Source organism: Metopolophium dirhodum, chromosome 6 (assembly GCF_019925205.1).
Source record: "Metopolophium dirhodum isolate CAU chromosome 6, ASM1992520v1, whole genome shotgun sequence".
Lineage (NCBI taxonomy): Eukaryota > Metazoa > Arthropoda > Insecta > Hemiptera > Aphididae > Metopolophium > Metopolophium dirhodum.
Window position 1 is genome coordinate 19,678,670 of NC_083565.1, and position 72,089 is coordinate 19,750,758.

Here is a 72,089-nt window from a genome sequence, read left to right on the forward strand (position 1 = left end):
TGTACGTATTTTTACAGTTTGGCATTTTAGCTAAATAAATAGGGCAATGAGTGAACAACGAAAATACTTATTCTACATAATTTAATTGATATTTACGTTTGTTGTTATATGTACTCACGTCTCACATATGTGTACCTATGTGATCTGAATCCCATTCTTGCCTGTTACAAGTTTTCTAACAGTTTTTTTAAAATATTTTCTCTGAAAACTATAAATCGTTATTTAAATTTTACCGTTGTATATTATTAGAGGTATGTGCTAAATGTTAATAACGATTTATTTTTAAGATAATAGTCTTGTCTAATCTCTTTTAAAATATTTGTATTTGATATAACTACCATAATATTGTGTTTACATGGTCAAAACATTAAAAGTTATGTTACATATCGTGTTTTATCAAGCATAATGTATATACTATATAATATATATACATTAACATGTAAGACAATTTAGCATTAATTCTTAGTTTACGTCATAATGATTCATGCCTAATGCAGCGTAATATACTTATACCTACCGACTATCACTTATATAAGTTATAATGTTACTTAAATCAATTTTCAAACTCAAAAATATTAATTTTTATCATGTTATTTGTAGTCTTACAATTACATAAAAGATAATACATTTAAAAATCCGAAAAACAAGGATATCAATTTTAAATGATAGTGGACCGCGAGTATATTGATTATATGCTGTCATGCTGGTCAATATAATATTATAATATAATATCAGTATTGCAGAATCGCGCGTGATCTAATAAACCTAAAGTAATCAGTTTATTATAATGTCCTGGTATACTGTATATGATCAAGAATTAAATGGTATTTAATCAGTGTATATTAGAAATATGCATAATATTATGATAAATATAGCGGTGACCTATTCTACCTATTTCATAGGTAGAATGCTAAAAATTGAGCCCACTTAATGGTTTAATATGTATCCAATAATCTATATCATAGTTCCTAATAATGTAAGTTGTGAAGGTACTTAATTTTACTCTCAACTAGAATTGATATTTTCAATACATTTTTGTTAAGCTTGCGACGAGTTAAGGATTTAATTTTTTAACGTTGCATTGCAAAACGACAAAAACATAAATGGCGACATTTTCCATCAGTGTTGGTAAACTATGTTTTTATCCTCAAACACCATCTGTCACCCGTATCAACTACGATACATCGTTGCGGTCTTGTAAAGCGTATTTCAGTTGTATACGATTATAATATTTTGTGTTTTTTACAGATGGTAAAATTTCAGTTACACCATACTTTTAGTTGTCGCCAAATATACGGTCAATATACTCTTTTTGAAACAGGAAAAGTAAACGAGATGAGTATACGTATACTTTAGAAGATCTAGTCGTCAAGGGAATATAACACAATAACTATTGTACATAGTTGATAATGGTTTAACCTTTAATCAATTTAGTACCTATTGATTAACCTTTAATCTATTTAGTATTGAGAAATATACCAGAGTACTAGACACATCGCACATGGAACGATATACATACTGTGAAATGGTTAAAAACAATTTTTTTTAATGGGTATTTAGACGTGGCTAAATCAAAGAAGACGGGTTAGTCACAGTTCTTAAAAAATTGTTCGTCGTAGTTAATGATATCACAATATTTTAATCATTAAAATGCGTTAAGAAAATATTATGAAATACGGATACTGGAAAAATGAAATCACGCCAGCAATGTACTTAAATAGCCTACCCAATACGCCGTGTAAAAAAGGTACAATTTATTATAAGTGGTACTTATCAACATATATTGTTATATTATTTTTTGTTTATTAAGCTATTATATGAATTATTATTTCTAATTTGTTTTTTATCTTCTTAAGGGGGGCAGGTAGCATACGAGCTTTGCATATTGTCATCGTCTTTTGACATGATTTATTCATAAATGAGTCCTTACTTAGTCCCTTAAGTGGATTTGGTGATTTATTAGCTCCACGTATTCTGATAAATCTGATTTCGTAAATTGACCAAACAACAGTATGGTGCAACTAGCCCAACATGTTTTGTGAAGGGAAATTGAAGGCACTCCATACATTTTCCTTAAAAGTAACTCTTTGCTTCCATCCCCATGCATTTCCTATTTTTATTATATAAAATATTTATTTTTACTCCAATATAATTTTTATTTTATTATTACTACCTAATTAAAGTGCTCACGTCTTGTTTATTTATTGATCAAGTTTTTAAAAAGGTACATAATATAATTTTAAATTTGAGTGAATATATGGTCTGTAATTAGGGTTATCCATGTCCCATGATAGTCAAATATAAAATATGACAACAAGTCAACAAACCATAAATACACTTTACATAACATTAAACATACCAAATGTTAGATTTTGATTTATTATCATTTCAAGATATCACAAATTAATTACAATAATACAATAATAAAAATATTAGACAAGAGTTCGTATTTTATAATGTAAAAAGTATGTATCCTATAGTTAACATGGTGGTAATTCACATCACAATACATTTCAAATAATAAAAAGAAAAAAATACAATGAAATTAAGATAAACTTAACAAAAACAAAACAAAGAAAACAAAGAAAAAAAATATTATGAATTTATGACTATTTTACTACAATGGTATTTAATATAGTGGTTCTCCCCACCTTGGGAGATTTCTAGCTATGCCACTGTATAATTTATATCAAGTATAAAAAAAATGTTATCAACATTTTTATAGATTTTTAGATTTTATATATTTCTAGATAAATTACATTTAACTATTATCTTTATTTATACATATACTTTAGGCATTTCTATTTATTGTTTTTATCTAAATAAATTCCTACCAATAATCTATAATCTTTATCTAGATAATATTGTATTCCCAACACTCCCATACATCCCCGAGTAGAGAATTAACTCCCACGTCTTGTCCTTTTATTATTAGTTTATTACTTCTTAATAATACGCCATATTTTATCACATATTTTTATGCGAGAGGTAGACATCGTTTTTAATTTTTGAAGATATCTTTACATGTACAATTATAATAATATCTATGCAATAAAAATACTGATGATACCTACCTATTTATCAGATATGGACATAATGTATACATATTCAGATTTTCAATTTTCATGACAATATTTTGTGCATGCAGTTCGATATCTTTTATATTATACGACTTAACTGTAAATTTAAGATTTTATAAAATTAACAATGATTGTTTGTTATATCTTATAAGGCTTTAATAGCAAAACATAACATAATAGTAATATACATCACTACGAATAAACAAACATTGTTTGTTTAAAAATTTTAAGTTTTTCAAATAGATTTTTTGAATAACAATAAAAACCCTATTCTTGTGTTATCCGTTGGGATTGGGATAGGAATGGCAAATCAAGGAGTATCCACACTGCCTATATAGATACAGCCACACAGTGGGTTCTATAGAATACGTATACGAAAGAACGTGGTTGTTGAGATAAACAACATTATATTATAATGTAATATTTTGTCATATATTATCTACTTAGTGTAGCCCATAATATAATATGGTATTTACGTTGCAAAACAAATTAATCGTTTTTCGCAATATAAATATATAATAGGCGAATGACAGGGATTTTGACACCGAAACCGGAGACGAGAATCTAAAATATCTGTAAGATCAAATGGAGGTTAGTTTGTATGTAATTAAATTATATTGATATTATAATATAATATACTTATTATTATTTTAATTCATTTAGAATTACAACAGAAATACAACAATTAACCAACAAACCTTATTTAAAATTAAACATCCAGTTATTAATTTATTTTTAACTTTGGTTATATTTAATATTAATAAACGAAAATATTTTTTTATTTATCATGTCATTTTTATTTCAAGTTCAAATCTCGACAAAATTGAAAATTACGAAAATTTACAAATTATTTTGTATTAGAAATTTCAAATTTATAAACTAGTAAGCTTACCTGTGCATTGTGCTGTATTAATTATGATTTAGTTTTAAATTATTAAAATTATTTAATAAAAGGTTGATTTTCATGATTTATAATATTTGCTTTTTAAATGTAATTGTTATTAAATTAGATAATAAATTAATGTCGGAAGCATTTCTTTTAAACAATTTGTGTTAATCGTGAATTAATTTCCAAAACTAGATAAATTTACATTATATTCTCAATGAATGTATTACACACGCACACGTCTTCCAAATGTTGTGTTAAAAATTGTGGGGAATATGTTGGTACAAAATTGGTAGGTATTATGTACAATTATTTATAAAAAATAAACGACGGATATCCTGCAATCTCACGTAAAATGTCAAAGAACGATAATATGTAATATTTTAATTTTTTTATTTATAAGAGCGATAAGCAACTATTTATGGAGGGGGGGGGGATAATTATAAGTAAAGATGGTAAAATTTCTTCACGAGTCAGTTGTACCAATACGGCTGTACTGGAACTCAACTAATACATAATATAAGGTAGGTACCTATTTAATAATAAAAAACAATGGGAACAGCCCCTACAGCGAATAGTGCTTTCAGTGCCCCTGACAATTATTTATTTAAATATGATGAATACATTTGAAAAAATATAATTAAATAATGAATGTTCAATGCTGATTGAATGAAAAATGATTTGCAACGTATTTTTATGCATTTCGCGCTCGGAAATACAATATTTAAGTCTACGTCACTCGGTTAGCAGACTGTCCGTGGCAATAAATTAATTTTATTCTAACTTCTAAGTCTAATAAGTACATTTGGAAGAATATTAAAAACAAACTTACGCATGCATCGACTCTCTCGATTAAATATAGCCAAGCTATTTCTGGAGTGCAGTATTTAAACTGACGCCGAAGGAATAGCTTTCTTCATCCGTCTTGATTGCGCTTCGAGCTATAGAAGTATTGAGACATTTAAAAAAAATAATGCTTGTTAACGACCTGCAGTTACTATAATAACGACAGTCAATGTAGCCTTTTTTTTGGAAGATTGGTGTTTGCCATGGAATATGGATGCTAGATATAATAATATGATGAGTCCATAGACGATATACCTTAAACTAGAGAGCCATATTATATTTTATATTTTTATTATCCAGGCCTCTACCTTAAACCGTGAATCAGGTCTACCATTTACGGATAAATCATATTTTCTTTTCTAAGAGCTTACGTAAATTTGTCGTGTGATTGTGTGAAATTAGTCGCGGTGCACTTTCGTCGCGATACGTGAATACTGAATACTGGTTTAAGAACATTATCTAAGTACCTACATATTATTATTTGAACATAAATATAGTATTTATAATCAATGATATTAATATGTACGCTATATAGGTGTATCTCGGTTTAAGTGTATTTCAGTTTTAGTGTACGAGTGTTGTACCTCAGTTACCTACTTAGTACTTACTGTGTGCACGCATTTCAGTCGACTGTGTAGTGGTAGTCTAGTGCTAATTGTATAGTTAATACAAAAATCATAATTATTAATATGCTTGGTTTTGAATCTAGCCCCCCACCTTCATAAAAATTTGGTAAATATGATATGCGTATTATAAAAACTGTTTTACATATTATTCGGCAGGTCACCGGTATACTTACTTATCTTAGATTTAACTTGGGTATTAAAAGTTGGTATACTTATTCATCTTTTTTTATGTATAAATTATGTTTTCAATTAGTGTTAAAATTACTTACCTACCTATATAGGTCTGGAATCAGGGGCGTACTCATGGTTGAAATATACAAGGTTATTGCATATAATATACCCCTTCCAGGGGTTAAAGTCCCTTACCACAGTCTCCCTACCACTGATGGCGGTTAAAAAGCGTCCCCTTTCACAAATTAGGATTTTATACATTAGACATGGAACGCTTAAAACTATATGGAGACATTAGTCCCCTCTGGAATTTTTTCCCACTTTAACTCCTGACCCCTTCTCAATCAATTAATATGTTATGATAAAAACAAAAATGGCATCGTAATGGGTGCCAATAATAATCAAGTATGTGTGCCCTAAATTTTGAATTTGTAGCTTTTGTCAGCGTATTTTTGATGATAAGAAAAATTGATATTTGTGATCCCTTTACTGTTATTGATAACAATCCTAGTTGATATGCAATAACTTGTATATTTCAACCATGGGCGTACTCAGGACTTTTTCAAAGGGTGAGGAGTTACAATTTTTATTAACATTTAAAAAGTATACACTTAGTGGTTTGCACCTTAAGAATTTTAAATTCTGTCAAAAAATTGAGGGGTCCAGACCTGACAACCCCCCTCCCATTGGGTAAGCCCCTGTCTGGAATAAATAAATTGACTGTATTTTTGTATATTTGATTGAATTAGTGCAATTTAATATGTTGTAATCTTACCAAAACTTCAGTATTATTTCAATACTTTATTGTTATACTATTTATTATGTAAGTAACTTATTCTATTTTAAATTGTGAATACTCTAATACAATTCAATAATGCACAGTAAATACCAACTTTCTTAAATTATGCACACTACTTAAAAATATATTTTAAACAGTGAAAACATTGATTTATTTTTGGTAATTTTTTATTCAAATAAGACATTGGTTCAACATTAAGTTTTAATTTTGTTGCATCTAAACATTTTACTCTTTAATATTAAATAAATCATTTTTATAAATCATGGATTGACTTGGAAGAATTTATTTTAAAAAACAAAAATTATTTAAAAACTAAGATGTTCATAAACAATTTTTTATTGTTTATTGATATTTGATATTATGCTGTATTTAACAATCAATACAAATGATAATACATATTAATAATACAAATCATTATATTATAATTTATATTGTTTGTTTATGTACATCAATTAACATAGTTTTATTTTGTACCTATTTGATATTTGAATGCATTTTTCATAATATTCATACTTTTAATTATTTATTTTTAAAGAATACCTATACATCAAAATGATACAACAAATATAATAATATGTGATAAGTAAATAAAAAGTATAACAGGAAAAAACTGTTGAAAAGGCACTTTCTATTATTTTTATATTTTTAAATAAAAAAATTATTTAATTCAAACAACTATAAATCAGTTATAAGATGAATTTAAGATAAATTATAATCAGTTTACAATACTTAAAATAACCTAGTCTTCTTAATTTATTAAACTACTTTTATAATACTTTCAATTTTTATACTGTTACATTTATTGAAATACCTATATAATTATACAAAAGACAAAACTATTTAATATATTAGTTAGTACTATTTATTTCACTTAAATTTGTTGGTTGTCTAAAGATTATGCTAATAAATATAATTGAAGTTTTATTTTGTCACATTAAAACTATTCATTATGAATTATATTATATTATATTTTATTTTGAAAATATCCAATCTAAGCATATATAATTTTATATTAAATCATGAACATATATTATTTCAATAGAAGAAAATATATTTATTTATCTTTTGGGTAGGTATAAAGTAATTTTAGTAGGTATAGGTTAATCTGAGATATTTAATAATAATAATAAAAATAAAACAAGGAGATTTAAATTAGTAATGAAAAATATATCAATATGCAAAGACTGTTGAAAACAAAATAATTATAATAATATAAAAATGTCTGCGTTATACGATGTGTTTTCAATATTTGAAACAAAAAAAAAATATATTAAAAAGATTAATTATATACAATTATATTATATTATAATTGAATCATATTATCCACCTATTTTGCTTTGATTTCTTTCTTCTTTGCAACTTCTTCTTTTTTCTCTTCCGGTTCCCTTAATTGTTTCTTTTCATCATCACTGTTAGCAATCTTATTGTTGATTAAGTTGTGCAATGCGATAATGGTCCTGATAGTAGTTGCTAAATATACAGCGAGCATGTGATCGTTTACTTTAACGTGCATTGCCGCAACCAAAGTATCCTTTTCTACATCTGGCAACAGATTAAATATTTCTTGCAGTTGATAAATAATTTGGTGATTAACGGGTAATTTTCCATCAACAACTTGTTGTAAATAATCTCTTATATCGACCATTTGTTTATAAAGACCTCTAGCACCAAATATTATGTTGGCAACACGTTGACTTAAGGAACCACTAGTCGAGTCTTTAATATCTCTAAGTAAATGTTCAACACCAACCTCTTCAGCTTCTTCCGCTCCAATTTCACTAGCAATGTGTTCCAACGTCTTTGATGGTGGTGATCCGTCGTCATGAATTTGCTCCACAACCCGGTAGGCTTCAGTAGGTATACCAACATCCTTGGGTTTTACATCGACAATCACCATGACAGATGTATTGTTTACACAGTACTGGCGTACTAATTCATTCACAGCAATGTCATTTTGGTGGAGTTTGGGACCAGTATGATACCAACCGACAACTTTTTCACGGGCATTTACTTTCTTGAACATACCATACATATTTTCAAGATAGTCATGATCGAGGAACCACACAGACTTGTCTTTATCATCTTCATCAAACGGAAGTGCAAAACTATTAGAAATGTCAAGCACTTTGTTTTGCTGCCATGAACCAAGTAATACACCTACTACCCGTTTTTGATTGCCGATCTTTCCGAGCCGGGTAAAATGATCCACAACACTCAGCAATACCAATGGGTGAACTACCACTTTGGCTATTGGTGATTCATTTGTCGACATTGTTCTGGAAAAAAAATGAAAATTAGTATAAATACCTGCAGAAATAATGATCCTTAAATTAAATATTATTATATTATTAATATCATTTGATATAACAATACCGATATATCAAAAACACTAATAAAAAGAACAATAAATATTAAACAATGTAGGTACAATGACTGAACTAAATTTTTTAATCAACATATTAAGATATAACAAAACATTTATTAACAAATACTTAGTGAATATAACGATGAATAGAAATGTTTAAAACTGAACTTACTTATAGAGTATTCAATGTATACGTTTATTCAGAATTTATTTTCTAAAAATTATAATAAATTTATATTTTTTAAGGTACACTACGACATAATATACAAATTACAAATTATTACAAGTACTTTTTGATAAAATGACAAGCAGAATACTGAATAGAACAACAATAACCTCAAAAACGATGTTGTATACGCTATCTACAACCATAGAACAATACAACGTTTTGGAAAGAAAACATTTGAATTCTGAACCCGGTACACTCCATCAAGGGGACAATCACTATCACAACTACTGATACTAATTCCCACAGATAATATATTCTGTGTATTTCCATCACGATTTAAGATATATCTTAAACCGTGATTTCCATTAATATTATTATATTTAATACTATCAATATTCATACTGCACTACAAATAATTTATAAATTTATAAACACAACAATGAAAACAATTGTCAAGTACCCAGTTAAGTTAATACTTCAGTAGGTAAATATTGACTAAATAATAATAAATTATTATAACATGAAGTCGGTTATTTTAGCCGTTGTCACCGGCGGTTATTACACATTATTTTTAAGGCGAAAAGAATAGGCAATTACTATTAGAAATGTATACACGAAATGTATTGTATATTGTATATTTTATAGTAGGTGAGCTATTACTTATTACTTGTATGTATAATATATCATTTTTTAATAATATCTATATGACTATAATATATTATATGTATTTTATCCATAATAAGCACCGCACGTACCAACCCACCAAACAATATCCGAAATGGACTACGGAATAAATCTAAAAGTAAAAATACACTTTATAGACATAATGAGACACATTTAATTTTATTATTATTATTATTATTTTATATTATTACTAACTGACACTGCATGGCGTTTCCGTGGCGAAATAATTTTCCGTGAATTTACCCTGTCTTGGACTCCCTTAAATATAAACTACACAGTTTTTACACACAAATTAATTTGGGTGGTTTGGGCTAAATATAATATACAAGTATAGAATTATATCTATAATCATAATAACTTTACTATTCTATTTTCTGTAACCAATGGCAAGTATTAACGACTCTATATAAACAAAAAAATACTCTTGAGCCAACACATCACTATGTGAACATCTCATTAAATTGCGAATTATGGAAAATCCTTTCATAGTGCACCCTTATACACAGTGGTACCACTGGTACGAACTACGAAGGTACCAATGTACCAGAAACATTTTAAGTCTTTAACTATCATCGTTTTGGCTGTATGTTTATTACCTATGAATCATTCAGTCAGAATCTTTTTTAGATTCTGAGCGAAGCGATGAATGTATTGATTCTACAATGATGTGTGTTTTTTTTTTAATTTTTTTTTTAATTTTTTATTTTTATTTTTATTTTTGTGTCTGTCATCACCTTTTAGGACAGTAAAAGTGCTTGGATTTCCTTCAATAGTAACTTTTCTGATAGGAAAGTGAATTAGTTGGTACTTTGGGGGGTCAAAAGTAAAAATTTCTCAGTAGTTTTCACAAGCGACGTGAAAAACAAAAGAAAAATTAAGGAAGAACGGGAATTTTTACGCAAAATCTGTTTTCGAGAAAATCGATTTTGGTTTTTGGTGTAACTCTAAAACAAATGACCGTAGGGACATGAAATTTTGACTGAATGTTTATATTAGCATTTTCTATACACCATAAATTTACAAAATATTTTGACTCTTTTTGAGCTGTTTACGGCCATTGTCAGTTTTCAATTTTTTTAGTTTTTTTTTCTATAAATATCAATTAAATTTTATCTGTTGATTAAAAAAGCTTGAAAATTTAATAGAAGGCTCCTAGGTTATTGTTTCAAAGGCAGATGAAAAAAATTAAAAATCCTTAGTCACAGTTTTTAATTATAAGCATTTAAAGTTCAAATTTTGACAACATTTATCAAATTTATAATTTATTAATTATTTTGTGGTTAAAAATGTATAAAATGTTTAACTTTTATGGCTAAAGATTGAAAATTTAAAACAAGGCTCCGAGTAAATAGGTTATATATAAATTACTTTATTCACAATAATATCATCAAATATACTTGGTAAAATCATAGGCTGACTGACCGTTTTCGCTCAGAATCGTTTTTCTTATACAATGATATTATATCATTGAATTCAAATTTAACACCATCCATTACAGTGACCCACTTGTAACCTACTGTACAGCAGAGAGACATCCACTTATACACCTTTTTTTATTTGCAGGTTATTTGTATTTTTGTAATGATTGAAATGTATTTTTCAATATGACCATATCGTAAATGAAAATATTAACTTTAAAATGATTTAATTGTAATAACTTGGACCAAAAATGTATCATATGATACTCATATATTATATAATATACAACAACATATATATCTATGATAACTATACATCTATAGACTATATTAATTATTAATTTTGATAGTTTGATAAAAAAAAATGCCTAAAGACTAAAGAGTGTTTAAAAATAGTTAAAGTTGTATAAACTGTCACATTTTTGCCCTATGAAGTTTATAATATTCTATATAAATAACGATAATATCTTGTTGATGTATTATTATTATTATGTTTACATTCAGGACCGAGGTACGAAACTCAAACCAATTACAAGTCGGGTAAACTCGTGTTCATGCATAAATTGTACAATATATTTTAATATTATATAAATATTTCAGATACAGTGCAGTGTTTTCTACAGCAGTCTTCAGAACTTTGTGTTTAGACTGTAGGACGCAGGTTGTAGATACTAGGTATACATATCTACCATGGCTAAGAAATCTCATCCATACCATACACAAGACCGTTGTTTTCTCTTAAGCGGTACGTTGAAATTATTTAATGTTTTCCTAGGACTTACATTTATTAACTTAACAATATTCTGTATATAATACCTGCAGTATGTAGTGCACTAGTGCATAGATTTATTCAGCACTTTTATTTTGTTTTGCCCCTATCCTCACCACCCCTTAGGTACTTATAATAATTGTCAATTAATTTTTACATGTTCATATTATACATACTTGATATAATGTAGTGCAATGAGAAAAACAAATTACTCAAAGAAAAATAAGCACATTTTATTTTCAAGGAATATGATCACATTGCCTTTACAACAAACTATATAAAAAAAGATAGCATTTTATTAATTTTATAGTCCATATAAAAAAAATACACTGCGCAAGGCACTATCATGCACAAATATACGCAAAAATAGGTTTTCGACAAAATCGATTTTGGTTTTTGGTGTAGATCTAAAATAAATGACTGTAGATACTTGAAATTTATACCAATGTTTATTTTATCAATTCCTATTCTTGATAAATATTCAAAATATTTTGACTCGTTTTGAGCTGTTTAAAGACATTTTCCATTTTCAATCTTTTAGGTTTTTTTTCTATAAATGTCAATAAACGTTATTTGTTGGGTAAAAATGCTTGAAAATGTAATACAAGGCGCCTGATATATTGTTACAATATCAGTTGAAAAATATTAAAGATACATAGGTATAGGCAAAATGTTTTTTTTAAGCATCTTAAGTTTGAATTTAGACAAAATTGTCCAAATTTTAGATTTAAAAATGATTTTGTTGTTAAAAATGTATAAATTATTCAACTTTTATAACTAAGGATTGAAAATTTAAAAAAAGGTTCTACGTAAGTAAGTTATTCTGTAACCAAAATATCTAAAAATATAAAAACAGTTATTTTATGTTCAAATTTGGACGAAATTACATATTAAATAACCGAGAATAACGATTTAAGTTATTTTGTTGTAGGTAATTTAAAAATATTTTAAATATTATTCGTAGCTACCTATTTGAAACTTCTAAAGATACATTTTTCTAAAGACCAGATATACAAATTGGCTATTTTGAATTTTCCAAAAAAAATAATTCACATGCATTTTTCTGTATTAAAAAATAAAAATAAAAAATGTTGATTTATATATATAGCGCAAGAATCAATAAATTATAATATAAAAAAAAATATTGACTACAGCAAAAGTTATTTCATTTGCTATATCTACCTGCTGCTAAACCCTGTACTAGGGGAAATTAAAAATAATTTTAAAAAAGTCGAGTACATTAAAGTTATGTAAATTCAAGTATGTTTTTTTTTTTATTAGATAAAAATAGGATATTTACAATCTGTAATATTTATATACAAAGCAATAAGTAAATTTTATAGCTAAGGTACAAAATATGAAATGGCGTGAGGAGGGAGGCCCACCAGTGTGGATACCCTCTAACTTGGGGTGGAGAGTTTTATTTTTTTTTTCAGTCAGGATTCAGGAGAATTCGACACCAGTGTCTTTTTAATCGACGTGGGGGGTAAATTCAAGTATGTTTAATAACTTTAACTGTCATTAATAATCATCTTAATTGCTACTCACGTTCAAATGTCAAACCCTGGTTCACTTAAAACACAAATTGTTTTAAATAGGAAACCTAAAGCTATATAATCGCTAAAAATTATTACATTTTGCCGTATAGTTTAATAACTTTAATAGTTTAATGTTTTCCCAATGTCTTTCGTAAATATTTCGCAAGATAATGACATTTTTGTAGGTTAAGTTCGGGTTAAGTGTATTACCTACTTTCAAAGACTACAGGTACGCAGTGAATTTATTGTAGGTACCTAATGTTGAATAACGAATAACGGTTCCTTTTCCGTGAAATGTAAAACTTGCACTTACGTGTTGTATATCAATATGTTATATCGTATACCGATTGCTTTGAAATTAACCCACCTAAACAACCGCGAAGATGTATTTTAAATTGTACACATTTCACTAATATACAACATACCTATTACATATTGATAAATCCTCATTACTTACAATAAGATAACGCCGTTAACGGTTTATTATAACATAATATTATATACTATACAATATAATATACATGTACCTACCTACCTAATTTGGCGTGGAGGGAGATAACATATATTTTAATAATAGTCAGGTTTTTACAGGCGCCTCTAGGTGGTATTATGCGTAGAATCCTAACCGTTACGCGTGTACACGTAACTAACTATATACACCCAGCGGCTGTTGTTGTTGTTAGTGTCGTAAAAATCAGCGCCGACTGATGTTTGTGTATATCAGTGTTATATTACTTCATTACTATATATTTATAGTCAATATTATCATTTTATTAGGTATTTAGGTTAGCGGGTTTTTTTTTTTTTGCTCGCAAACATTTACACAGACATTTTCTTTTTATCAGATGGCTGGTCAATGGTCATGTGTTGTTCGAGACACGAATGTAACTGAGTGATGCGTGTTATGACGTGAATCGTGGTTACTATATACACCGATATTCTACTATAATAATATAGTATGTGTTTATGTACCTACCAATACTGTACAGTGTATACATATTATGTATGATGTATAACATAATAATATGATATCACTTATTGCATGGACAATACAATTACTATGCAATTACGTCCGGATAAAGAACTGATGAACCACCGACCACCGTCTATTCTATACCTTCTATACTATAGAATATCTATAGAATCTATAGATTTAGGTACCTATTCTATCTTCTATATTATGGTCAACATAATCATAGGCGCAAATTGACTAAATTTTTTGGGGTACTCAAGCCCCCCTCCCAATAGGCCATACTGCTTATTACCATAGAATATAAAAATTAGTACTTATTACTAGATTTTGAACTGGGGGGATTTAACCGACATTTGGGGGAACTAAGTCCCCCAAGCCCCCCCTATTTGCGCCAATGAGCATAATCAATACTAATGAAGTAATGAAGTACCTAATGAGTAATGACTATTGATCAATATAATATACATAATACATATATTTTTTAGATTCTGAGTGGTATATTTATCTGAACGATAAATGTAATGGTTTTACAATGAAGTATGTGTGAGTGTGTTTTTGTATCAGTCATAACTCATCACTTTTAAAGCAGTAAAAATGCTTCAATATTCAAATTTAAGTGTGGCTTACTAGTAAGCTGGCGTCTAGAAGAAAATTGGATCCAGTTGGTAAGTACTTTGATAGCCGATAGGCCAAAATTGGAATTGCCAATTTTTTTTAAAAATAATCATGGAAAACCAAAAAACTATAACAGAAAAAGGACATTTTTGAGCAAAATTAAGTTTGTTTTTATCAATAACTACATATACTTAATACAAAAATAAATAACTATAAAGACATGAATTATTCACAAAACATTTATAGGTATTACCATTTTCTAGAATTTATATAGTTTTCAAAATATTTTGAGTCTTTCTTAACTATTTATAGATATTTGATCTTTTCTAGTTTTAGTTATTTTTCGATTTATATATGATAACATTTTATAAAATTCATCAAAATCACTGAAATAGTGAAATATGTGAACTATTTTTTAGGTAAAAATTCATTACACTTAATTTTTATTTTTCACACCCAAGGCTTAACAATTTAATTCAAAGGTTGCTCATAAGTTTTTTTTAAACTAGAATATAAAAAAAAGTTTAGTCTAGAGCCTATCATACATTTTTACGAGCAACTAAATCTTAAATTTTGATGATATTGTATATTACTTATTACTATATTAGTTAATATAAAGATTTTCGTTTTTATTCAAAAATTATTAATTTTAAAAATACTTAAATTATCATAATAATAATAATTATTATTATTATTCCCAATGAAATATCAAAAGTATTATGGCTAAATTTGAGCTATTTAGTATTTATAGACTTTGAAATTGTTTTAGTTTTTTTCTATAAATTAGGTAACAATTTTTAGTCATTGTAAAATTTAATACAAGATTTCTCATAAATTAAACGTATCGAAAGTGCTCGAAGTGCATCGCTCTACTTTTTTGTTAGATGAAGAATAGAAGAATGTTATGATGATATCAGGAAATCTGAATTGTAAGGCATTCCTCCACTTATTTTGAGCCATTTCGACCACTGCGTATAGTAGCAATTTAATACAACGTAAGCACAATTTTTATTTATAAGCATTTAAAGTTAAAATATTGACATAAATTTGAAAATTATTGTTCACTTTTAATATATTAGACTTAACATTTTAATACAACGTTCCTCATAAGTTTAAATAGAAACATACAAATCTAAAAAAATACATGCACTGTTATTTTTGTGTTATTTAATCGAAAAATAATAATTAAAACTATTTTGTTGTATTTATTCAAAAAATATTATTTGTAAGGACTTGCAATTTCTCACCACTATATGTATATGATCATTGAATTTAAATTTAACACATCCATTACAATGACGAGGTAGGTAGAAGGCACACTGTAGGGCACGGTCATCTACAGCAAAGCGACTTATCTCAGGTGTTTTAACTGTAAAACTTTATGATATTATAATTTACTTAGAATAATAATAATTGTCTTTAATATTGGTTTCACATAAAATCTAAAGAAGATGTAGTTTTTAGTTTTGTACTGAGCCAGTTTTATAAATTATGGTAAATAAACAAATTAAGTCTTAAGACTGTTATACAATTTTCAAATCATTGTTCCCGTATTATCTTCTATAAATCTATTATCATGGACTATAATTATAATCCTTAGTAGTTCAACTTTTGAGTTCAATAACCCAGAAACTACTGGTTTGAATTTTGTTTTAAGTACATTAATATTTAAATAATATATCTTTTCAACAATTTATAGTAAGAATGGGGTTTTTAATTGCAACAAAGAAGTTTTAGATTTAACTACCACAAGATTGCATTAGAAATCGGAGTAGTAAGTAATAAGTAAAGTAGAAATGGGGGTGAGTATGTTTGGTGAATCACCCGGCACCTTGTACAAAATAGTATGATTCTTGTGAATACAATTTTAATTTTAATTTTTAGAAAAAATTGGAGATACTTATTTTATATTTGTATTTTTACTCACTTTCCCATCAAACAAGATACTGTTGAAGAAAATCGGAGTCGTTTTACTGCCCCAAATAGTGATGATACTATGATAGACAACAATTTAAAAAAAAATTAAGAATTTAAAAAAAACACACATCATTGTAAAATCAATACATTCATCGCTCCGCTCAGAATCTAAAATAATAATAATAATAATAAACTTTTTGTGAAAATAGTTTTATTTATTATGTTTAAACTTCTATCATGCCTCGAGTCATACAATTTCAACTGGGCTATTCGAGAATTTAATAATAGTTATTGAAGCGTATCGTAGATAAAACACATGTTGTGCTATTATGCGTATATTATATACTATATAGGTATGTTTACTGTATACACAATATAATTATCATTTATTACTAAAGCTTCTATAATATACCTATAATATATAATGTATTATGCCTACCTATATAGGAATTCACTGCGCGGCCATCCGGTACTCTGTAGTAATGTTATGCACAACTCTCCACGCCGGAGCCAAAACCGTAATGATACGGTGAGCGGTGTCAAAAAAATATACTTATATATATATATAAGTATGTAGATATACCTACCTAGTGGTTATAAAATAATATTATAGTAATAATGTTATGGGTAAACACGAAGAATTTTCCGCATTGTGAGGTAACATGAAAAATATATATTATGTCACATAATAATATGATGATCGCAGTAGGAAAAGGCGTATTTAAATATATAGGATATGAATTGAATTGTTTCACAGACATTATTATATCATATACCTACGTTAAAAATAATTGATCGACGATAGGAATAATTTCGATTGTTTCATTGAAGGACTATAGGCACAAGTATGACGTATGTGCTGTATTGTTATAAATACATTTATCGACATGAGCAGAACGTTGTAAAACGTGTGACCCTATTCAGCCAAATATTATAACATACCTGATATTCCCTAAATATGATTCTGCTATTGAACATTTTTCCTACCAAAATATAGAGTATGATTATACATATTTGTACATTATTTATACTTCAATGGTTTAATAAATTAATAATTAATAATGATTAATTAAATATTTATAAAAATAAATCATTAAATTACTGAAAACGTGAAAATATAACTAGGTACTTAAAACTAATGAACCTATTATAATATTTTTAAATAAAAAAAAGAAGTAAATTAAAATTATTTATTTAATAAAAATCTCATGTACCTATATAATAAATAAACTAAGTAAATGCCATAATAATTATTTTTCAATACTATTTGTACCTCTAGCTGTTGTAGGCAGTTAATTAAACAATAAAAATACTATTATAGTATTATGTACAAAAACGATTTATAACTGAATCATTTTATTAAAACGTTCGTTCATTAATGCATAGTAAATAGTGGTATTTATTCCATCTAAAAATGTAATATAACATATTTTTATATTTCGAGCCCCAGGTAGCATAATATAATATAGTTATAGAACAATACTTTTTATGCAACTGTCTATTGATATTATCATCGAGAAAAATAGTAAACATTGCGTATTTTACTTCTGGTCTCTGCCCTTTCTATTTTAGCTTCACCTGACAGTGGGCTTACATTAAAAAATAAATATGCAAAGCATAAGATGCAGACTAATATATAAGCCATAATATGGCTTGTACTAGTTGTACTTACACCTGACCTAGCAAAATGTTTGTTTATATTGTCCCACATTGCGTTATAAGACTAGTGGGAGAAGGAAAGGGTCCCATTACATTTTATAGTAGGTTATCTTATCCGTATGGCAATACACGAGATGAAATTGTTTAAACAGTGTGGTTATGTAAAAAATAGAAATTATTTGAATATCAGAAATATTTTATAAAAGTTTTGTTAACTCGAAAAATTTAAATTGCTCCTAAACTATGCTTTAAAAATATGAAATATACCCTAACAATTCCAAAACATTGAAATATTCAAAAACAAACACTAAAAACTTTCATATTTTGATTAATAGTGTCATGAAACTGATTTTATACATTATGTATGTATAACATACATCCAACTAATCATAAAAAAAATGCTAATGCATGAAAGTAGTAATAATATGGACACTGCGGCTTATGAACGATGTGCATTAGTAATAATTAGCATCATTGTCTATTGAATTAAACTGTACATATTTTGTAAGTAAAGATTATAATGAATACGTACCTACCATATAGATAGGTACATAATTGTGATTGGTCGCAATGACATTTACAGACAAAAAAAAGTTAAACAATTATTAAATATTTTCTGGTAATGTTTAAAAAACATGCATTGATGAAGGAATTAATGGAATCATTTCAATGAGCTTTACTTTAATATATACTTATACAGTGATACGTTCGAGATTTTTTTTACGTTTCATACAATTCTATTTGGCTTTAATTAATTAATTTACTTATTATTTTTCTGTATACAAAACGTGTTTTTTTTTCTATGTAACTGGGTCGTAAATATAAATTCGAAAATACAATCGTATCCCAGGCTCTCAATACTCTATTTCATTTAATTCAATGTTATATAATGTTGTTGATCATTGCGGGTAACCTAGTTTGGCATATATGCGTATAATATAATATATATTTATTTATATGTAGTTACTTTATGAACCACTCATTTCATGTTTATACGTTTTAATTTCGAAAAATGGCAAGTGCAACTATATATTTTACTAAATACAGCAATAGTTGAAGATAAAACATTAGGAAAGCTATCATTTGACGTCTTATTTTTATTAATAATAAATTTATATGATTATTGTAATAAATTACTTACGTAATATTATATTTATGTTTATACTTTATAGGCCGTTTTTTTTTTTTTTTATTAAAACCTTGTTGGTTAGTTTATTTTATAATTGTATATCGTGCTAGCCAATTCTACAATTTTATTTCTAAATTGTTCTACAAAAAGAAAACCTTTATAAAACATTTTAGTGACGACACTAAATTGTTTTAAGTTATAATTACAATAAATATTTTGAAAATATATGCATTCTGTACCTATAGGTTAGTCATATAGTTCTATATAATATAGAAATTAAAGAATAATGTTTTAGTATATTATTTTTCACTGCACTCGTATATTATATTTTTTAATGTATTGTAGCGTACTTTTTTTTTTTATAATTAAATTATTAACTATCAAAATAATATTACTTGGTTGTTTAATCAATTTACACCAATAGATATGTGAATTATGAACAATGAACATGTATTTATATAAGTATACTTAATGGGTATAAACCGTTTCCATTTTTACTTTTTTCGGGAAACAATTACTATACAATCACCCACCAATCAAATAATTTTAAATTTACAATATTTTTTTCAAAATAAAAAATACATTTTTGAGGTTAATATTTCTTCTTCTTTTTTTTTTTTAATTGTTTTCCATACGTAAATAGCAATGAAGTATTTAAGTTAGGTGGACTCTTGGCATAGTCCATTGGTATGAATGCTTAAGAAAAATGTACGTTTGTTCAAAACTATAAAAAAATAGAATGTGTTAGTGATTTGATAGTTAGACTTATATTATATTATTTTATTTTAGATTCTGAGCGAAGCGATGAATTTATTGATTTTACAATGATGTGTTTTTTTTTTAATTTTTTTTTATTTTAGTGTCTGTCATCACCTTTTAGGACAGTAAAAGTGCTTGGATTTTCTTCAACAGTAACTTTTCTGATAGGAAAGTGAATCTAGTTGGTACTTTGGGGGGTCGAAAGTAAAAATTTCCCAGTAGTTTTCAAAACCGACGTGAAAAATAAAAGAAAAATTAAGGAAAAACGGGAATTTTTACGCAAAATCTGTTTTCGAGAAAATCGATTTTGGTTTTTGGTGCAACTCTAAAACAAATGACCGTTTGAATGTTTATAATATTGCATTTTCTATACACCATAAAATTTTGAAAATATTTTAACTCTTTTTGAGCTTCTTATAGACATTGTCAGTTTTCATTTTTTTTTGTTTTTTTTTTCTATAAATATCAATAAAACTGTATTTGTTGGGTAAAAAAGCGTGAAAATTTAATATAAGGCTTCTGATATATCGTTCTAATAGCAGTTGAAAAATATTAAAAATACATAGGCACAATTTTTTTTTATAAGTATTTAAAGTTCAAATGTTGACAACATTTATCAAATTTATAAATTATTAATTATTTTGTAGTTAAAAATGTATAAAATGTTTAACTTTTATGTTAGGCTAAGGATTGAACATTTAAAACAAGGCTCCGCGTAAATAGGTTATATTATTATATAAATTACTTTATTCACAATAATATCATCAAATATACTTATTTCATAGGCTGACTGACCGTTTCGTTCAGAATCGTTTTTCTTATACAATGATATTATATCATTGAATTCAAATTTAACACCATCCATTCCAGTAACCCACTTGTAACCTACTGTACAGCAGAGCGACATCCACTTATCCACCTTTTTATTTATTCTTCAAGAAGATAATGGGCCCCACTAAACGTGTTCGTATTATAATAGCTAATTTAGATAATAATATACTAATTTTAATACAAGTACCTATATTTGTAGTTTTATGGATCCAGTAAATCTGTCAGTAAATAATAAGTCAATGATTTTTCGTTAGGTGTATTCACATTTTTTTTCGGTCGATGCGTATTCGTGCATTCACGCTGCATCAATTTAATTTATATCAACTGAGTTTATTATCAAACTACTCAAAGTCAAAAAGAAATACTAAGTTTAAAATACAATAAAATCATTTTAAAAAAAATAGTGTAATTATCAGATTGATGTCTTTGTTCATGTTTCTTTGTTGTATCTACTCATAAATAATTATTGATTTATTGTAAATACTGTATTCTGTGTGGGATGATAGTGCAATAAAATCTATTCTACATAAACAGTAGGTAGGTAATTGAAATTAATTCGGACGTGTTTAATCAACCGTCTAGTATTTTGTCATAATAATACTTTGTTGAAATCATAAAAATTGTGTGATTATTACTACTTGTATTTTCACGAAGTAGGTATACCTTTTGTGTATTAATTGTTGTTCTAATTAATACATTTTCGAGTACCTACCCAAACGTTTTTTTTTGTTTTTTACCATAGGTTCCACAATAATAATAATAATAATAATATAACACATTTAATACGGTATTTTTCCGGGAGTAAAAGAGAATAAAAACATTAAACAGATGACCAACTCATAACACGTTCACCTGACCCAACCCAACCGGTCCTCGACATTCGAGTCACGGTACTCCTGCACAGACGTAATCCAAACGTATGAATGCCATATAGTGGGGCAGCTGAAATGGAAAGCGATTCCGTCGTGACGCTTCAGTATCCGAATAGACATAATGTTTGATGGACAAAAGCAAATTAGATAATAATAACAAGATACTCGTCGTAATCAGTTAACTATCCGCGTGGTTTGTTAAATAAATTGTAACTTTTATATGTTAGAACGTTTTATAAACATAAACTTTAAACTTTTATCAAAAATTATTGAGTTTTATATTATTACTGTATAGTGGGTTTTTTTAATTTTTTTTTTAAATAAAACGGATTATTTATGCTCTTGATAAATATAGCTGCTTATATTTTGTTATAAATTATAATATTAGGATGACAACGAGCCGAAAGACCAAGTACTTCAAGCTGTCTCAAAATATGAAATTTGGTCCTCACAATATCAGGTAAATTCATATTTTTATTAACTACTTACGTTTTTACGTCAATAATCTAGGATTTAGATACCTAATTTATAATAATTACGAATTCATAGATGTCCAATAAAATAATCAGTCAAATATTTAAACTATTATTTAATCAGTTTGTATTATCATTATATCAATATTAAATTTTTTTTTATTTTTATTAATTTTTTAATTTCTAAAAATATCTACAATCTGTTTTTTATAACTTATAAGTTACAAATAATAAAATCAGGCAAATTTAATACAAGTATAGGAATAATACGGTGAGAATAAGACGCTTCACTAATGAATTCTTAAAATTAATTTTAAAAAAAAACTTCTAAATATGTCATATGTGTTAAATATTGAAGTGTCTCGGTTAAAATTGTTAAAAAGTCCTGTAGATTCCTAATTCAATTTTAATGATTAAAATTGGAATTATAATTTTAGAATATAATGACATGGAGTGTTAAGGACTTGTCTTGTTTCTTTCACCAGAGTGTTACACTGTATACAAGTATTTTATAATAATTTTAAATAAGTATATAGTTTATTCGGTTACATTATAAGTATATTAAATATGATTTTAGATGAATCAGTATCTATTAATACAAATATTGGATACATTATAAGTATAAATATAATATATAATATATATAAGAATCACAAAATGATTATTCAAAGGCTAAAATTTAAAAAAAATTAGGTACTAAAAGAAGTTTGCTAGGTCAATAGAACACGTGTTTTTAAATTTAGATCTAATAATGAAACTTTGCACTTCAAAATAGAGCTTTAACATAACTTAGTTGACTATGTAAAGATGGTCAACATTTTGTAAAAAATGGCTGATTTTAGATTGCTTATTCTTCGTGATTTTTCTGGTTTTCGTATACAAGTCACCGGTAAATTGAAAAATTCCCCAACCTCTTCAAGTTCGTAATATATATACCATAATTACTATATTGCATTTTTTTATTTATAGTAGTGCGATGTGCCATATTAAATCAAACTTTTTTACTCCTCTTATAATGTAAATTATAATTTTTATAATATTAATTTGTAATACAAGTGAGTACTTTGATTTCATGTCGAGACAATAAAGTCATGGTTTCATTTTGTCTATTTATTGGGTTGTGGGTATAAAAGTTAAAAATATAATAGTATATTATGCTAATACCACAATTAAAATAAATATAAGTAATGAAAACTTCATTGATATATGCGAAAATTAAAAACTGCCGATGAGTTTAGAAAATGTAACAACATTGGTAGAAAGAATAATTTAAGCAATAATAAGCTGCTAGAACTGGCCATATTTTAGTAGAAAAAAGTAAGCACGATAATATTATTGTAATTAAAAAGGTGCCTATTGTGAAAATTGTTTATTCAGGATAAGGTTTATTTATTATTTAGTCGTAAATGAGTATTTATTATATTTAGATAACAAACACTTATTCGAATAAATTGTTGGATATTGGTCCATAGGAAAGAAGGTCGGACATTATGATGTAAACCAACTAAGATACACACTAAATCTGGTTACTGATCCCCGACAACTTTTATTTCGCATATTTTCCCCTCTTTAAATACAGCTGCTAGACATGGGTAGATATAAATGTACTCTCACTCTATGTCACCAGTTGCAGTACCTATTACGTAACGTAATTTTATAAGAATCAAATTGAATGTTTTGCAAATTATATCCGGGCAAGAAAATCATGCATAATTTGTCTATGCATAGTTAATAGTTATACCATGGTACTAACTTGATTTTTGATAATCGTTTTTGCAAGAACATAGGTCACGGGCTCAAATTAAAAATGTTGACTTTGATGACCTATTGATAATTCTTTTTTTGGCGTTAAATTATTTCCATATCAATAAGAACCTTCAACGGCAATTGCTCTTCGCAATTATACAAATATGCATGCTTTGAATTTTGAAAAATACGAGAGTTGGTAGTTAAAATATATATTTTGTTAAATCTAGAACATCATTGACAAGATTTAGTTACATTTTTATGGTTTAATTGGTTATGACTTAGGTATGAGTAGGTACTATTGTTGGTCATAAAAAGTATTATATACAGTACCTATTAAAGTAGTTAATCCTTACATAGATACTCTAATAGGTAACCATTTGGTGGAACGTGTATATCCTTACATGGTACATTGAAGTTTTCTATTTTGTACAATTTCCATAAATTCGTAATTTTAACACTTGCGGTACCTATTGTTTTGTTAATATTAATAAATATGAACACAATCACACTGTAGTAATAAGTAATTGGTTGTAAATAATTATTTTATCTATTATAATTGTTAGGTATGTTTACAAAACATAATGTATTTATCATTATAAATCAATAATTGACAACAATAAACTTAAAAGTAGGTTTATTATGTTTAAGTTAAGTCTGTTAAATGATAACACACGAGAAGTTGTGGACTTAACATGTTATTTTAACTTAAAATCTAGGCTTTAAAAAAAAAAAACATTATGGTGGGTCTTCTTTAAAAATAAATGATAGAAATATAACTGTTTGTAGAGCTTATTGTACCACCGCCCTTGCACTGAGACTAATAATCATAAAACGCATACAAAACTGTATCAATAAGATTGGATTTATGTTATTATGTAACTCCATTCATAAAATTAAAATATAACCACCAGTATCCCTGTATATTAACGGGTGTTTTCACTTTCAAAAACAATTTCGTGGTCGAAGGTCGATCGCCTGCGGAAGTTCATTAACGTTATATTCGTATAATAATTGCTCTTTATCATTGACGGAAACGTATTCTTCTACCTGATACACAGAATTCATTTGTATTTACTTTCTCTATGCAATGCTTAAAAAAAAAACAAGGACAATTAAGACTAAATTTAAAACAATAAACTGTAAAACTGTATTTTAATGTTTTAGTATAATTTCCGAGTATATGAAAATAAGTAATAATAGACAACTCAATAATTTAATAAACCTTTATTTTTAAATTCTGAAGGACAAATTGGTATTAACAGTTGAGTTTTCTTTTATTTTGTCATCCAACTGGATCCAACGGTATCCAACTGAACTCTGCGCAGAATCTTTTCTCGAATGCAATGATATTAATTGTCATTGCTTTAATAGTAATTAATTTTAATTTTAGATATTATGTGGTTGTAGCTTGTAGGTAGGAGTTAATTCTCGTGTTAATGAAAAAAGGTTACTTATTAAAGAGTTGGTCACTGAAATGCAATAGCAACACTTTCGACCATGTTTTAATATTTTATTAATATCCACTCTTCTATATTTATACCGAAATTATTATGTATCTACATTTTATATAGAATTTTTTTAATTCTATGTTATGAAAACGAGTTTTTACTTTTTATTATATAGTGTAGGTATAATATATATATATATATATATTGAAATTCAAATGTAGCTCCACCACATTTTGTAATATTAAATTGGAAGAACGTTATATTATATTATAATAACATAGGTATCTATACTATATTTATTACTAAACAAAAATGCATGTAGACATTCCACATATTATCTAATATCTCTGATATTTCAATAATATGATTTATAAAATAAAGTTATTAGTTAATACTTATTGAGAATATATTTGACTGCAACTACAATACAGACTGTTATTATTTATTATAGAACTCAATTACACTTTTAAATCATATAATAATTAATATGAGATACATATGAGAAAATGCATGGGTAATTATTCACAAAGGCGTACTTTACACATTATTATATTATATTTTAAACTATTTTATTTAATGAAATCGTCACGCTGATAAATACAGTATCTACACATTATGCTAATCAGTATAATCACTATGATGTATCTACTAGGTTTAGGTACCAAAAAATGTCTACTACAAATAAGTAATGACTAACTTACTTACATTGTACATCATAAAAATATTTATTTTATCCTAAGTAGGTACAAAGACAAACTGATATATTATGATGTGTGAATTATTATGAACTATATTTACTTAATCTTTTATGTTGACCCATAAAGTTATATTCAGATTATTAAGCAGCATTATACCTAATATCTATAATTTCAAATTGGATCGATAATTATTGACTATGGAATAAATATTAAATTATATTATATAAAATTATATTTGTCTGTCTAATGGTATTTTATATTTGAACTGATCAATAAACAATACAAATATTTGGTTTTTACTATTTAATAATAATATTAAAATGTTTAAATCCTATCAATTTGTATGTCAATTTTGTATGCAATTATTGTATGTAAACTTATAAATAATTAATAACATGATGAATATAAATATATAGTGACTGTAGAATATGGTGTTCTTGACCGATTTATTTTTGTTTCATCAAACTGTTTATATAAAACGAACACATATTTTAATAAATATCTACGGTAAACCGTTTTTTATGTTGAGAGAAGAAGGGTAAATATAGGACTATGAGCAAACATCTTTGTAAACGTTCACATAGGTTATTTTAATATTATTATGGATAACACTATTTGATTAACTAATAAGTTAAAATAAAAGTTACATAACATAACAATATAACAGCTAAATGCCACTTAAATCGTATAAATCAGATATCTTATGTATTTTTTTTTCTTGACTAATGAAGCAATATTATGAAGATATCTAATAACAAAAAGTAATTTATCAAAATTAAAAATTATGCTTCCAGGTTATACTAATAATACATTTTAAACGGTCAATTTATTAACAATCATTCGTACAATTTTTTTATTTTAAATTAATTATTTTATTAAAATTAACGAAAATATGATTTTTGTTAGTTTTAAAATCCCAACTTGATAACATTTTCAATTGATTCTTATAGCTACTCGAAACTTTTGGAGCATTCCTCCTATTAGAATAATCTATAATAATCGATAATATTTAAATAAAAATTACACACATAACTATTAATGTAAAAAATAAAATTTCATTTATCATCTAAAGCTTTCGTACCTATATGATGTTTGGCAGTTTTGATTGAGAATTATGTATTAGGTACAGGTGTTATTTAATTAAACCAGTTATTAACTATTAATTATATTATTTAGGATTTTCGGCTAACTAAGCAATAAGGACGAAATCCTTGGTATTAAAATTATGTTTTTAATCTACGGGTTCCGACGAATTCTATGAATTCCACAGTATTTTCTTGAACTTCTATTCCTTATCAACTATATTTATTAGAATTTGAGTTTCTTAACAAGGGGTCTTCCACTTATTATTCAACGTAAAAAAAAGCTTCCAACAACCTGCATTTTAGAAATCTCAGTGCTACCATGGTTTTAACCGAGCTAAGCTCTAAATAGTTTTTCTTAAATAAGAGAATGATTTATTGTTGCCTTACAATTCAAACATAATGGCTTGTACCTAATCATCTGGTTCGCTAGTCACTATACACTAAAATATGTCTACGTAGGAGCAGCATCACTCCAACGGTGCTTAAAACAAGGTCATCCATAATATGACATATTAACATTGTTTGTTATCAGTCATAACTATATTAATTGTAATAGGTAATCTGTTGACTGTAGATACATAAATACGTAGCTTTATATCCTAGTCGTAGATAACAATAAGAGTTACAAAATGTCTTATTATAAAATAAAAAATATACTCTATAATAGATAATAATACACCTGGTAAAAATATTCTGTCCGTTAATTTAATTTTAAGTTAAATAAATGACACGTGTGTGCAAATAAGCGCAATATGATATTAAAAAAGTATAATATATTATGATGCCAATCTACAAGTGCAGGAAAGAAAAATAACTTGTTGAGTAAAAAACGTATCATTTAAAGCTGTTTATTACAATGAGATTTTAAGAGTTTATAGTTATAGGTAGGCATGTACTTTCTTTTTGAGTATTAATATTACCTATTTGAAAACATTAAATTTTCTTTCCAAGGTCTTTTCATTGTAATTTAATACAGTATTATTTTGTATTGTTTACAGTATTTATGTGTACAATTATAAAACAATACGTTATTTCCAAATTTAATACAGGTTATAATAATATGGATTAGCAAAATCGTATATTTAAAATTATTGGAGATCAAATTTTTTTGGAAGACTTAAAATAAAACAAATAATTTTGTTTAAATTAACAAATACATTATAGTTTATTATCGTTTAAGATTTGACAGTCATATAGCTGTTGAATGAATCAATTATTATTATTCAGATTACTACATTTGACTGGAACCCGTCATTCATAATGGTTTAACCTTAATAACTTTTCTAAAGTTCATATACTATGTAGGTATATTGGAGTTATTTTCAAACATAAATAGATGATTTGTATTAAAATTAAAATTATATCTATTCATTATTTAATCAATGTTTTTCTATTGATCATAGAGTATTACAATTACCCATAAGATATTTCATGTTTAAAGATTTATCAAATTAACAATTAGTTTATTGTTACTATAATACTATACAAGTAGTTATTTGAAATAATACTTATGGTTTTACCTACTTTAAATTAGGTAATAGATAATTTTCATATTACATAAATTAACTATTGTAATGACTAATGATTAGTTATTAATTATGTACATGTCTTTTTTAAATTATATTTTAATTAATGGTTACATCTTACATTTAAAGAAAAGAAAGATGACGGTTTTTGATTTCACAATATTCTGTTATTTTTATTTTTTGTAATGATACTATACGATATGATAGTGTGACAATGAGGTACGATCAGTAAAAAATAGTGTTTCTAAAATAATTAATTTTTCTGCATCCTATCCTGAATTTTGCATTCGTTACCTGCTTTTAAACTTATCATTTAAAATATAATTATGAAAGACAATTTTGTCTGTATTTTTTTCGCAATTAATGCACCGCTTAGAGGTTTAAACATTAATTAAACTGAACAACTTATAATTTAACACACTGTGGGTACTTAGGTAATAAAAGAAAACATATTATTAAAAAACTCACAATTTAAAATTATATATATTTAAATTTGCAATGAAAATAATAAAAGTATGGAATTATGTAGCTGTTGAATAATCTTTTGTCTTTTCTCTGAATGGATTATTACTGTTTTACTTTTAGTAAAAAAAATACAATGTGTATTGCGCAACAATATTATGCGACCTGAGCGATTCAATCTTAAATCATCACTACTTAGTGATTTATACATATCGATACGATTGTCATCTCGATAAGTATATTTGATGTGCTTTTTAGAATGACAATTATTTTTTTTATCGTTTTTAATGACCTGAATTTTTTGTTTTATTAATTTCTTCTCTCATTAATATTACCCGCAACACTTCATATCATCCTGCGTGTTATTGTGTGTATATTCAATCGCAGTCATCTTGCAACTCTTGTAGGAATTTTTGCAATCAGATGTAACTTCTCAGAATATCTTTGACATTTCACTCTGTATAACCGGTACACTTACAAAATAATGTTGTCTTGTGGGTAAAACAAAATAATAAAATATATCAATTCGTTAGGCACTTTCAAATAAAATGTAAGCTGCATAATAGGGTTCTACAAGTCTCCAGACGAATAGTTGGTGGCGATGTTCTGTATATATTTTATTAATTATCAAACACTTTTTTCAGTAAAAAATATCCATAATTTTAAAATCGTACCAACTACGTCTTTGAATTTTGGGCTTATAGCAAAATCAGTTAATAAAAAAAGTTAAAGGAATGTTAATAACATGGCTATAATATCATATACCTATAGGCTATAACACATTATACGCAACATTAGGAGGGAACTATAATTCTCACGACAAGACATTTGATCATTTAGAAACATACCGTAATATTAACTTAACTATCTACCAGCTATACTATATAACTATATAAGTATCCGTCTTATGATACACCGGTGTTGTCTTATTTTCACCGAGGTAACAAAGTAATTTGATATTGATTTACGTTGGTAATAACTATCTAGTAATATAATTACTAATAACGATACTGAATTACTTCAATAAATGGCATTGAAATATATCATTTTACATGGAAATTTGTTTAATAGTTTATTCAATATTTAAATATATATTTATGCGCAATTCATTTAAAATATATCTGAAACATAAAATTATTTTGTGCTAATAACTCGTGGTAAACGTACCTCATTCAATAACATTGCAATGATTATGACAAATTTTGAATTTACCCGGTCACGGTTGTTAGATACTTAACTATTTCAATACCAATTTAGGTTTTAATACCTTTTTTCGGTGGCAATAATAAACTATTCTATATATATATAGAATAATATGAATATTATATTCAATGGAAGAGCAAAATAGTAAAATATGTAAATAATTGGATTTATTGAGTAGGTATATTGAAATGTAGCAAGTTCATTAAGAATAATTGCAAATATGCATATGTTTAGGTACCTATTTCCTCTTCAAAATGTTCTTACTTATCATCATTTCTACTGATTGATGATTAAATCACGTCTAAATTACAGTCTTACTCATTTCTATGACATAAATTGTCATTATTTAAAATAAAATATTAACAATCGTACCTATTTAGAATATATTATAATGTATAATATATATTGTATATTATTATTATACTATAGGGAAAAAAAATTAAGCATGCATATGATATTATGTTGATTTTTTCGATTAGGCAATAAAAAATAATTTTCTTAGAATATTTAAACTACTCGTGCGAGCAATGAGTATATTATAATTTGTGTAGTGTATCATCTAGATTTATTCATGTCTAGGAATCGGGAAGCGAAAGTGAAAACTACTCGCCCCCGGTGTTCCATCATTTTGAAATGCCTCATGGTGCAGGCTGACCGAAGGTATATAAAAATATATAAACATGCGTTACTTTCTAACCGCCGCTACTGTTATTTTAGTCTACCCGTATAATACCCCTCGGGTCTACACGGAGGCGTATAAGGAATATCATGTTGGAGAAAGTCATTTGACTGCAAAATAGACTCAGCGAAGAACTTGTCATTTCAATCAAAGAGTTTTTATGACAAAAAAAAATGATTAAATTTAAATGATAACGATAATCGCAAGATTGGATCCAATGTCGTTGAATATTGTGTTTAGGAAATAAATCGTCGAGTGATATTATCGAGTCATCGAGATGATCGTTAAAATAGTTATGCAGGTAAGTAAGATTAATTTGTATACATTTATTATACATAGGTTATCGCTACAAACTACAGTGTGTGGTAACCAACAGTAGTTATGTGACATATTTTTGAAATTAAACGACAATATAAAAGATGATTTTCAGGAAGTGATCGAAAAATAATTCAAGAAAAAACAGTGAAAATAAATTTGAATTTGTTGAATTTGTATTTAGTTGATATTTTTTTAATCTTTCGGTTCTAGAGAATATTATTGCTATATAATAATGAAATAGGTAGGTGCGAGTGTACAAAACAAATATCGTATGTCAAAGTTGTTTGAGTTCTAAAATCGGTAAAAATACAAACCAACTCGATACCTATAGATAAACAATAAACTTGATATTTTTCAATAATTTGTCGAAAATACTGAATGTTATTCAACCCTGCATTAATGGTAAAATATAGTCTAACCTGTCACTCGTATATTATAATACTGTACATAGTTTAATATATTGTTGTATTATGTACTTGTATTGTATTTTATATTTTAATATTATTATCGGTAATACTATAAAAACTATAGACTGCCTATAATAGAACTATATTAACGCGCGGCGAAATACGAATGGCCTACAAACCGCCATAACACATATATCGATATAATATCTGCCTACTTGTAAGTAGGGATTTCGATGAACGATATTGTGTGTTACGTAGTTCTAGAATGTATTGAGACGTAAAAAAAAATATGTATACAATTTTGTATTTATGGTTTTTTTTTTTTTTCAAGACTTGCGTGAATGCGAGAAAAAATATAATAATAGTGTCGACGAGAGAGAAGCATAAAAAAAAAAAATGACGTATAGAAGAAATTCCAAACGCGTTCCAGACACGGTGAGGTATATGTCTGTGTATGACCACTGTAGTGTTTACATCGGTTACGCGCGCACTGTAATAAAAATCGGTTACCGAAACAATACCATAACGTCATTAGCCGTCTGTCGCGTGCGGACCACAACAAAACAACGTTGACCTTCTGTAAGTATAACACTGCTGCAGTATCCGAATGCTGTTGCACTTCTTATCGTGTAAGGTTATGAACCTTTTACGGGTGAAACTACTTTCTCGCATGGTAAAATCGGAAATAATATTCAATCATTGCAAGCACGTGCGTATTTTGATACGTACCTATACCGACAAGGGGGAAATAGTAGTTCATTTAACTGTATATTTCTGACGTGAAGTAGACGGGGAAAAAAATGAAAAAAAATTTAAATAGGACTATTCGTACCTAAATTATTACAATGACAATAGAATATAAAATCGTACCTGAAGGAATACGTGATAAACGCTATATGCACCTGCCTCAATTACACCTATACATGTATTTAGTATATTATTTTATTTATTTTATTCGTTTCTGAATAAACTGAACATTTTAGGCATAATTACCCATAACTCATAATAAGCCTAACAGAGTTGAAGTGAGAATTGTATTTTATGAATTTTTAAAATTATACTCAATATGGTTTGTACAATAAAATTGGCCGTCCAATTTTTAAATAATAATTGAATGAAAAATGCGTTACTTCGGCGAGTGTATAATACCTTGTCTGAAATTGTCTATATGAGAAAACTGTTTGCTTTAATTTTAAATTTATAATGTTTATTAATGAAAAAAAAAACATAAATAGGTACACGATGTTACGGTTAATATTTAAAAATGTAATATGCACCTCCTATCCATCTATATAGGTACTCTGATTATTATTAAGTGATGCAGTATATTATATTCATAAAATTTTCTTTTGAATAGAGTTGAATGGAAACCAATGGAATTTCCATTCCATTTGTACCATATACACGTAACACGTACGATATTATTATTTAAAAAAAATATATATACCGAAATATTTTTGTTATTTGTCACATATCTTATGTCTACAGACTGCAGTGTAACTTAGTAGAATATTAAATGGCACTTTTCTACATTGATATTATGTTTCACGTTATTTTATTTCACCGACATTTTGCATCTTGCCAATATGCCACATTATTTTTGTTGTCACATCAAATGCCTGAGGTGTTCACATAGTATTGAGTAAAATCGATTTATTAAATATTGTTATTTGTCCTTCGTTCCATTTTAACTAAAGCATTTCTTTAGAAATGTACCATTTAGTTTTAATATGTTTATAACCTATAAAACTTAGTCCATAAATTAATATTTGATCAGACGTAGTCACTTAATTCCTATTTTTCCTGAATTTTATTTATTTTTGAATATACAGCGAATCAAACATCAATAGTGAACAATAATTATAAAATGTTTTAAGAATATAGGACACACAGAATTATTCACCTAGCATATTCATCTCCTCCTCAATATAATCCTTTATTTCTGATTTTGTAACTTTTAAATATAGGTACCTACTTAAGGGCCGTAGCGGTATATTAAAATATTAAAATTACTTGTACCATGGATACTGTGGATATATTAGCTTGAATTTTTAGTAATACTCACAATTAAACATCGGCATAATTTGCATATTTAGAAATGAATAATAATCAATAATAAAATAAAATATATTTGACTCAAAGAAGTATTTAATTTACGTGTTACGAATGTTACAGAAAAACAATCATATTATACAATTGATTTTAGCCACAAAAGGCGTTATACACTTTTCTCGCCTCAGTGTAATCTGATGTCAGTTGTATTACTCGTATTATTATTCATTTTAAATAGGGTCTACACTCATTAAAAATGAATGCTGATCGCCGACGTGCTCTAAAATAAAATAGGTATATAGGTTATATAACCTAACCTATATAAATACGAATAAAAATAGTTGAAATATGTTATATATTTGAAATAGGTACCTATAACCTATACCTACATATATTATGATGATTCATCTAGAATATGGTTCAATAAAAAAGTGTGAATATATAATATATCTTCAAAAGTATTATTTCTACTACCCATTATTTGTAGTAGTTATAGGTGATAGGTGGCACTATCGGGACTAATCAAGAGACTCGTCGCTAATATCGGCAACAAAAAAAATACGCCGTGGCTCCATCCACAGTATAATATTATGATCTAAGCTTGTAATATATAAGTTATTAAGTTATATAAGTACAGTACTACAGTACAGGTACGAGGTACCTACAAATGTAGGTACCTACATAGAAGATTATATAAAATATAATTGTGTTCTTGTATGTTATGACATATTTTATGTTATTTATTCAAAGTGTAATAGTTTTAACTTTTTAGAATATTATATAATTTTAAAGGTTGAATTTATTTTATAATCTATAGGTTTTTAAAATGTCAGCATATAAATATTAAAATATAAATTATTTTAAATTTGTTTATTTAATTTTTTTTTCTAGATTTTTATCTGAATGACGCTCAGTAAGGACCAGGTTCTGTCTGGACGGTGAGTTTAATAACTAAAAAATTAAACTGTTAATCTAAGAATCTAACATAGTACTTATAAATTATAATATATTATGTTTGATAAGCTGAAGTAATAATACTAATTCATATTATTCCCAATAATTGTTTAATTTAGGTATATTTTTCCATTTTCTAATACTTTTGAAACAACTAACTTTCAATAATTATTGAATTACTACTGGACAATTTGTTATCTATAAGTAAAACATTATTATCTACACAATCACTATTGTCATTGAATATGATATTAAGAATGTGTAATGTGTAATATATTTTATAGTATGCACCATATTTTAAACTTACACTACAGATGATATTATTATATGGTATCTTTATAATAGCTATTTAATTAATACTCGTATTTTATAATTTATATAGTGAATACACCTAGTGATAGAATTGATATAGAAATATAATTGTATACTATTCCCTTTCAGTATTATTCAATTACCCATTTGTATATATTATTTTCAGGCATTTATTAATTATTACTAAAAAATATAATTTTTAACCTTGTATAAGGTAATACATTATAAACTTATAAATTTATAAGAATAATTTCATTTTTGAAAGAAATATATTTTTATTTAATGCTGCAATGACAGAACTCCATCAAATTTGAAAAAAAAAACTATTCTGAGCGGAAATTAGTATAATATAGATTTTATGTTTCTGATAACCCGATTCTTCACATTTATTGAAAATATAAATACTCTTGTCAAATAAATTTAAATGTTTAAATTTATTCAAACGAATTAAATCTTAGTTAAAAATAAAGTATTGTAGGTATATCAATCTTTAAAGTTAAAAGTTTAATCACATTGCTAAGTAACAATTTTCTAGTCATACTAAACGAAAACAAACAAATAGCTAATATTACGTTAAATATTAAGCTCTTCGTATAGCACAAATAACATATCATTTTTCAAAACAAATATTAATAGTGCATTGGGATATAATAGTAAATCCTAAAGACATACTAGACATTTTAGCAAAAAAAAAAAGAAAGATGGACTTTATATTATGAATCATATTATATTTAATTTAGTTTAATTGTTTTCTTTATTGGGTATCTTTGAATTACCATTTACCATTTACCTCATTTAATTTATAATAATAAATTAATATAATATTATGATGTATGAAAGTTAACGAACAAAAGGGGTGTGGAGGGCTAGCTATACTAGTAGAAATCACTATAACGAGCATCGCTTAGAACGAGATACTGCTTACCACAAGTAAAGCGTTAGGTCCCGGCACGAGCCCATATGAATTGATATGATAGTATTTTAAAATATATGTCTACAACGAGTATGGTTATTACTCGTTATCGGCTCTAACGAGTAAAATAAAACCAACTTGACTAACGACCTTCCGGTAATCTGGTTACTACGAACAGGTACCTGCAAGATAAGAACTTTTGACTATTATTTAGGTCGATTAATCATTGGCATACATTATAGTGTAGATATGGATTACTTATTAATAATAAACATTATTCTTACAAATTCTGGTGTTTTCAAGTTACAAAATTACAAATAACGTCAGTTGTGTGAACTGTGAAGACGTTCCACCATGACGCGTCATCAGTTTACGTTGGACGAAAAAATCGGAATAATCGGGCGTTTAGAAAATGGTGAGAAAAACAGCGTAATCTCAAAAGAATTTGGTACCTCTTCGTCGACAATTTCAACCATATGGAAGAATCGGGATACGTTGAAAACTATGTTTCAAACCACGTCACTTAAAGCAAAACGACTGCGCACTGCACAGCATAAGAACCTCGAAGAAGCTGTACTAGTATGGTTCAAACAACAACGGTTATTGAATGTGCCTCTAAGTGATCCTATTTTGCAAGCAAAAACTGACCAACTGGCTGAAAAAATGAAAATAGATAATTTCAAATGCTCTACATCTTGGATTCAGCGTTTCCGACAGCGGCACAACAAAATTGGTTTAGGAAAGATCTCAGGTGAGTCATCTGCAGTTAATACTGATATCTGTTCTAATTGGCTGGCTAACGTTTGGTCATCCCTTCGAGCCGGTTACTGTGATGATGACATTTATAATGCCGATGAAGCAGGCCTTTTTTTTCAAATTAACTCCTGATAAAACTCTTCGCTTCAAGGGGGAAAAATGCTCGAGTGGAAAATTATCCAAAGATAGAATAACAGTTTTAGTGGCAGCCAACATGACCGGAACTGATAAAAGAAAACTCTTTGTTATTGGAAAGTCGAAAAGCCCTCGGTGTTTTAAAGGAGTTTCATCACTTCCAGTATTTTATGAAAATAACACCAAAGCTTGGATGACCTCGGCAATTTTTGAAAAAACTCTTAATTATTGGGATGATGAGTTACGCCGTAAGAAAAAAAAAATTCTACTGTTAGTGGACAACTGTCCAGCACACCCATCATTGCATTTGGAATTTATTAAACTCGTATTTATGCCCGCCAACACTACTGCTGTACCTACTTCAACCGATGGTCCAGGGCGTTATAAGGAACATTAAAGCTCATTACTGGCATCAGTTGGTACTGAAAATGATTGAGGATATTGAGAATCAAATAGAATCAAAAACAATTGTTTTGGATGCCATAATAATGCTGGATAAAGCTTGGCGTAATGTAACATCGACGGAGATTGCTAATTGCTTTCGGCATGCAGGTTTTTGTGACGTTTCGACCGATACTGCACAGCAACAAGCAGACAGTGGATCGATTAATGACATCGATGAGGACTACGTACGGATTGATGACGACCTCATAACGTCAGAAGTTCAAACGGATGAAGATATAGTCAACAACGTCATAGCCAGCCAACAAGTTGAGCCAGATAATGATACTGATATCGATGAGCTTGCTGATGAGCTTGAAACTGTGCCGTCAATATCCGAAGCTCGTGCTGCATTGAGGACACTAGAAAGATTTTATTACACAAAATATGAAGGTACAGATGCTGAAAGAAAAGCGTTGTCTTTATTAGAAACATCGATCAACACTAAATACACGAAGCAAAGTTCGATCAAAGATTATTTTAAGAAATTAAATTCAAACGTTTCATAATTGTGTTTAAGTAATATGTATTGATAAATCAAGTACAGTAATATAAAGTATGTATTAAATCTCCAATTATAATAATTAATAATAAATGTATGTATTAATGTATAAATAATGTATGTACATACATGTATAAATGCAGTATTAATCTCGATTATAAGTAAAATCAAAAAAGTCGTCGGTTTTATTTTTGTATTTCCCGCTTTTAATCGGTTACAACGATTGCTCGTTCTAATCGCATATAACGGGCTACCGGTTATAACGAAAAAAACTAGCCGGCCCTTGAAACTCGTTATAACCGATTTCTACTGTAATTATAAAAACCTATATCCCACCCCAGAACCAATTCCTAATCACGCCACTAATACGGAGTCCGGTGGAGATACAAACTTTTTTTTCATATGATGAGAACTTCCCTTTTCTACTGTAAATTATTCATCGGATAATTTTTTCCGAAAATTATAATAAGTATTAAAATCAAAATCCGAACGAATCGTTTTTGAGTTTTTTAACTTTATGTTGGTACTTTATGACAATAGGTAATGATAATGAATTTGGTTGATATAAGGTTAATAACTGTAACACTAGGAATTCGTTTGAATTTTGTACTTTGACGCATATTGGTCTAATAATAAATCATACCTTAAGTAATAAAAACCAAAGCTGTATAAATTTAGAAAGGTTACAACTTACAAGGTTTTGTGAATTGAATGGTTCGTGCAAATAATATGAAAAATTATTAGATAATATGCATAAAATTAATCGCATGCAAGTTTTAAAATATTTTTATTATAAATTAAATTTTGTTGAAGATTTTGAATGTTGATTGTGGATAAACCTAAAAAAATATTTAAATTACTCTTACAACAATGAATTAGTATGTTATGTTTGTTCATATTTCCATATCCACAGTTAATTTAAATTAAATTATTGTAGATTATTGTACAAAAATGTACTATTGAAATATTGTAGTTTCCCCATTTATTAATATTGGTATGCCCGTATTTAGTAGATTTATATGACATTCAATGTCGAAACGATTTACTAAAATATCATAAGCGCCCGTGAATAGGCACCTCTATGATTAAATGACAGTAAAATAACATAAAATAACTCATCAGTCATTATTGAACTACCACACAACGTGACAATAGCAATATTGCTATCGTGTTTGAATCATACTATTTTAGTTCAGGTAAATTAATTAATATTTTCATAATAATAATGATGCTTAAATTTTAGACTATTTCCCAAAGTATAATTATTTTTAAAAAGCAGTGGTTTAAAATAACTATACCTTTAATATTCTGCTTGACATTATCAATTTATTAAACCTATTTTATTATTTTATTTCTTGTTACCCATCATACCTATTTTTATTTATATAAACTTATTTTTTTTTGAATTTTTAATAAAATAATAACAATACATATATATTTATATGTTAATATTTTAATAATATATCATCTAGAAATAGAAGATTTAATATAAATACAAGTTAAAATGTAATTAATAAAAAAATGGACCTGAAATAATTGGTACATAACATTTAGAGTAATTTAAAGCTGTTTTTGTGGTAAGAAAATATAACTGGTTTTATACAACTATACATATTGTATTTTTTATTTTAGTTATACAACGATTGAATTCATACAATGTGGAACTTTCGACTTTCTAATATAATATTTGATAATATTTCAAATTTAGTTATTAAAATATTGTGAATAGAGTAAAGTAGAAACACTATTATTCAAAACTAAACATGGTTCAAGTGTGTATAAATCTTGATTTAAAAATACTTACCTTTATCAATATTTTTAAGTTCTATATATAATGTTCATCATTCATGTTAATGAAAAATTAATATTCGTACATATTATGTATAGGTATTTGTGGATAATGTGAGTAACCTAGGGTTACTATTTAATGTTAAAACTTTACACTGAATACAACGAGAGGGATACAGAGAATATTTTACTAAAAAAATAACATGTGTCATTTCAAAAATTTATAAGTTTTTTTTAAGTATAACTTGAAGACCAATGTAGGATACAACGAGAATGCATACAAATACATATATACAACGTATATCGGTATATTACGTAAATAAAATTACTTAAACGACTTATTTTTTTTGTGTCATTATAGTTTTATTTAACAAACATTAATTTATTAGGTACATCGTTATTACAATATTGAAAATAATCATAACTAGTGATAATAGTCACATTTTGTCTTATTTGATGGAGGAAGGATATGATTAAATTTAAGTATAAAATAGTTATTGTCTTTTACAAATTAATACATGATACAATTGATATATACCTATATATTATTAGATCAATAAGTGAGAGAATGTCAGCTTTTTTCGGTTAAATAGTGTTGTTTCCAAAAGTCAAACTTTATATGAACTATATTACAACCACAAAAATATTTGTTGAATAATTCGCCAACAATCAATATCTTTTTATGACTTCGTGACAACAATAGTTACTTAGTACTCATCAGGATGCCTAATGCGTTTTGCGTGTATTTAATAAGAAATCAGCATGCTTATGAATTTTTTTTTTATCAACAGGAGGTATGGTCCGAGGTCATGTGGCTTTGTGCATAGCGACGCTCGCGACGTTTGTGCGGTCAGGCGCAGCAGGCATTCTCGAATGGGGACGATCCAACCACATAGAGGTCAACATACCCTGGTTACCATGTAAGTTTTTCGTCTAACTTTAATTACCATATTATACCGGGTTGCATACGCGATAACTGATCATATATTTTAATGAATCAATATAATGAACTGACGGCCTCTTAAACATGATTTAGTAGTAGCACATGATTGTGTTACACCTAACCTATAGGTGAATTACATTTAAGTGAACCATTAAATTAATCTATTATTTTTTATGCAACTCAGTAGTAGAATCATAAATAGATTTTTAATAGGTACCTAGTAAAGTTATTGTTTTTGGGCCATCATTGTCATTCGTCACATTTAAGTATTTAACTCATTTAAGTAAAACGTTTATGGTTGTGTACGAAAAATGACAGGGAACTAAGAAATAAATTGGTTTTAATAAAGCATCCAACTATCGACATTTGCTTTCATTTTCAATAACAGCTACGTATGGAAAATTAATTTTTTACAAGTCTTCCAAAACCATTTAGTACTTATACTGTTTAAATTAATGTTAGGACACATAAAGCCAGCTAGACAGATTAATATAATTGATTGTGCATTCGTATTTCATTATGTATTGTAGAAATTAAGTAGGTACCTAAATCTTAAATGTAATCACACATTGTTTAATAATTTATAATAATGTTCATTCGAATCAGGTATTCGGTACTATGTATATTATTACGGTATACCGCGAATATTACTTTAATAATATATACTATTTTTGAACAACCTTATATAGGTACCTACTTGTTGCAAATATTATTTATATAATATTTCATTAATTTGGTGTTAGTATAATATAATATTTCAAATTTGTATTATTAAAAAAATATATACAGATATAAGATATTACCGTGACGACCAGTGATACCAGTATCGTTTGACGTTTCGGTCACCTCGATACAAAAACCGTGTTTTTAAATTTTAAAACAATGTAAATTATTGCATTTAAAAAAGAAACGCTGAGCCCAAATGAAATTATGCTTGCTAATATTTTAACTGTTGTCAGTAGTTTTTTTTCCTATGCTTAGAGAAACTATGGAGAAAATAAAAATACATTCTCAAAGTATACCTATCACCTGGATTCGATTTCCGATATTAAAATATACTAAATGACACTTTTTTTAAGTTAACTTCTACACAAAAGAACTTTCACAAAAAAAAACATGGTTGAAAAACCAATAATATATGTATACAATAGAAGATTTACTCAGAATATAAAATATTATCGGTAACCCATGTCTTAAAGTTGTATATCTGTCAAAATAAATATAATACAAACTATAGTCAAACTTGTAAATAAATAATATTAAAATAAAATTAGTATATTTTCTAAGAAATATAATATGTTTTGAGGTCAGTAACATGTAAACAATTAAAATGTATTGTCTAAATACTAACGTTGACATTTTTTTTTTACGCTTTAAGTAGGTACTAAAACAATTGTTGGTGTACTTACTGTTCTATTTCTACCTACCTATTTAGTGAACATTATTTTATCTGCAATGCGTAGTAATATGTCATACGTGTCCCTATTTCAGCAATATTATTAAAGAAAAATGTTACTATGATTTATATCTACATGAAAAAACAAGAAAAAAACTGTTACACGGGTTTGAACTTCCGTGCTATTTTTCTAGAGGTTTTTTTATGGACAGTAATATTTATTATATGATTTGTGTATATGTGTTAGAGATTTTTAAAACATAAAGCTCAAAAAAATGTGGACAATTTGGTAACTCTCTGCTGTAGAAATGATAAATCATTGCACAGAAAAAGCTATTCTGAGCTGTGACGGTATATGTCATCCTGCTATAGAATACTTGTACAAATAATCAAATTTAATAATTAAAAACCACTGAAAATTAAATATAGTAAACATTTTAAATTCAAACGCTCATAAGATTAATGTTATTCTCCAGTGAATCTTTTTTTTTTTTGATAGAGGTAGAAAAATTTGTTGGGAAGCTTTTATTAAATTGTTTAATATTAACTATAAAAATAAAAATTTTATGAATGTCTCACTGCAAAATAATTTGCAAATGTTTGGTATTTTGATGAGTTTTGTCTAAAATTCAAATTTTAAATGCAAATAAAAAACAATCGTGCCATGTATCTTTAATATTTTTTAACTGCTATTAAAACAACTTGTTATCAACCTTGCATTACATTTTCGAGCTTTTAGTAACGTTTGAAATACAAAAAAAAACCTTAACCTTATTTTCCAATATTTGTGAACTTTTGTATTAAATACATAGAAAATTAGAATTGGATTTACGCATGTGCCTACATGCAAGTTTTCTATTTAGGTATGTAATTCGGGCAGCTAAAATAGAGAATTAGATGCAAAATCATGTTGAGTTCATTCTGTACCTACTGTAATTTTCTTAATCCCTGAATTATTTACCACAATTTAAAATAATAAATTGTCATAATTTAAAATGTATTTAAACAAAGTTGTTATATATGTCCCAGCAATCAACATACACAATGCATCAAAAATTTACATAAATTATCCTTCCACCATAATATAAAATATGTTTTTACATAGTCAACGACATCCAGGTTTAAATAAACATTGTTTTTTGAGTTTAAAATGAATAATTAATGAATAATTATTAACAGCAACAATAATTGTCAATTTTTTTTTACTGCAATTACCAATCATCGAAATACGTTTTCTATAATTTATTTATCACACACAAATAATGATCCTCGTTATTGTTTTATAATCTAAGTATGTAATATTAACTTAAAAATACATAGGAAAAATATATAATTCTATATAATATGTATATTATTTGTTAGACAATATTATGATGATATTATGATGATATTATGATTTGGATATATAATATGCATAAATTATTCGTATTTTACAGTTAAGTTTCTAAAAGGTTACACATTTAAATATAAGGATAACTATTAAAAGAAATTTCCTTTGATATTATTCTATACAAGAAAAGTTATATATTATATTTAGCTTTTAGTATAAGTGAATTCTCGAGTTAAAATTGTTTGAAAAGCGAGTTGTTGAATAGTTTTTAAACTTCCATTGTAATCTATTTAACACATTTAAAACGATAATTAACCTACCTAATTGAATTACTGAATTATTTTTAGAAAAATATTCAAAATGTATTTTATTTATTGGTCAAACAATTATTATCATACTTAGGTTATGATTGATTTACTAAAATAATACTAATCAAGCATATTGTATAAATGTATATAATTTAATGTGCAAAATTTAAAATCAATCTTATTAATATTTATAATAATTTGCACAAATGTGGTCTGTGAGGATTTTTATGATTTCTAATTGCACGCAATAAAATAAGATTTAAATTTGGAATACCATATTATATTCTCCCTATTCAGTAAATATAGATGATTGAACTTTTAATTTATTATTTTAATTTTCAGTTGAAAACGAAACAAGATGTTACGACGAACTAGGGTGTTTAAATATCACCCGAGATTGGTATCATCTTATATATCGGCCGTTCAATGTGTTTCCATTAGCGAGGCAAGTCATCGACACACGGTTTATTTTGTACACGAGAAAAAATCCGTTACAGGTAACTATATATATTTTAATTTTACATTTTTCAAAACATTATTAGTGTAAGTGTTTTTAAACATTGTTGAAACTTAAAAAAAAATACATATGATGATACCTATTTTTTTTAGAGTTTAGACGACAAGGCTTTCGTAGGAGAATTTTCAGAATGTCTATTATATATTTAATCAATCAATTAAATCCTGTGTATTTATTATTTTTGAAACGAATTACATATAGTATTATAGGAATAAAGAGATTTATTCTAACTATTTTTGTTTGATAATTAATAACAAATACATTTACTACCATAATAACATTATCATCCAATGGAAATAACAAAATTAGGACCTATAATATATTATGTATAAAATTTAAACAATTATTCATATTAATATTCATTTTTCAATATTAGCTTAAGAAATTAAAAACAAAATTAAATTAACTTCCTTAGATTAAATCATTCAGATATAGGTATATATAAAAATCTGTTAAAATGTTCGAAAAATAAAATTATACTTAATCATTAAAATTTATATTTTATTCCCTTTCACCAGCTACAATATTATCATTGCACAAGTATAATATTAGATCTATATCCTATTAGTTGTTCTTGTTATAATAACTCAAAATCACTTATAATTTATCTTTATTTTACATTTTTACTATACAATTAGTGTTTTGCATAATAAAAGTATAATCATCATTTATTTTATATAATTTATCTGTTAATAATTTGTTTTAATAGACATAATAAAAATACAGTTCATATTTATATAACATTTTTGTACATGAATCGTAATTAGTTGAAAAATTAGTTTTTGAATTAAATACTGTATAATATTTTGATTAAAGTGTTTCGTTGTTTGATGTTTTTGAAAGCTAAAATTAAAATTGTAGTATTGTTAAGATAACTATAGCTAATTATTCTATAGTAATTATTAAACATTGATGAGTATTAAAAATGGAACCGGAAACTTAGGTATTTCTATAACAAAAGTATTATTTTTTTTAGGGTCAAATGCTGAAAGTACAATCGGAGAAAACAATACAGAAGTCCAATTTTGATCCCAAAAAACCTACAAAATTTATTATACACGGTTTTATAGACACGCCTTTGAGCAATTGGGTCAAGGTAACGGTTAACATAATATAATAATAACAATAATAATAATAATAATAATAGTGATAATATAAAATCGATTTTAATTATTCGTAATGCAATTAATTCATATTTATTTTTGAAGACGAGGCCGTTTTTGTAATCGGATTTTATATTGTTAAAATTTAAAATTATTTCCGATTCCCATTTAAGGAAAAGGGGTACTTACGAAATGAAACTAATAGCACCGATGGCTCGTCCTTGAGATGATTTAAAATCAATTTATTATTTCAAGTTAATAATTTATTAATGAATTCAGCTGTTGGCTAAAATCCTTTAGCTTTCTTCTTGAAGTTTATTAATTTATTTTTACAACAATATTATATACGGGCATAACCCAAGACATAATATACAAAAACAGTATACGGGTTACAATACTGATTTAAATTCATGTTATTCATATAAATAATATATAAACTAATATATAAACCTAATATATAAACTCATCGTTATTTAATGTACCTATTTACATTTGTTTCGTCCATAGGAAATGAGGAGAGAACTTCTGAAACATTCTGATTGGAATGTAATTGTAGTGGACTGGGCCGGCGGGTCGTTGCCTTTATACACGCAGGCAACAGCCAATACGCGGCTTGTGGGACTAGAAATCGCCTATTTCATCAACTATTTAAAAGTAATGTAATGGGTTGGATTAGCATTAAGCACATAATATTATTGGATCGATTGAACAGAGACGAAAGATGCTCAGTTTTAGTACGAATTTATACGAATTAAAACAACGTCGATAAACGCGCAAAGAATATTGTTGGTAGCCATACCAGTAATAAAAAATATACATATATATTATTATACTTACGTATATAAATATAAGAATATTTTAAAAAAACCAAATGTTCTTTGATAGTTTTTTTATCTCTAAATAATTTAGTACAATATATATATATATATATACATATATTAGAATCTATATAGAATCGTGTAGTTTTAATGTAAATACAATGTACGTTTGAATAATATATCATTTTTGCATTTCACTAGAAAATTAAAAATTCATACATGAGATCCTAGTGATCCTACTATTATGAAACTCGCAGGAAATTAGCGTGCTCGTTATTATTATTATTATTTTCTATTTTTTATGGTAGGTATTTTAAAAAGAATTTTTATATCTAGCTTGTTGATTTTTGTATATAACCACACGCGTTCAATATAGAATGACCACAAAATGATTGTAAATAATATAAATTATTACGTGTTTACAATAATATTATATAACATGTGATATGTTTATAAAGATTTTATACGACCATTGCATACATCATAATGTTGTATACCTATTTAAGAAATTAAAATATACGGATTCAATCGTTAGATTAACGTGTGTATGAAGTAAAGAAATTACTTCATTACAAGCAAGTACAGACATTTTATAGTAACCGATATTATCGTGGAAAGACGATTAAAAGTATGAAATTAAAAGGAAGTGACTCTAGATTACTAAAATACGTATGAATTTGTTATTTTAATACAAATTTATATTTAAAATATCCATGGTCCCATTATAATTGTACTTGGTTCACAATCGTTCAAAACTTAAGAGGACGTCGCACCCGCATATGTTGTCTCCGTCTTACACGTGTACGACATAGCAAATTTTACGCTCAGCAATCTTAAAATTAGAGTGAATTGACCTCTTATAAAATTTGAAGTTAAGAATGTTATCTAGGGCATCTCATCGGCTTTTTGTTATATTTCAGTTTAAAAGTGAATTATGAGTATTTTAAAATTGTAAATTGTTTATACATCTTTTAATGCTCATAACTCAATTTAAAATTAAAATTTAACAAAAAGCCGATGAGATGCCCTATATAACATTCTTAAATTTAAATTTTATAAGAGGTAATTCACTCTAATTTTAAGATTAACGGGGCTAAACGTGATCTGCTGAGCGTGAAATTTGCTATGTCGTATACGTGTAAGACGGAGACAACATGTGCGGGTGCCACGTCCTCTTAAGGAAATACGTATTTAATTATATATTTATTATTTACTATATTGTGTAATATTATTACGGTAACAGCTGCCATTTATGTTTTTCAGTTATATAACATGCATTAAGTTATATCAGGTTTTAAACGGTTTTTACTTTTTTAACTGTACTATCGTATTATTTTATCGTTCCGACTCGTCGCATAATTTCGTTCACATCGGATTATTTCTAAATGCTTAAACGAAAAGCGTTTGTGACCTCTAAGCTCTGATAAAAAAATGTTCATAAATTTTTGAAGTATATTAACGGTATGATAACAAAATATAAGCATGCCTATTTTATAATACCTACTGATAACAATACAATAATAAAAATAAAATAAAACTTTTGATCAAAAATATTTGCCACCGTCACTATTGGTCCTTATATACTTGTGTTATTATTATTATTTTTTTTTCTATTTGTAACGTATTAGGATAACGTGGGGTTAAATCCGAAACATGTTCATCTGATAGGACACAGTCTGGGCGCTCACACTGCCGGGTACGCCGGTGAAAGGATCGAAGGGCTAGGACGAATCACTGGACTAGATCCTGCTGAACCATATTTCCAAGGAATGCCTTCACACTCCAGACTGGACCCTTCCGATGCGCAACTTGTGGATGTCATACACACCGACGGGTCTTCCATATTTCTGTTGGGTAAGTATCGGTGCACTTTTATAATACGGTTTTCGGACGTTCAAAACGTTTTTGTGAAAATGTGTTTGGGCGTATTTTTAAATCGTTCGTTTGATTGCCAGACCTAGAAGAATTAATAGGTATATGAGTTGTTTACAATTTCGGTTATTCTAACTTTTCGTCGGTTCGATACACCGACTTGATAACATTTTGAAAACCCACGAGTTGACGGGTTTAACTCTAATAATTTCTTGGTGTGGTATTCAAATATTTATATTATACGGTACGACCGGACTACTATAATTTTTATATTATAATACGGAATCATTTTGTTTGAATTGTTGATAATATCACGTTATATTATTTTCCAACAGATAAAACAATCCAGGAAAAAAAAAAACAATGTGATGAAAAAAAAAAAAAATAAATTTTAAATAATTATGAAAATCTAATTAAATTATTTAGATTCAAATAAATTAAAAAAATATTAAATGTATTGATGATTTCAAAGTGCCAACAATCAATTAAAAATTGAAAATAATATTATGTAGGCAAATAGGGAATAGTTTTTCGAGAAATAATAATATACTTACCTACTTATATATTATGAACATTTCAAAAAATCATACCCAAATAATCTTATAATCGTGATTATTATTATTATTATTTTTTTGTAAGCAGACGTTTGTTTCATCCGTTGATGTTTTATCTCCAGATTTTGTATAGGGTGGATATATTTACCTTGATTAATATTTATTATATAGGTTACCTTTTAAAAAACAGTCAGTAATATAATATATAGAATTCAATTCATCGACCGATTGGAAAAGATACTCAAATTTCCCCTTAAACTTGAGTAAAACACACTTAACAGTATACCTACGTTTAACGTCCGTACATATATTTATTTAGGGTACGGGATGAGCGAACCTTGTGGTCACATTGACTTTTATCCAAACAATGGTAAGGAACAGCCTGGCTGTGATCTAACGGAAACTCCATTACCTCTCACTCTCATCAAAGAGGGAATTGAAGAAGCAAGTCGTGTTTTAGTTGCTTGTAATCACGTAAGAGCCATAAAACTGTTCATCGAGTCTATAAACTCAAAATGTCCATACGTCGCACACAAATGCAACTCGTATCAAAACTTCTTACAGGTAATAAAAAAAAATGATGTATTAAATATATTATAATTTTACCAATATAAATTTTAGAACGAAAATTCTTAGGTATTTAATTTTTACAAATACATAATATTCGAGCGTTTATTAAATTGTACCGGGTGATTCTTTTATCAAACAACACTTATTATTTCAAAAAGTGTACATTTTTTTGAAAATATTTTTTTACATAGTTTCAAGTTTCTTATAAAACAACGTTTTTATTAAAAAATTATATTTATAAATATTTTTTATCCTTAAGTTTTTTTAAGTTTTTTACTTTTTTCAAAGACAACATAGGGTTTTAATTTTATATTCCAAAACAGAATATTTTTCTTAGTATTTTAATACATGAAAATCGAATTTGGGGTGAGTAGTTTATGAGTTATAAATATTCAAAGTTTTGATGAGCGGAAAAGTGGACAAACATTTCGCGGGGTAACCCCGTACCACTCCACTCCACCAATCGAAATTTTGAATATTTATAACTCATAAACTACTCACCCAAAATTCGATTTTCATGTATCAAAATACTAAGAAAAATATTCTGCTTTGGAATATAAAATTAAAACCCTATGTTGTCATTCAAAAAAGTAAAAAACTTAAAAAATTATAAAGAAAAAATCTAATTTTTTAATAAAAACGCTGTCTTATAAGCAACTTGAAACTATGTAAAAAAATATTTTCAAAAAAATGTACACTTTTTGAAATAATGAGTGTGGTTTGATAAAAGAATCACCCGGCATATAAATAGGTGCGCAATTAACAAAGTCTGGATACTGAGTGTTTTGCCTTTTGCGTCAATGCAGTTTATAGCATTTCAAGAAAAAATATATTAGTCTAGACAGAATGAAGTCTTAATAAAATAAATATAAAAAATGTTTTGTTACGTCATGATCTGAAGTGTAATTTGGTCATTTGCATATTTCTTATAGCTGATTGTCTTGGACATAATATATTTTAAGTTACGAAATGTACTCAATACTTGGAATTCGCCTGTAATTATAATAAGTACATATTACGTTAAAATATCCTTGCTGTATCGTTATTACACAATAACCTATACAATTATTTATCGGTCGGAGAGCTAAGAAAAATGTGTTTTAACTATACGTATGGGAAATAATAAATTATGAATACAACCAACTCAAGTCAGCATCGAATCAACAATTCATCATGTGTATTCGTGTTATGACTAGAATTTAATTTAAATTATGTTTAAGGGTAAATGTTTCTCGTGCAAGGAAAATGATACAGGATGTGCCATAATGGGCTTAAATACAGTAAGACCAAACCATGCACCGGGTTCCAAGTATTTCATATCTACTGGGAAGGATACGCCATATTGTAGTAAGTATACTCACAAAGAGAATATTTGATTTTTATCGAACTTGATGTTTATATTAAATTTCCATAACTATAATTAATTAAGATGATATTATTGTATATACAACTATTAATGTTAAAACCACGTACGTTGTGACACCCTAGCCCTTCAAATTAGGTGTTAAACCAATATCATGCAAATTTTAATTTTATCAATGCAAATTTCTTACTAAAGAATATTGGGGCAAACATTTTCCAAAATTTCGAAATGGCCGGGCTGTCACAACGTACGTGATGTAATGGCTCCAACAAGATAACAAAAACATGTTGTCCCGGATCAATTTTTAGAGTTGGCCGAACCAAAAACTTTGCCCCCCCTCCCCCCCATACATATAGTCGGTATTACGTTATGATGTTATATTTTACTATATAATTATATGTATCGTTGAGATACAATCAAGCATATTATATCTACCAACTAAATATAAAAGTTTTATAGGTAAAGCCTAAAAAGTATAATTGATAGGTAGTTGTTATAAATTAATGTTTACTTGAATATTACAGATTTAAAATGCATACCCATCAGTACCTACTAGTACCTACTAAGATTATATAGTTATTTCTAAATTTGTAATAGTCAGTTAAAACGATTGATTGATAAAAAAAGTTTTTCCCACCTAAAATTTTATATTTTTGTTACAATTAATACGATTACATATTTCAAAACAATCATTATCAGAGTATAGCCACTTATATCGATTAATTTTTTATTGTTTACGGCTCTTATATGCGAAATTAGCCATTTTAAAATATGTTAATTTATTACGAATTGAGTTTTATTATTTATAATTAATTATTATATAATTTAAGATATTGATATGATAATTTTTTAGGACGACAATACAAGGTCATGTTGGATTTGGCCAAGCCACCTAGGGCTGAGTCCTGGGTTCAAGGTTTTATGAAAGTGTCGTTACATAGTGACAACGGTGTTATCAGAAACCTAGATTTAACTCCTAAGTAAGACGACCATATAGTATTATTATTATAACAGTATAATATACCTATAGCGTCATTCGCATAATATTATTGTATTAACGAATGCATTTCTCGACGCCATAGTGGTTATGAGCGTATGGAGCACGGGACCAGCCGGAGCTTTGTGGTCACCCATCCGGACGACATAGGACAAGTGAAACGAGTAGAGTTTTACTGGGAGTATGATATGGACGTACTACAACCCAGGTCCATATGTTTCTTCTGGTGCAACGACCATCTGTACGTGTCTAGTATCGGTGTCACAGAAGCCGAAGACGACGGAAACAGAGGGTATGTCCGTCATATTATAATAATATTCATATTATTATCATATTATTATATAATCATATTCACTTATAAGCACATTTTTGGATATATATATATATGACGACTTGTCGACATCATGCCAATCAAGTAGGCAGATGAAAATAAATCCATAAAAATGAAAAATTATTTTTTTATATTTCGTTTTAAAGATTATATTTACACTAAAATTTAATCAACACGGATTGCACTGGTTGCCGCACATAACAATTAATAAAATATTATATTATAATCTAGTATCGAGTGGGTGTATAGATATAATATACCGTCTACAACTGAATTAATAAATACAATTTAATGAAATTTAAACAACAATCCCATACTAAATAAATTATTTCAATGACCTTAAATAATATACTATAGTTTTTGTGTAGGTAACAGTCTTTTATTGATAAGTGTTAGTATTTATTTTAACTTCAATAGGTATTAACACTATATTTTGAACAATGTACTTATACGTGTCGCGATCTATTGAATAAACGTGCAAGTAACAATCGTTCGAGATTATATTTAGAGCTACGAACTTCATGCCCTAAAAAACCTTAAAATATGCACGCATTTATGACCTAGAGAATTAATAAATATGCTAATCAAAATATATGCATTAAAAAAAAAAAATAATAGTATTGGATAACACCTTTTTATTTTAATATCTAAATAATATTTGCAAAATTATAAATTATAATTTATAATAAAAAAAACTTGCGTTTCAACAAAAAAATTAATTTTCTTTTCTGATTTGTTTTCTTTTAACATCGAGTTTTAGGGAATCACGCGTTTGGTGTACCGATAAGTAACATTGCGAGTGATCGGCAAACAAAAACTAATTAATATAACACTAAGTCACCAACACTTATATATATATATTTTATATAAATAAAACCAGCATACTATAATATCTCAGGCCCAAGAAATCTATTTGAAATGTAATTTTTTTCATAAATTTAAAAAACTACACATTTGTATAAAAAAAATTACAAATATGCACTTATAAATGAAAAATGGTTAAATATGCAAAATATGCAATAAAAATTTAAAATATAAGCTCGTATTGCTATGAAAAAAATTTCTATATTACTTACCTATGTTTTTAGTGATTATTAAAAAGTATCCAAACTTCTAGATATCCATAGCCCTAATAATAATTTTCTCAACAAATGAACGGTCATTGAAATTTAATTTTTTTCTAGATAAAGCTATTCGTTTAAAAAATGATCTAGGTATTTCATGTTTACAAATAATTAAAATGTTGTGTACAGTTTAAGTACACAAATAAAATAAAAAATTAACAATATATCTAGGTTTTTAACCACATCCTTCATATACAGCAATCGTTAACAAAAAATCAGATTTCACACCCACAGTCAGACACGATTTAGAGTACAAGTTATAATATATAAAAACTAACATTTAAAACATTACAAATAAGAAATTACATAATAAAAACTTGAACAAATATTTTGGTTATGAATGAAAAAATATATTAGGGGTACCTACCTATCTTGACCCACTGCAAGATAATTAAAGCTCTTACATACCTATGCCATACAATATTAAAATACCTAAAATAATCTAAAATAATAATAGAATCCGTGACTGCTATTTAATTATGTATAATTTGTATAATTACTGTTTTATCTTTAGTAAACGAGGTATCCAAGTGGATACTAAGTTGTGCAGCCAGGGTCCAAGAGAGTATGCTGATATTGCCTCTAGGACTTCAGCCGTGTTCATCGACAAATGTGAAGACCAAGAGCTCCTAAACTAATGAAATAGTTTATATATACAGCTCAAGTATTATAATATTATTATGATCGGTTAATTAATGTACATAAGTTATATACATGTATAATGCATGTGTGCACTTTTGAAAATATTTTGTACATAAATGTGTGATAGATATTCCTTACCTACCTTTAAAAATGTTATACATTTTATATCAAAAATATACTGTTATAAGATATTTTGTAATATAATATTATATAATGTTTTTATATATTTAGATATTGTGTTGTTATTTTTTTTAAGTCTAATAGGTACCTTATCGTTGTAAACATTCACCGTGCAAGGGGAATGTTAGGTATTGTGAAATATTTCACCGCATAGATTTATTGTTTACTTATTCAAAATAAAATTGACTAATTTTGTACTTATTTAAAATGTCATAACATAATTTGCAAGTTTCTAAAATAATTAAAACATAGGTATAGGTATAGATATCATAATATATTTCGAAAAGTACAATTTTGTGTATTAATAAATAGGTAACAAGAAACATGATATACCTAATGATAAATTAAATAATTGATTTTCTCCTATAAACTATATAAAGTGTTATAATTATTATTTATTATACTTTTAATGAGTATAGGTATACAGTGAGAAATTATGTAACACTACTAAAACCAGTCATTAAATTGTGTGTCGATTTATAGAGATGTTGGTTTTCAGTTTTTCATTTCCTGTTTAATAGCTTACGTCTATAGCAGGAGTTATTCAATTTAATACTATCAAGTACCTATACCTATAGTGATAATGTTCAACGTTTCAAGATCGCCATAATAAAAATGGTCAAAATATAGTTATGACAAAAATTAACAAAATAATCCTCTACTGTACTAGCACTACTACTACTTATTTATTTTAGACTAGCGTTTTATTATATAAGATTTTGCATGTTGCAATAAGAGAGATATTGATTTAAAAAAAGTTGTTTTTATTAATATTATTACAGAGGCGATTTTGAATAAGTACCTATCTATTTTTACAGCTGTGATATCGATGAATACAAATAATATGTAATTTTTGAATTATATTATTCATCGTTACACTATAAGTCTATAACGACATTCGGTAAATTAAAAATCACCTCTATACTATTATCTTGTAAATCAATCGTAATCCATTTTCAAAATTGTAATCCATCGAACCAAATCCATTCGGTTTTGTCTGGATTTTTGGTCTGAGAGACACTTTGACGCAGCCCCTTTAAGTGAACGCACGTTGATCAATTGAATTTAATTTAAAGCCATCAAAGGGAGGAGTCGTCAAATGAGTGTTGAGGAAAAGACTAGAAATAGTCGTTGAAATGGAAAATCTTGGAGCCCAAGACCAAAGACAAGTATACTAAGACCGTCCCAAAAGACCGTCGACACGATAGCCGTTGAAAACCTATAATACCCATGCTGTCTACACCAAAAATTTTGGATAGTCGAATTGCACCTCCTACCTAAAAATAAATGGTTAATTCGCACTCGGGTAAAAAACAGAAAGTGGTCGAACTGCACTCGTTCAAAATAAGGAGATAACATTTAAGGCCACTATAGACGTTCACGTTATTATTATAATAATATTTGATGGTTTAAAAAAATAATGAAAAAATTATATTTTCATCCAAGAATTCACCACCGGCCACGAGCAAACAAAATAATATTATAAATTATGAAATATATAAATAATCGTACATTGTATTTAAACGAGTTTCACTGTTGTGGTTCTGGGCCACCGTGGCGCAATTGGTCAAACGTGCCCTTAACGATGGGCCCTTCAGCGTATTTCAACTTTTTACGCTTATCCTTGCGTCAACGAAATTTGGGATCGATAAACTGTCAAATAATAGTATAATTCTAACATAAAACGTTATTGATATCAAACTGGTAGGTACACATTTTTCGGTCAGCTATATCTAATAATCTTGTTGATCAATCGTAATCCGTTTTCAAAACTGTTTTTATTTTGACATTGCTGACTAGTAGATAAAAAGGTGCAAACACTATTTTCGTCGTAGCCAATTGAAGTCCTTGGGTAAATAACTAGGAGGTTATGGTATCGTTTTTTTTTTCCTAAGACTTCGCAACTGCATGGTTCTTCGCTGGTTTTTACTGTTGACAATATTCCACACGGTTATTTTTAACTTTCAGTTCACTATATGTCATGTGAGAGGTTCAAAAACAAATCATAAAATGAACTTCGTTTTTTGACACTCAGCAACCCTATTCGGTTTGTGTGGGGGCTACGGTTGGTACGCGTTTTTTTATGTGAGGCAGAGATCGTCACAGAGAACCCGGGTGGTCACCCATCCGGGAGTCTGCTCGACAGCTGCAAACATTACTATATTAGTGACTGCATCCAATCACCGCGCTTCTTCAGGTCACCATAAAATGAACTCTAATACCAACCACGTTAAATTGTATGATATATGTTTATATAATTACCAGTTTAAGTTCTTGCCAAATGCATTATAATAATATGTAACATTTGACGTATTAACAAATTGTATACAATATTAAAATCCTTAATAAAGTAAGAGTACCGAGAAGTGGAATATGAAATGGTAAATACAGATTAGTGTAAATTGAATCATGTGTTTGTCGTTGCCACATCAATAAAATCAAATATTTAAGTAACTTGATTGTCATATTTAAAAGGTGAATTTGAAATGATTTAATATAGATAATTGTATATTTTAGAAAATCAAGGTTTCAGAAATATTGTAAAAATTTATTGGAATACGTCATGTTATTTGGTATTAGCAAGACCATTTATTAATCATAGAAATAAACTAGGTAGGATCATAGTAAGTCAGTAAACGTCAGACGTCAGTAAAAACCATTGAACGAAAATGATAAATTACAACACTAAAAGCTCATTTTCTATTTTTTTTTTAAAATTATATTGTCATTAGATAATTTTTTTTGCTGGATCAAAAAACTTGCAAATTTACCCATAGGCCATGAGTCATTTCATATTAGAAGTTTAAAAGTAATGAACATATATTATAAAGGCCCAATTATTTTTATAAGCATAAATAAATTTAAATTGAAAACAATACTTTTTTTACTTTACTTTAAACACTATATAATTAATAAATACCAAACTCAAAAAAATGTAAAGGCTTACAATCATTAAAACAATTTACTGTCGAAATATTACAATATAAAGTATAAACTAATTTTATTCGATTGAACAGTGTATAGATGGGCAGTAGGCACAATCGTCGTCAACAATAAACATTACTAGCCTAGCAAACAAAGTTGTAAAATATTATCAATTTTATATACGACATAGAGTTAACATGTCATAATAATATAACAAAAAATAATAATATATAACGTCATCGAAGTAGGTATATACCATAGAGTAATTATATTACTCTTTGGTATATACCAGGGAAGGGCAACTGGCCGCATCTGGCCCGCGTACCATTTTTCATTGGCCCGTGCTACATTTCAATTTAGTTTATAAAAATATAAAATGTTAAGATTTTTCTGTATTTTATTTTATTATATTTATAAAATTATTAAAGCCGATATTGTAATGTTTATATCGTAAACGTAGAAATAAATTCTTATCTAGTATTGAACTATTAAATGTAAATAATATTATATTATTTATAGGGGTATATAGTTAACATTGGGGGTTTTTTTTTTGCTTTCTATGTTCTCCGGCCCGCTAGATTTTTGCACATTCAAAATTGGCGCTCTATATAGTAGCATTGGGTTGCTCTGGTACATACAATAATATATTGTGTGGCAATAAGGGCTAGAAGTGAGCTATTTTAGTCGCGGGCGACGTGTGTATATTGTATAGCGAGCCGCAGTCGAGGGCCGGAATTCACAAAAGACTGAAATTGCCTTGCGCACGAGCCACACATACTATTCTTTGTCACGCCTCTGCGTTTATCGATCACGGCAGAGTTGATGCACACTATGCACTGTGCAACAACCAGACTATTCTACGAAAAGAATTTCATGAAAGAAAATTGTTTGCGCGTCATGCAGGGAGGTTATGATACGAATACAAGATGTAAATTGCTTGAAATCTAATTAAATAGTGTACGTTGGGTTCTCGTACACGATTCAACTTGAACTGAGTAATAGTGTACGATATAAATGTATAGCTATGGTTGTAGCTTGAATAATAAATACAATACGTGTGATGCAGTATTAATGTACACCGGAAGAGATTTCTAAAGCAAAATTACTAATAGACCATAATCGTGCCGGAAATCACACTGCATTGGAAGTAGAAAACTTTAAATACGACAAAAAAAAAAATCTTCCTAAAATATCTAAGCGATAAACCTTATCAGATTTTTGATGAGGCGATCAGTGATCTTCCAGATGAAGTTTTAATCCATATACAAAATTAAAGTTATATTAAACGCGTTATACAAAAACAACTTAGCTATTTGAACCCTGCATAATTTACTTGCTTATTAGAACATTTGAAAATTGAAGGTAAATATAGTAGATTATTTTTATAATGTTAAAAGATTGTTGCTTTATGTATTATAGATAGGTATAAATTATTCTCAAATATTAAATTTAAATTATAATTGTTTATTGTTTATTACTTAGTGTGCGGATTTGTATGCATACAAAGCGTCAAAATATGCCATATAATATGCAGTAAAAATCCTGAAAATATGCAACAAATATGCAAGAAAAAATACTTTAAATTGTGTATATGATAAAAAATTTCAATTTAATAGTTTATAAATGTGTGACTCAATAATAATTTTAAATATTTTAAATAACTTATAATTATAGGTATCTACTATTAATAAACAAAAAAAAATTAATTAAATGAATAATCACTTAGTGCCTGAAAAATGTATTATTACATTTTATGGTTGATAAAATATTATTTTATAAATATTATTTTTTAATTTTCGATTTAATATGCAATAACACATTTTGATTTTTGTCAAATTATGCAGAAATATTCAATAACCATTAAATATGCAAAAAAAAATCGCCATTAACTTCAAATTATTTGAACCCGTAAAAATTAGGTACTGATAAATTATTACTATACATTTTATTACTAATTAAACTTTTAAGTTAAATTTTTATTATATATAAATAGAAAAACTTTACCATGTATTCTATGCAATATAAATTATATTTAATTTATATTTTAGGTCAGAAGAAGGAAAGCGGTTTTCGTTATCTGACAACTTGGATTTAAACCATGAATAACGAGTTGTAATTTTCGCTGTGGAGAAGCAAGCACTTGGTATTGTGATGGCAATTTAAACTCAATCCTGATTATTTTATGAAATTATAATATGTTATACGAGTCCGTAAAAATGATTTTTATTATATGATTTAATTACCGCGGTATATTGTTTATTAGAACGTAAGACAACTTCAATTTATGAAACTATGTTTAAAACCATTCTTGAAAAATGTGAACAACAAAATTTGTTGATCCCGACCACAAGATTTTACATGTCGTTTTTGAAAAGGCAGTAATTACAGAAGCTAATAATGTTTTTTGTTCAGAATCAATTATCAGAGGGTGCTTTTACCATCTTTTCCAGAGTACATTTCGTTAAGTCAGGAGTTAGGTTTACAAATAACTATAATATGAATTATGACAAATTTAATCATTATTGTTCTATGACTGATGGTTTGGCTCTGTAGTTTCTTTCCCTTGTACGGGTTTATGAGGAAATGAAGTTTTTAAAACAAACAAATATCGCTGAAGCGTATGAATTTTTTAATTACTTTGACATCACATAATATGTAAATGGTTCGTACAACAGAGTTGGCGCTAGTATGAAATTAAGAAAGATTAAACCCTTATTTATACCTAAAACGTGGAATGTCTTTGAAGCCACTTTAAATAATGAACACAGAACTATAATAATATGATAAGTAAATTGTGGAACAATCACTTCACACGCTTGGTAGGACATTGTCATCCTTAAATGTGAGTGCTAATTCGCAAAATGAAACTCAAGGTTGGAGCCGATAGGGCAAAGATTGCACTGAGAGTAGCACGGGATAATAATAAAAAAAAAAATTCAAAAACAATTCAAAAAAACATCTGCAGGCTCCAAACATTATGCGCAAACGTATTAAAACCTCTCTACATAGTTTTGAACTCAAGTTGGAAATAATATTAGGACACAGCCAATAGGTTATCTTTATTCATCATGATAAATTTGATTTTCTAGAAACCAAAATATATACCAGTTAAACGACGAGAATAGTTTTTTGGACCAGGTACTATTTCTCATACGATATTATTAATCACGATGTATATTTTATATAATTGATTTATTATTGCGTTCAGATAGGTATAGAGAATTAAATAAACCTGTAACAATATCTACTTAGGTGTACTCGTCACTTTTTCAATAATTATTAAACGGACGATGGGTTCATTTTTTTCAACTATTCGACCGTATAATATTCACATGTTTTGCTTAAAATAAAGTTATGAATTTTTGTATGCGTGTAAAAACAAATCAGCAAGGCTGGGCAAGTTAACGATTTTTTTTAACTCGTTAAGTTAAGTTAATACAAGAAAAAGTAAGTTAAGTTAAGTTAAAAGTTAACTAATGTTTTTTTCATAACTTCGTTAAGTTAAAAATTCATGGATAAAAAAAATTAACTAAGTTAAAATTAACTTAATTAAAAATTTAATTATTTTCAAATAATTTCACAATAATTTCGTTTTTGGTAGGCAAAGGACACATTTGAACACAAAATTTCCACTGACATCCGAAATATCCGCAGGTAGCTGTTTAAAATAATTATTTAAATGCGGCCATTTTGACTCTAGGTCTCTTGACTCGGTCATCATTAATTAATATTATATACAAATAATAACAAAAAACACCACAGTGGAATTAAAACAAATAAATGACTCGAAATCGACGAAATGTCAATCGAACTGCAGTACCGCTCTGCGCACGTCAATGGTCAATGAAGCAATAAGCAGCAAAATAACAATACCGTAATTAAAACTATAAATCGTGGAGTATAAATATTTTCAATATTGAATCAGATATTCAAAAATAATTTTTCCCCATGAGGCATGAGTTATTTTAATAATTTCAAGTAATAATGTATTTCTCGGAATCAGACAGGATGTGTGGTGTATGCGCTAAAATGTCACTATACTAGGTAATGAGTTATGGTTTACAAGAAAACTAATTAAGTACATGAACGTCGAGACCCGTATACAATTATATGAGTACATATAAATATAAATTTATATTAATATTTAATATATAATTTAAATATATAATAATAGTTCAATGTTCTTTTTCATTATATAATATTATGACAATGATAAACATAATATATGATCAAATATTTATATCCAATATGGCTCGTATTCACTATTCGTAATATGTATAATGTATAAAGTATATAGTTATAGTATATTATACTGTATGTATATTGTATATTTGTATATACATCAATAGACAATAATCACAAATTTATAAATATTAATTATTAATTATTATTACATGCGGGTGGGCATTACTAGTATTACACTGGATACAGGCTAATAGGCTATTAACAAAATTGAAAATACCTATATTATGTCTATTGTGTATATATCAAACTCAATCGGTAATAATTATTAGTTATTAACCATAGGTACGTCATTTTCCCATTTATTTTCTATGATATCTAATAATTCTCAAGCCAACAAAATTATAAATCAATGGGTCAAATTTAAAATGTAACTTAATTTTAAGAAATCTGTATAAAATTAACTTGAAGTTAACACGTTAAATATGATAAAAAATTAACTTATTAAGTTAAAATTAAGTTTCCAAAAAAAAGTAACGAGTTACTTAATTTAGTTAATATTAACTTAACGTTTTAACTTAATTTTAATTTTTAACTCGTTAATGCCCAGCCTTGCAAATCAGATGATGCAGCGTCTGCAGCAGTACCTATAGGTACCTACTTGTTAGTAGTTATACATACACAAGCAACTGTAACTGTATTGAAATTAAAGGTGAGTTTTTACAGAACAGTAATAATATCGATAAGTATATTATTATAATGGCAGATGGGACACGAGACACTTGTGTTTATTTTAAAATACAAATCGGAAATCAACTGCACGTTGTAGGACCTTGGTAGGTAACATAAGTACATAAGTCATAATGTTTTCTCCCACCAACCACTTTATCCGAGGGTATATTTAAAAATATAGTTATAGAAAATAAAAATAATAATAATAATGTTTGTGTTTTTAAAAATGTTACGAACGGTTTATGTTGAATAAAAACAAACATTCGGACGTGGGCGTGGTTCCGGTCTATAAATGATCTGGCGGAGAGAAGTGGTGGCCAGAAGTATAAATACCGTGTGTTCAGCTTTGGATACGTTTTCTTCGACAATTCAACAGTCAAGACGTGACCGTTAAGTATTTATTTTTTTTTTTGTATTTAGCTCGCTCCAACAGAGTGATAACAACTTGTTTTTCCATTTTCGTTTTCATTTGTTAAAATATTTTGAAAAATGAGCAAAATACCAGCCGTGGGTATAGATTTGGGTACCACTTACTCGTGTGTGGGCGTGTGGCAGCATGGAAAAGTGGAAATCATCGCCAACGACCAGGGAAATCGGACGACACCCAGCTACGTGGCGTTCACAGACTCGGAAAGGCTGATCGGAGATGCCGCCAAAAGCCAGGTACCCAATAAAACAGACGTTAACCGCCATTACGTTTGGTATAACAAATAATTAGTAATATTACGATATCGATTAAAACAATCAAATAGACGACCCTCGTCATTTGTAAATACAGTTTCACCCCTAAAAGTTTCTCTGTTCTCAACGAACCAATCATATATTATATATTTAACAATAGTTAAAATAATTAATTATACCCAAAATTATAATTTAGATTAAAGATTGAACATTTGGTACAGTTAACATATTATTATTTATTTTGCAACAATCAAACGCATTTTGACGTTTAACAATAATAATTTCAATACTACTATAATAATAAATTAATCATTGTAAACAGTTACCTATCATTCATATTATATCATTGAGTATATTATAATATTGTACAATATATTATACTGAATGATTATATTTAATTAGTATAGTCAACATTTTCAGAGTTTCTACGTAGTGAGTTTAGTAACCTATCACATTCATGTTAATGGTTAATCTATTACTTAAATTAATTAGTTTAAATAGTATTTAATACTCTTTGATTTGTCACTGCATATTTCATATTTGCTTCTCCACACAACTTTAGGCCCCAAACAATAATAATATGTACCAACTTTAATACCTAGACTGTAATAGTGTAATTAAAGTGCTTTTTTTAAGTACATAAATAAAAATTATACCGCATAGTACATACTCCTCATTGGTTTGATAGGACGTTTTTAAAATTACTGTACGTACCTAATTTTTCTTTTTAACAATATTAACGTGATGTATATTTTTTCTTATTTTGTGGTTCACAAATTACGTTACATTGACTTCGGACCATTTTTAAGAATACCTCCATGTACTTTAGTTGCATCTAGAATTTCCCAGGCCGTTTTAATTTCTAAATAATAATAATAATAATAATAATATAAATATATAATATTGCGATATGTGTTTAAATTATTTTACAAACACACATTCATTCGAGATGTTATATTCGCGGATAACCGTTATACAAACGTCATCGAATTTGGCGAACGCGAACGCAAACCCACGTATCTAATTATTCTCACCCACAACGACATTACACCACTGGGCAGATACCAAAAATATCCCGATGACACATGTGCACTATGCTCCCAGTTTGATTTTATCTGGAAAGGGTTATTTCTAGAGTCGCGCGTGTAACGTATTTTTAGACCGACCATAAATAATAATGATAATAAAATATTATTATTCACGAAACAAAATCAAAACCACTAGAACGGAATCCTCGTATAGGTGACCTTACCCGTTTAGGCCTGTTTACAACCATTCAATTACCAAATCGGGAGTTTGATGAACGCAAGCACACACGATATTAGCTGTTGTAGGTATACGTCGTTTATGTGTCGTAAGAAGTGTGAGAAATATTATTGTAGTGTGTGTGTGTGTGCCCATAGATGGAGGCGGACGCTTAGACGACGATGATTCATCCAAATTCAAATCTCACTGCGCACGGTCCAATAACATATTTCCCTCCATAATTAATCGGAAAAAAAATTATTTCGACGTCGAACATTTTTATAACATAAAGACCTTATTATAATATGGATCAATACAAATAGATGGGAAATGCGCAAACATCTAGTAACTGAAATGTCTATAGAATTGTATATAGAACACCATAAAAATATAAACATAATACATATTTTTATTATAATCATATACAATGTGAACAAGAATACGGCGAGATCTATTTTTCTTACATATTTTCTAAATAGAAAGTTGCCTATTGAATACAATAATACTATAAAGTATTAAGGAAGTAATACAATTATATAATACGAATTGATAACTGTATAAAAACAACAAGTGTTTGATAATAATCGTTATCGTAATTGCATAATATATTATAATATAGTATAAAATATTATAGTATACAGTATAAAATTAATAAATCGACAAAAATGTATGTGTTTATTAAATACACGTATTTAAGTGAATGTGTTGTAAAAATATAAAATATGTTTTATTTTGAAAAAATAAACCAATAAAACTGTTTTACGATACTTTTTCTCATTCATTAAAAGGCACTGTATTAGTGTGTTATAGTTACCACAGAATATAACATATCACCTACTACTGCACGTCTGCACTGTACTTATAATACGTCAATATCTATTTGTGTTGTTTAACATTTTTATCAATCCTGACGTTGTTTATCATTTTAGGTGGCCATGAATCCACGAAATACGGTTTTCGATGCCAAACGTTTAGTAGGTCGTAAATTCGACGATCCAAAAATACAAGAGGACATGAAACATTGGTCGTTCGAAGTGGTCAGCGAGGGTGGTTTGCCTAAAATAGCCGTCGAGTATAAAGGCGAGAGGAAAATATTCGCCCCGGAAGAAGTTAGTTCAATGGTGCTTACGAAAATGAAAGAAATCGCTGAAGTCTACCTGGGTGGAAAGGTAAACAGTTTGTTTTTTATTTTGTTTAATAATACATATTATATGGGTTTTTGACGTTTACCATTATTATTCACTTATATTTTAGACTATGTTTAATTTATTTGATGTATACAAGCTTAATTTATTTTCATTTTAAAAAAAAGTTATTGGTAAATTCCATTAAACATTTAACAAAAAAAAATTTTAAAAATGAATAATAAATTATTATTATTTTATAGCATGTGATATGTTTTATATACATGACCATATTACAAAATATCATGTTAAACTATAAGTTTAATATTATATAAAAAATGATTTTTGTGTAGACTATAATGTCATAGTAGCTGCCTATACTATGTAAAATAAAATAGGCATAGTACATTTAAGTCCATAGAAGCAGTACCTACAGCCGGTTAAAATATAATATAAATTATCAATATTAAGATTCACGTTTAAAATCATTCCGAAAATGTCTCCAGAGATAATATTATATAAGCCACGAGAAAAATAAACGTTATAATTTTTCCAAATATAATGTACCTTATTAGGTATAATACCTAATATTAATATTTTTGGTTCTCGAGGTCGCTTAAAATGTTTAAATCCTCCAACCCCTACCACTCTGTAACTGGATCGCTGATATCGGTTGTACCGATTATATATTGTTAGCTTGATAACTATGTAATGACTAATGACCGTATATGCGTGTACCGTGGTAATTTATCGTATGTAGGTCACTGACGCCGTGGTTACCGTACCGGCGTACTTCAACGATTCCCAAAGACAAGCTACCAAAGACGCTGGAGCCATTGCCGGACTTAACGTGTTGCGGATAATCAACGAGCCCACGGCCGCAGCTCTGGCGTACGGTCTCGACAAGAACCTGAAGGGCGAGAAGAACGTGCTGATATTCGATCTGGGCGGCGGCACGTTCGACGTGTCGATCCTGGCCATCGACGAGGGTTCGTTGTTCGAAGTGAAGTCGACGGCCGGCGACACGCACTTGGGCGGCGAAGACTTCGACAACAGGCTGGTGACGCATTTCGTCGAGGAGTTCAAGAGGAAGTGCAAGAAAGACATCAGCGGCAATACGAGAGCTCTCCGACGACTGCGGACGGCCTGCGAGAGGGCCAAACGGACACTGTCGTCGAGCACCGAAGCGTCTCTGGAGATCGACGCCTTACACGACGGCGTCGATTTTTATTCGAAAATCACCCGGGCCCGATTCGAAGAGATGTGCATGGACCTGTTCCGGTCTACACTTTCTCCCGTGGAAAAAGCACTGGCCGACGCGAAAATGGACAAGAGCAGCATACACGACGTGGTACTCGTCGGGGGCTCGACTAGAATACCAAAGATCCAGAAAATGTTACAGGTCAGTGTTTATTGTTTGGTTCTTTTTTTTCTGTGACCACTGTCGCGGTAGCGGTACGGTATAAGGGTATATTTTAATAATATTATAGTTGATGCGAAACGGCGAAACATAAATAGCGAAATTATATGAGTACAATAACTTAATAGGAAATTCGTATGGAAATAATAAATATTATAATGGATATAATATTCTATAGTTGTTGAAAATTATAATATTTATAATCAATTGTACACAGGTTGGTATTTTAATCATATAGGTACATCGTAATAATACAATGGCGGTTTAACGGCGGTGGGTCGTCCTCCCCTCTTTGGCCGTGTGATTGTGTAATTACGTAGTAGGTACATATAACCATATAATATTATATAGTACCACACGTCGTAATATACCTTTACGACACGTATCTTTTATAATGACGACAGTAAAATAAAATTTTAGTTGTAAGTTTACTGATTATACATAAAAAAAAGGTTGTTTTGACAATACAAAATTTGTTATTAACCAACATTTATATCCACGACAATATTGTATTCGCGCTATTATACGTCATACATAAGCTATAGATACGTTGTACCATTGGTAGTTATTTTCGCCATTTTTCGATTTCGTCGTTTCGTCGTACTGCCCTGCCGTTACCTACTGGTGAAGTAGGTAAAATTATCTGAATGTGTTATAATCTATTTATGTTAATAAAAAAATATTTATGTTTATATATACCTACACGTTGTTTCGGCGCAGGATTTCTTTTGCGGCAAATCTCTAAACCTGTCCATCAATCCTGACGAGGCCGTGGCGTACGGAGCTGCCGTCCAGGCTGCCATTCTGAGCGGCGATACCAGTTCAGCAATCCAAGACGTACTTTTGGTGGATGTCACTCCCCTGTCACTCGGCATCGAGACAGCAGGTGGCGTAATGACCAAACTTGTGGAACGCAATTCTCGCATACCGTGCAAACAACAACAAACATTTACCACGTACTCCGACAATCAAGCGGCTGTCACGATAACGGTGCGCATTTATAATATCCACTTTCTATACTTAGGACATTGTTTGTTGCTGTTGTATGCCTTGTTCGAGCCGAGTTTAACTATTGTTTTAGGTGTACGAAGGCGAACGATCAATGACCAAGGACAACAATCTGTTGGGTACGTTCAACTTGACGGGAATCCCTCCTGCACCACGTGGCGTCCCAAAAATCGAAGTGACGTTCGACTTGGACGCCAACGGTATTCTCAACGTGTCCGCCAAGGAAATCAGCACGGGAAAATCCGAGAGGATTACCATAAAGAACGACAAAGGTCGGTTGTCCAAAGAGGATATTGACAAAATGTTGAAGGAAGCGGAGATGTATAGACAAGAGGACGAAAAACAAAAGGAACGCGTTACCGCCAGGAACCAATTGGAGAGCTACGCGTTTAGTGTCAAACAAGCGATCGAAGAAGCCGGTTCGAAACTACCGGAGACAGACAAGAAAACTATATTGGAAAGGTAACAAATCCACTTGTTTATAATATTGTAAAAATGCACTTTAATTGAATACACCTGTGTCTTGATTTGCAGCTGTAAAGCGGTGATCACGTGGTTGGAAACAAACACATTAGCTGATAAAGACGAGTTTGAAGATAAATTGAAAGACCTGCAAAAGGAGTGTTCACCGATCATGACCAAACTACATCAAGCTGGTGCAAAAGGACCAAACGTCGAAGAGGTTGATTAAACCGTTTAAGTTGTTTTCAAAATGTGCTTAATGTGAATTGTATACAATTTAAAAATATTTAATAAATTTAATTATTTATCTACCTGCAAAAGTATGAGTAGGTATACTGAACTGTTAAATATTGCGGTCAATATATCATAATATAAAATACCTAACTGTTTTATTTAAACATTTTATGGAGTATAATTTATTGAATACATCGTTTTACTAAAAATACGGAAAACATAATAGACAATAATTATTAGTATGACTGTAATAAAAAAGTTATTAAATATGACTTTAATATAAGAAGAATAATGGTTTTAATGATTTTGTTGTATCTAATTATTCAAAAATATTTTTCGTGGGGTTTCAAAACTATTAGGCTATATTGTATAATGTATATACATAATTCAATTTTTAAAACATCTATAGGATAATTTTATGTTGTCCCCTATTTATATACGAGGTAACTATTAAGAACTGTAAATTACGATAAGTTAAAGGAGTTAACAGTTAACAAATCGTATATTTAATTCGATAAGTTAAAAGTTAATACGGAAAAAAAACCCGACACAGTATAAGTAATAGTTGACACACTTTTTTAAATTAGTATGTGAATCACATAAAGAGTTACTACGTTCTTTGAAATGTCCTATATTATAATAGACAATTTTATCGAACTTTTATCATAGGTAACGTATACTGTGTATATGACGTACCTATATTAAATATTTAAATTAATACATATACACATTTCAATTAATAATAACCTAAGAAATATTAATTTTTTTAATTCAAATGTAGCAGTTGAAAGTCATATAATATTATGCTTGTTTAATCTACCAAAATATATCTATACTATACAAAATTATTTTATCAAGAAAAATAACAGAAATGTTTGTGATTATTTTTAAATCAACTAGTAAAAGCTTAGCTATTTCAACCGTCAACTAAACTTGTTAAGTTCATAAGTTGATTAGTTAATTAAGTAACTAGTTAAAATAAAAAGTTTAAAAAAAAAAATAACTTTTTACCTAGTTAATGATCATCTATGGCCACCTGTTATCGGGTAATGACGGCCACCGCCGCAAAAAAAACGCCGTGAAATCGTGTGCGACGGCAATCGATCTACAGAATTTTACTCACTTTCATTTCGGCGGCGGCGGCGCATCGGTCACGATTTTCCTAATTTTTTTTTGTGCTTCCCATTATTATTGAATATAACTGGACATTTTTAACTTTTGGCCCCTTAGAGTACCAACTAGAAAACTAGATTCACTTTCCTATCAGAAATAATTTGTATTGACGTTAGAATTTAATAATTTTTTCCAATGTAAAAAGATGTTATAGGAATATATCACAAGAATATTATTCTTAAATATCGAACAAAAATGCCAAAGAGTATTTTAGTTGAATTATGTTTTGCGTCCTAAATAGCTTAGGTAGGTACATGATATTGTAGGTAGCTATTGACTTCTTATTGTAATGCGTAATATCATGTTCTTCTTAAATAAAAATATAATTATATATTCAGACAATTCATAAATCAATTTAAATAACAATTTAAAACGTCTATTTAAAGTTAAGTTCTATGCGATTGTACCATAACGAATAATGTTTTCCTTATCATTGACATTACTGTATAAGTATGTTTATCCATCTAATTACAATATAATATACAAATTTTAATGTTTCATTGTCTGTCCTCTGTAGACTGAAAAACTCCTTAACCCGTTTTCAATAAAAATTATGTCAATGGATTCCTTGAGACTCTGCGGGTTTTTATAACTTATGTTTTCAACCCCTATTATGGTTCGCTACAAATGTATTAATTTTAATATCCATGATAAAAAAAAACTAAAATTCAATATTTATTAATACAAGCAATTTGTTGAAAAGTTCAAAAAAGTAATTCAAACATGTCATAATATGTTGATAATTGTCATATTTGCTATTTTTTACTGTTTATTTTTATTTTCACATTATCAAACAGTACCTACCTATCAACAAAAGAATACACCTGTTGGTTATAATATTACGACTTATCATGTATCTATCTATATGGCTATATTACCTATATTATATTAATCATATCAAATAATGAACAATATACCTATTATGTGGGATATGGACAATCGAACGACATCCAAAATACCGACAAAACAATTAACCGACAGGGTCAATCCACCGACAACCAAAATACCGACAAGACAATCGATTGACAATAATATTATTAGTAGTAATTTAATTTAATTTTTAATTTATATGTTGATTTTAAAAATCTACGCATAATGTTAATAATACATTTTTTTTAATGATCGCTTATCTATTTTATGACCAATTTATTTCTATAACATTTTAATCTCCAATAATGTCAGTGTAAATTGAATTATTTTAGATTCTGAGTGGAACGATTAATGTATAATTTTACAATGATGTGTGTTTTTTTTAAAATTATTTTTATTTTTGTGTCTGTCATTACGGTTTGGTGCGGTAAAATTGCTTCGATTTTCTTCAACAGTATCTTGTTTGATGAGAAAGTGAATTCAGCAATATATTTTATTAGTTATATGTATATATGACATAGGTTCCCGGTTAAATTATTTTTAACTAGCCATTACTATTTATTACAAGACGATTTTTATCATTATTTAATATTATTACTATACTATATTAAAAAGAAAATGTAAACATAGTCAATAATATACATATATATTTTTTTTTTATTATAAAACAAGAATATATACAATCTGTAATAATCTATACAATGGGTAATATGGGGGATACAATTATACATGACGGGGTGGTCGGATGACCCTACTTCAAAAATAATATACATTATGTACAGATTTTTAAAATAAGCATACAAATTAAAAGTGAAATTAAATTACTACTTATAATATTATTGTCGGTCGATTGTCCTGTCGGTCGAATAGTTGTTGGTCGATTGACCCAGACCGTTATTATATAGGTATAAGTATTTTGAATAGATACACAATTTCTTTTCGTCGACATGATTATATTATATTAGTTATTAGGTTTTACCAATATATGATAAGTGTGAACGGCACCACAATTATTATAAATATCGATTTACTTTAATATTATATGTTTATTGTTTAACACGTACATATATGAAATGATTTAATAAATAATAATGTTTGCGATAATCGTATCATAAAAATATTATAAAAATCAAAATTGACATTTGGAGGGAAAAAGTGGGTTTCTTATTTTAACAATATTATAGCCAGGAACTGATACCAAACATACTCTCAAGGTAAAATGGAAAAAATTTAATTATGTGTTTTGAAACAAAACTGACGTTAGCACTAACTCTTCGACACTTTGAACGTTTCCGAAGTGCCAAAGTATTTTCCGAGCCTTCCACCTCCAAAATACATTTTAAAATATCCAAAGTGCCTAAGGCGGTAGAGCCCTGGTGTAGTGTTTTCAGGTATTGTCCATTTGACTTCCGCTACGCTGCTGGCCCAAATCCACGAAACGGACTTCCATATGAACCTGTGGAAAATCATATAAAACTTAATATGTCTTGTGAATTCTGTGAAAAACTGCGACGAAAGCGCGCTCTTGTCTCCTCACTCGGTTTCCCAATTGGCGTCAGTGGCGACGATGTTCCAATTTAAATCGTCCGTGAGCCGTTCAACCGTCAAAAACGTCTGTTCCAACATGGGGTTGTTCCTAGGATGACCTGATACCTGGAGACAACATATATGAAATGATTATCATTTGGCTAAATGTAAAATTCTAAACACAAATAATATTCTTGGCGGTCCAGTTTTTTCCGTCCACGGGCCGAATTTGGCCCGCGAGTCGCCTATTGCCGACCCCTGCTATAACCTATAAATTGTACCTATACGGCTATAATACCTATGAATCGTACCCAAACGGATATACCGTAATGCACTGTACTTACAAATTTCGCTTTAACCGTTTGGCCCCACGTGGCCGAGTACGGTGGTTGTTCGATGCAGTCCCCAAAACTGTGACGCCCCATCGGAGAGTCGCGCATGGGAGACGGCA

General features: G+C 28.0%; 6 protein-coding genes and 1 pseudogene across 9 annotated transcripts in view; 5 read left to right on the forward strand and 2 right to left on the reverse strand.

The window, feature by feature from the left end:
• Positions 1-7,504: 7,504 nt before the first annotated feature.
• LOC132947285 (26S proteasome non-ATPase regulatory subunit 7) lies at positions 7,505-9,104 on the reverse strand. Its single transcript, XM_061017543.1, has 2 exons — positions 8,946-9,104; positions 7,505-8,684 (listed from the first exon to the last, which is right to left on the reverse strand). Exon 2 carries the CDS (start codon positions 8,678-8,680, stop codon positions 7,736-7,738), a length of 945 nt encoding a protein of 314 aa, XP_060873526.1. The 5' UTR covers positions 8,681-8,684; positions 8,946-9,104; the 3' UTR covers positions 7,505-7,735.
• A 13,071-nt stretch (positions 9,105-22,175) lies between these two features.
• Positions 22,176-54,105, forward strand: LOC132946876 (pancreatic triacylglycerol lipase-like). Of its 2 annotated transcripts, XM_061016983.1 has the most exons (13): positions 22,176-22,299; positions 22,495-22,566; positions 35,098-35,144; positions 40,799-40,927; positions 44,327-44,481; positions 45,478-45,597; positions 46,112-46,258; positions 48,051-48,276; positions 49,168-49,412; positions 50,639-50,765; positions 51,635-51,761; positions 51,864-52,070; positions 53,748-54,105. In XM_061016983.1, exons 4-13 carry the CDS (start codon positions 40,804-40,806, stop codon positions 53,869-53,871), a joined length of 1,602 nt encoding a protein of 533 aa, XP_060872966.1. In that variant the 5' UTR covers positions 22,176-22,299; positions 22,495-22,566; positions 35,098-35,144; positions 40,799-40,803; the 3' UTR covers positions 53,872-54,105. The 2 variants fall into 2 exon arrangements, with proteins under 2 accessions (XP_060872966.1, XP_060872964.1); XM_061016981.1 differs by having other exon boundaries at positions 22,196-22,566.
• On the forward strand, positions 36,635-38,184 carry LOC132947385 (tigger transposable element-derived protein 6-like). Its single transcript, XM_061017658.1, has one exon. The coding sequence runs from the start codon at positions 36,740-36,742 to the stop codon at positions 37,271-37,273; it is 534 nt and encodes a 177-aa protein (XP_060873641.1). The 5' UTR covers positions 36,635-36,739; the 3' UTR covers positions 37,274-38,184.
• Positions 37,705-38,226, forward strand: LOC132947532 (uncharacterized). Its single transcript, XM_061017839.1, has one exon. It carries the CDS (start codon positions 37,705-37,707, stop codon positions 38,224-38,226), a length of 522 nt encoding a protein of 173 aa, XP_060873822.1.
• A 5,371-nt stretch (positions 54,106-59,476) lies between the features above and the next one.
• Positions 59,477-60,052, forward strand: LOC132947533 (uncharacterized; annotated as a pseudogene).
• Positions 60,053-62,224: 2,172 nt separating this feature from the next.
• Positions 62,225-68,234, forward strand: LOC132946606 (heat shock protein 70 B2-like). Its single transcript, XM_061016656.1, has 6 exons — positions 62,225-62,557; positions 64,750-64,989; positions 65,705-66,346; positions 67,085-67,354; positions 67,446-67,834; positions 67,907-68,234. Exons 1-6 carry the CDS (start codon positions 62,384-62,386, stop codon positions 68,061-68,063), a joined length of 1,872 nt encoding a protein of 623 aa, XP_060872639.1. The 5' UTR covers positions 62,225-62,383; the 3' UTR covers positions 68,064-68,234.
• A 2,903-nt stretch (positions 68,235-71,137) lies between these two features.
• Positions 71,138-72,089, reverse strand: part of LOC132946605 (neutral ceramidase) — a 16,225-nt gene continuing 15,273 nt past the window's right edge. For all 3 annotated transcript variants that reach the window (XM_061016653.1, XM_061016655.1, XM_061016654.1), the window contains 3 exons: positions 71,983-72,089; positions 71,649-71,764; positions 71,138-71,567 (listed from right to left, as the gene is read on the reverse strand). The exon at positions 71,983-72,089 is cut by the window's right edge and continues 160 nt beyond it. In XM_061016653.1, coding sequence (XP_060872636.1) covers positions 71,378-71,567; positions 71,649-71,764; positions 71,983-72,089 — 413 coding nt within the window. In that variant the 3' untranslated portion in view covers positions 71,138-71,377. The remainder of the gene's footprint in view (positions 71,568-71,648; positions 71,765-71,982) is intronic.

Excerpts from the sequence above, each read along its gene's own strand:
- LOC132947285 (XM_061017543.1), bottom strand. The coding sequence starts at position 8,680 with ATGTCGACAAATGAATCACCAATAGCCAAAGTGGTAGTTCACCCATTG.
- LOC132947385 (XM_061017658.1), top strand. The coding sequence starts at position 36,740 with ATGACGCGTCATCAGTTTACGTTGGACGAAAAAATCGGAATAATCGGG.
- LOC132947532 (XM_061017839.1), top strand. The coding sequence starts at position 37,705 with ATGATTGAGGATATTGAGAATCAAATAGAATCAAAAACAATTGTTTTG.
- LOC132946876 (XM_061016983.1), top strand. The coding sequence starts at position 40,804 with ATGGTCCGAGGTCATGTGGCTTTGTGCATAGCGACGCTCGCGACGTTT. Across the intron at positions 40,928-44,326 it reads CAACATACCCTGGTTACCAT|TTGAAAACGAAACAAGATGT; the intron begins GTAAGTTTTTCG and ends TTTAATTTTCAG. Across the intron at positions 48,277-49,167 it reads GTCTTCCATATTTCTGTTGG|GGTACGGGATGAGCGAACCT; the intron begins GTAAGTATCGGT and ends ATATTTATTTAG.
- LOC132946606 (XM_061016656.1), top strand. The coding sequence starts at position 62,384 with ATGAGCAAAATACCAGCCGTGGGTATAGATTTGGGTACCACTTACTCG. Across the intron at positions 64,990-65,704 it reads AAGTCTACCTGGGTGGAAAG|GTCACTGACGCCGTGGTTAC; the intron begins GTAAACAGTTTG and ends TATCGTATGTAG. Across the intron at positions 67,835-67,906 it reads AAGAAAACTATATTGGAAAG|CTGTAAAGCGGTGATCACGT; the intron begins GTAACAAATCCA and ends CTTGATTTGCAG.